Source organism: Staurois parvus, unplaced genomic scaffold (genome assembly GCF_062004578.1).
Source record: "Staurois parvus isolate SC_StPar_1 unplaced genomic scaffold, SC_StPar_1.0 ptg003690l, whole genome shotgun sequence".
NCBI lineage: Eukaryota > Metazoa > Chordata > Amphibia > Anura > Ranidae > Staurois > Staurois parvus.
The window spans coordinates 10,029-71,761 of NW_028321486.1; the positions used below are offsets into that span (position 1 = coordinate 10,029).

The 61,733-nt window shown below is 46.9% G+C and overlaps 1 pseudogene across 1 annotated transcript; it reads left to right on the plus strand.

The window, feature by feature from the left end:
- The first annotated feature begins 19,707 nt into the window (after window positions 1-19,707).
- Window positions 19,708-60,544, plus strand: LOC149427518 (AN1-type zinc finger protein 6-like; annotated as a pseudogene). Its single transcript, XR_016311262.1, has 6 exons — window positions 19,708-19,983; window positions 41,651-41,827; window positions 47,489-47,591; window positions 50,738-50,820; window positions 58,779-58,891; window positions 60,414-60,544. The product of XR_016311262.1 is annotated as an AN1-type zinc finger protein 6-like (transcript).
- Window positions 60,545-61,733: the final 1,189 nt, after the last annotated feature.

Sequence of the window (61,733 nt, forward strand, 5' to 3'; positions counted from 1 at the left end):
GATGATGTCATCACCTAAATATCAGCTGAAAGTAAACAAAGATGTGGATGCCAGTTAATGTCCCTACCTAAATATGGGAATGGTCCCTGGTATCCTAGCAACTGATGACTCATCCCTGGCCCCATGCAGCTGCCAGCCAGGAGATTCCCCCGGAGTCTGTTGAAATTAAACAAAGATGTTGGATGCTTGATGATGTCATCACTTAAATATGGCAATGGCTGTCTGCATCATAGCAACCAATGACTTGTCCTCAGCACCATGCAGGCCAGGGGTTTCTCTGGGTATTGGCTGAAAGTAAACAAAGGGGGATGCTAGTTAACCGCTTCCTGACTGCCCTATAGCAGAAATACTGCTACAGAGTGGCACGGGTGCACAAAATCACGAATAAATACGCGGACGGTAATTACTCGCCGGCGCCCGGTGATTTCCAATGATCTCCGACGGGGAGGAGGACTGTTTTTTTTTACTAACAGTCCTCCTCCCTGTCAGCTCGGGCACACTACACAGCACAGCCATCCTGATCAGTGTGCTTACAGTGAATCACACAGACCCCGCCCCCTAGTATAACACTCCCAGCACACAGTTAACCCTTTGATCGCCCCAGATGTTAACCCCTTCCTGCCCAGTGCCATTAGTACAGTATCTGTGACTTTTATCAGCAATGATCTGTGTATTGGTGTCATTGGGAATGTCAGTGACACCAAGTCAGCTCCCCCCCCCCCCCCCCAGTGTCAGAATGCCCACCGCAGTCCCACTATAAGTCGCTGATCGCCGCCATTACTAGTAAAAATAAAAAAAAAATTCCAGTATCTATCCCGCCATTTGTAGACGCTATAACTTTCACGTAAACCAATTAATTTACACGTATTGGGATTTTTTTTAGCGAAGACACGGAGCAGAATATATTTTGGCAAAAATTTATGACGAAATTTGATTTTTTAATGTTTTTACTGGACATGTTTAATAGCAGAAAGTCCAAAATATTGCGTTTTTTCTAAAAATTGTTTTTTTTTTATGGCACAAAAAAATAAAAACCGCACAGGCAATCAAAGACCACCGAAAGAAAATTCCATTCGTGGGGAAAGAAAAGGGGACGTAAATTTCATTTTGGGTGCAGCGTTGCATGACCGCGCAATTGTCAAAGTAACGCAGCGCCGTAAAGCAAAAAATGGCCTGGTCAGGAAGGGGGGGGGGGTCCTCTGGAGGGCAGGGGGGGGGGGAATAATCTGGAGGGTGAGGGGGGGGGGAATCCACTGGAGGGCGAAAGGGGAATCCTCTGGAGGGTGAGGGGAGAGGGGGGATCCTCTGGAGGGCAAGGGGGGGGGGAATCCTCTGGAGGGCGAGGAGGGGAATACTCTGGAGGGTGGGGGGGAATCCCTTGGAGGGTGAGGGGGAATCCTCTGGAGGGCGAGGGGCTTCTCTGGAGGGTGAGGGGGGAATCCTCTGGAGGGCGAGGGGGGGGAATCCTCTGGAGGGCAGGGGGGGGGGAATCCTCTGGAGGGCAGGGGGGGGGAATCCTCTGGAGGGCGAGAAATCCTCTGGAGGGCGAGGGGGGGAATCCTCTGGAGGGCGAGGGGGGGAATCCTCTGGAGGGCGAGGGGGGGGAATCCTCTGGAGGGCGAGGGGGGGGAATCCTCTGGAGGGCTGGGGGGGGGTAGAAATCCTCTGGAGGGTGAGAGGGGGAATCCTCTGGAGGGCGAGGGGGGGAATCCTCTGGAGGGCGAGGGGGGGAATCCTCTGGAGGGGGGGGGGCCTCTGGAGGGCGAGGGGTTAATGCCCCTACATAAATATGGGAATGGCCCCTGGTATCCTAGCAACTGCTGACTCCTCCCTGGCCTTCATGCAGCTGCCAGCCAGGAGATCTCATGACAGCTAAAAGTAAACACCTCGGTACTGGCGCAAAACTTTGCACCATCTGCATTAAAGGGGCCATACCACCGGAAAAGTAACATTGTCGCTTACGTTTTCACGCGTGCTTTGTGTTGCCTCATGGTTGTGTTGTAATAATGGCAAATTTATGAAAGTAATCTGTTGTGGGGCCCTCTGGACATATTGGGGGCCACACCTGAACCCTCCATGTGTGAGGGCAGCTACAATAATTCACACCAAAGCTCTTCAAAAGTTAACCCCGCCCCTGCAATTGGTCTGAAGTTCCTCTCCCCCCACATAGTGATACTCTGTAACCTGAAGACTTCGGGGGGAAAAAACCCATTTGCCCATACTTAATATGGACGCTCGGTGATCTCTCCGCTTACTGCGCACGCGTACTGTAACAGCGCTCTTAACCAGAGGCAATACCGAGAGGCACGCACCTTCCGGGTCACGGACTGCGATTGGCGAAGCTTTTCTGGGTCGCTCAGGGCTGAAATCCTTTGCTTCAGCTGAGCCCTCAGCGCCCGCTTTGCAGCGTGAACCGACGCCATCTCTGCCACAGCTCCGCCCACACCCACGGACGTCATTTAAAGGCCATGTGACGTAAAGATAGGGCGGAGCTGTAAGTGGGGAGTCCGCTGGGATCACGTGACGAGTGCACTCCTGTGGAGGAGGAGGAGTCAACACAGGAGTGAAGGATGATTGGACAATATTTTAACCACTTGTTTACCAGGAAAATTTTTTAGGTTTTGTTTTTTTTTTGCAAATCAGCAATTTTTTTTGCTAAAAAGTTACTTTCACTGTTTGCTTTCTGGGGCATTTTTTTTTTTAAAATTCACATATGTTAAAATTAGCAAAAAATTAGGTAGAACCCCCCCAAACGGCCCGTATTTTCTGGGAGCGGAGACCCCCGGAGAATGACACGGTGGTAGTAGCAACTTTTTATTTTGCACTATATTTTCACGGTTAGCATATTATTTTCGAGGAGAAAAAATACAACAAAATTATTTTTCGTGCAAAACACGTGATTGTGCCCAATTATTTTTGGTATATAAAGAAAAAAGGATGAGATGGCATCAAGTTAAGAGACACCAAACGTGTCAAGTCTTAAAATGACGCATGACCGTGTAATTTCGTAAAAACGGTGCTATGCTAAATTTTTCATAGGTGACACTTTAAAAGCCTTTACAGGTTATCAGCTTAGAGGTAACTATGAATGGCAGCCCCACAATTATCGTTTCCAAAGATGCCTCACGTGTGTTGCACAATTAAAAAAAAATATATATATATACAGGGGCGTATTTGCCACAAGACAAACAAGGCATATGCCTAGGGCGGCACTTTTCAGGGGGGCACTATTCCTTCCACTGACACCCATGATGGGACACTATTCCTCCCACTGACACCAATGATGGGGCACTATTCCTTCCACTGACACCAATGATGGGGCACTATTCCTTCCACTGACACCAATGATGGGGCACTATTCCTTCCACTGACACCAATGATGGGGCACTATTCCTCCCACTGACACCAATGATGGGACACTATTCCTCCCACTGACACCAATGATGGGTCACTATTTCTTCCACTGATACCAATGATGGGGCACTATTCCTACCACTGACACCAATGATGGGACACTATTCATCCCACTGACACCAATGATGGGGCACTATTCCTCCCACTGACACCAATGATGGGGCACTATTCCTCCCACTGACACCAATGATGGGGCACTATTCCTCCCACTGACACCAATGATGGGACACTATTCCTCTCACTGACACCAATGATGGGGCGCTATTCCTCCCACTGACACCAATGATGGGACGCTATTCCTTCCACTTACACCAATGATGGGGCGCTATTCCTCCCACTGACACCAATGATGGGGCGCTATTCCTCCCACTGACACCAATGATGGGACGCTATTCCTCCCACTGACACCAATGATGGGACGCTATTCCTCCCACTGACACCAATGATGGGACGCTATTCCTCCCACTGACACCAATGATGGGGCGCTATTCCTCCCACTGACACCAATGATGGGACACTATTCCTTCCACTGACACCAATGATGAGGCACTATTCCTCCCACTGACACCAATGATGGGGCACTATTCCTCTCACTGACACCAATGATGAGGCACTATTCCTCCCACTGACACCAATGATGGGACACTATTCCTCTCACTGACACCAATGATGGGGCACTATTCCTCCCACTGACACCAATGATGGGGCACTATTCCTCCCACTGACACCAATGATGGGACACTATTCCTCTCACTGACACCAATGATGGGGCACTATTCCTCTCACTGACACCAATGATGGGGCACTATTCCTCCCACTGACACCAATGATGGGGCACTATTCCTCCCACTGACACCAATGATGGGACACTATTCCTCCCACTGACACCAATGATGGGGCACTATTCCTCCCACTGACACCAATGATGGGGCACTATTCCTTCCACTGACACCAATGATGGGGCACTAGTCCTCCCACTGACACCAGGACATTTTCTACTGCCACTGGCCTCAGTCCCCTCCCCCCCAAAGTTTGAAGGACAGTATACTGGCCCTTTGTTTAGAAAGTTTGGAGACCCCTGTCCTAGAGGAATGGGAGAGTGTGGGAACCACGAGAGCCACCCACCAATTGCTACGTGTTGGGGAAACTTTGCCATGGACATGAAGCAGGCAGGTGTCAATAATGCAGGCCAACCGCGCATTTCTGTCCCCCACCAGCTGCAAGTCTAAATGAAGTCTTATGCAGGCCATACATGGTTCGAATTCCGAACGATCGGACCCAAGAATAATCGGCCGATTTTCGTGGTTTCTCCCCATTTCGTTTATCGTGCATGCTGGAAAATTTGTGAAATACGACCGATTTTCGAAATCATTGGTGGTGCCATCAGATTACAGAACAAACGACGTTTCGATTTTCGGATGAAAAATCATTTGGAATTTGAACCGTGTATGGCCGGCATAAGGGGTGCAGTTCTGCTTGCACTGGGAACATTGGGCTTCGAACGATCGCTCTCACTCCGGTGTGCGCACAGGCGGGTAGCGCAATTGGCGTGTTTGTGCATAGGCACCATGACGCATACGTTTATGTTCCTGTGTGTATGTGGGGTGGGGGGCTCAAAATATTTTTTTTTTTGGGGGGGGGGGCGGGGGGTTAGAGCAGATCTTCCCTCTCTCAATAACGTGAACTATTTTTAATCCTCATCCTGCTGGCATTAGTACATAGATAGGAAGGGAGGTGTTAGACTTACTGGTTGTATACGTGTTTCTACATCTCTCCTGTCACTTCCTGGTTTCTGGTCTAGGCAGATGACATCATATCTCAGGAGTCGTCAGCAGGGGAGGAGGGGCTTTCTCAGCTAATCACACCCTCTTGTCTACATGCCTGAGCTAAGGGCAGATGGATTCCAGATTACAGGAAGGAAATTCATCTACCTGTGGCCGCAACCAGAAATGCTAGAGGGGTATTTTTCAAAGTTATTTCTCAGCAAAATAATGGATGGAGACATGGATGGATGGATGGAGACATGGATGGATGGATGGAGACATGGATGGATGGATGGAGACATGGATGGAGACATGAATGGATGGATGGAGACATGGATGGATGGATGGATGGATGGAGACATGGATGGATGGAGACATGGATGGATGGATGGAGACATGGATGGATGGATGGAGACATGGATGGAGACATGAATGGATGGATGGAGACATGGATGGATGGATGGAGACATGGATGGATGGAGACATGGATGGATGGATGGAGTCATGGATGGATGGATGGAGACATGGATGGAGACATGAATGGATGGATGGAGACATGGATGGATGGATGGAGACATGGATGGATGGAGACATGAATGGATGGATGGAGACATGGATGGATGGATGGAGACATGGATGGATGGATGAAGACATGGATAGATGGATGGAGACATGGATGGATGGAGACATGGATGGATGGATGGATGGAGACATGGATGGGTGGATGGAGACATGGATGGATGGATGAAGACATGGATGGATGGATGGGGACATGGATGGATGGATAGATGGAGACATGGATGGGTGGATGGAGACATGGATGGATGGATGAAGACATGGATGGATGGATGAAGACATGGATAGATGGATGGAGACATGGATGGATGGATGGATGGAGACATGAATGGATGGATGGAGACATGGATGGATGGATGGAGACATGAATGGATGGATGGAGACATGGATGGATGGATGGGGACATGGATGGATGGAGACATAGATGGATGGATAGAGACATGGATGGAGACATGGATGGATGGAGACATAGATGGATGGATAGATGGGGACATGGATGGATGGAGACATGGATGGATGGATGGAGACATGGATGGATAGAGACATGGATGGAGACATGGATGGATGGCGACATGGATGGATGGATGGAGACATGGATGGAGACATGGATGGATGGAGACATGGATGGAGACATGGATGGATGGATGGACGGGGGAGTTTGCTTTATTAACTATAAATGAAGTATCGTTGTTGGTCTGTGTTGCTCAGACGCCGTGTAGTTCCATCTGATGACACGGAACACGAAGCCTCCCCTGCGATGAGAATGTTGGTGACGGGTTCTCTTTGGGGTGTACAAGCCTCCGCCGTCCCCGCACAGCTTACACTCTACTAGCTTCCTTGGGGGCCGTGCTGCTTGGGGGAGGGACTTCAGGACGCGGGAGGGACGCTCCACACTCTGGGCCATCCTCAGGAAGGGGAGATGATGAAACAAACGCTCATCGATCTCCCTCCCCTCCATACTGGTTCCAGGTCGGCGGATGGTTGGGCCCAGGACACATGGTGGGGGTACACGTGGGGGAGGGGCGGGATGTAACATTTGTGGCACATTTGTCATTTTTGTGTGTAGACCCCCCCCCCCTCCAGGAGTGTGATTACATTCACATTGGGGGAGGGGCTTACCCCACAACTTTGGGGGCGGGGTTTAAGTGGATGATTTTTGTTTTTACTAAACTTTATTTATCTGCTTGCCAACCGGCCACCTACCTGATCCATCACCTACCTGACCCGTCACCAGACCCAGTATTTGGCTTTCTTGTCACAGCGATCGGTGAGGCTAACTAGCCGCTTGATCGCTATTACAAGCAGCGGGAGGCGGTATTTCCCCCCCTCCCCCTTCCAACGCTTCAACAGGATCTGCCCAACCAGCCGGCGGATCACAGAGCCCAACCAGCACCGGATCGGCTTCCTTCGGCTCCATTAAATAGTACACTGACGGCCAGACATCACTTCCAAGTCACTCGGAAAAAACACGGCGCCATTTTTAAAAAGCGTTCGATCTTCATGGGATTAACCTTTTTTCTGCCAGAGACGTTTTTTTCCATTTTTTTCACCTAAAATCATTTTAGTCCTGAAGATGACACCAAATCCTCAACCTCTTCTCACCGCCGTTTAGTAAAAATCCTGCTACAGGGCGGCACGGGGGTGCAAAATCAGCTATATGTACGTGATATTCGCATTTCCGGGTAGAGGATGCGTTCAAGCCCCACCCACGCCGCCATTCGCGGCCGCGGTTGTCAATCACCGGGTCCCAGCCGGTAATTACTCGCCGGGATTTCTGACAATCACCAACGGGAAGGAGAACTGTTTTGTTTACTAACAGTCCTCCTCCCTGTCAGCTCGGGTACACTGCACAGCACAGCCATCCAGAGCAGTGTGATTACAGTGAAGCACACAGACCCCGCCCCCTAGTAAAACACTCCCAGCACACAGTTAACCCGTTGATTGCCCCTCACATTAACCCCTTCCTGCCCAGTGTTATTAGTACAGTGTCAGGGCTTTTTTTTTAGCACTCATCACTGTGTTGGTGTCACTGGGGATGTCAGTGACACCAAGTCAGTCCCCCCCCCCCCCCAGTGTCAGAATGCCCGCTGCAGTCCCACTATAAATCGCTGATCGCCGCCATTACTAGTAGAAAAAAAAGAAATGTAAAAAAATCCCAGTATCTATGCCGCCATTTGTAAACGCTATAACTTTCACGTAAACCAATTAATTTCCACGTATTGGGGTTTTTTTAGCGAAGACACGGAGCAGAATACATTTTGGCCAAAATTTATGACGAAATTCGATTTTTAAATTTTTTTACTGGACGTGTTTTATAGCAAAAAGTCCAAAATATATTTTTTTTCTCAAATACATCGGTATTACCAATCACAATGTGTAAAAAAAAGAAAAAAAAAAAAACTAAATCGCGATCACTTGCCCAGAGTAGATCAATGGTAACATTGTATTGCTTTGGTCACGGTGTGTTGAAAAAAAACAATAGGAAAGAAAGTAAAAATAATGTAATAAAAAATAAAAAAAATAGAAAAATCTGGAAAAAAAATAAAAATTTAATTATTATTATTATTTTTATTTTTTTTTACATACTGTCACATAGTCACATAGTTAGTCTGGCTGAAAAAAGACAAAAGTCCATCCAGTTCATTAAAAACCATTAAAAAAAATGTCAATGTCTCTGATCACCGCCACACCAGTGATATACAGTTGCAAGAAAAAGTATGTGAACCCCTTGGGATTACGTGGAGTTTTGCATGAATTGGGCATAAAATGTGCTCTGAACGTCATCTAAGTCACAACAATAGAAGAACACAGTCTGCTGAACATAATACTACACAAACATTAGATGTTGCCATGGTTTAATTGCACATAACATGTAAACATTCACTGTGCAGGGAGGAAAAAGTATGTGAACCTTTGGACTTAATAACTGGTTGACCCTCCTGTGGCAGCAATAACCTCAACCAAACGTTTCCTGTAGTTGCAGATCAGACCTGCACAACGATCTGGAGTCATTTTGGACCACTCCTCTTCACAAAACTGTTTCAGTGTAGCAATATTCTTGGGATGTCTGGTGTGAATCGCTCTCTTAAGGTCATGCCACAGCATTTCAATCGGGTTGAGGTCAGGACTCTGACTGGGCCACTCCAGAAGGCGTATTCTGTGCTGTTGCAGCCATTGTTTTGTTGAATTACTTGTATGCTTTGGGTCATTGTCCTGTTGCATCACCCATCCTCTGCGGAGCTTCAGTTGGCGGACAGACGGTCGTACGTTTTCCTGCAAAATGTCTTGATAAACTCTGGAATTCATTTTCCCATCAATGACAACAATCCGTCCAGGCCCTGAGGCAGCAAAGCAGCCCCAAACCATGATGCTCCCTCCGCCATGTTTCACAGTGGGGATGAGGTTTTGATGTCGGTGTGCTGTGCCTTTTTTTCTCCACACACACAGTGTTGTGTGTTCTTCCCAAACAACTCAATCTTGGTTTCATCTGTCCACAGTATATTCTGCCAGTAGTGCTGTGGAACATCCAGGTGCTCTTTTGCAAACTTCAAATGTGCTGCAATATTCTTTTTGGACAGCAATGGCTTCCTCCGTGGTGTCCTCCCATGTACTCCATTCTTGTTTAATGTTTTCCTTATTGTAGATGTGTCAACAAAAATGTTAGCATGTGCCGGAGATTTCTGTAGGTCTTTAGCTGACACTCTGGGATTCTTCTTAACCTCATGAAGCATTCTGCGCTGTGCTCTTGCAGTCATTTTTACAGGAGGACCACGCCTAGGGAGAGTAGCAACAGTGCTAAACTTTCTCCATTTGTAGACAGTCTGTCTTACCGTGGACACATGAACATCAAGGCTTTTGGAGATACTTTTGTAACCCTTTCCAGCTTCATGCAAGTCAACAATTCTTGATCGTAGGTCTTCTAAGAGCTCTTTTCTGCGAGGCATAGTTCACATCAGACAGTGCTTCTTGAAACCAGTAAACCCAAAACAGGTGTGTGTTTTGTAAGGGCAGGACAGCTGTCAGCAACACATCCAATATCATCACACTGATTGGAGTCAAGGTTGGCTCCCTCCTGGCTCCAATTAGCTCTGGGAGAAGTCATTAAGCTAGGGCCTCACATACTTTTTCCTCCCTGCACTGTGAATGTTTACATGTTATGTGCAATTAAACCATGGCAACATCTAATGTTTGTGTAGTATTATGTTCAGCAGACTGTGTTCTTCTATTGTTGTGACTTAGATGACGTTCAGAGCATATTTTATGCCCAATTCATGCAAAACTCCACGTAATCCCAAGGGGTTCACATACTTTTTCTTGCAACTGTAATAACACTGGACTGGACTGGTGACAATAGGTAAAAAAAAAAAAAATCCTGATCACTTACCCAGAGTAGTTCATTGGTAACATTGTATTGCTTTGGTCACAGTGTGTTAAAAAAAAAAACGGAAAAAATAATGTAATAAAAAATAAATAATATAAAAATCTGAAGAAAAAAAATAAAAATGTAATTATTATTATTTTTTCACATACTGTCACCAGTCAGTGCCTCTGATCACCTCCACACCAGTTATATAATAACACCGGACTGGACTGGTGACAATCTGTAAAAACAAAAAAAATCCCGATCACTTGCCCAGAGTAGTTCAATGGTAACATTATATTGCTTTGGTCAGTGTGTTGAAAAAAAAAAATAGGAAAAAAAGGAAACATAATGTAATAAAAAATAAAAAAAAAGATAAAAATTGGGAAAACAAAATGTAATTATTATTACTATTATTATTATTTTTCACATACTGTCACCAGTCAGTGTCTCTGATCACCTCCACACCAGTTATATAATAAAAAGGAAACATAATGTAATAAATTATAAAAAAAAATAGAAAAATCTGAAAAAAAATAAAAATTAAATTATTTTTATTTTTACATATTGTCACCAGTCAGTGTCTCTGATCACCTCCACACCAGTTATATAATAACGCTGTACTGGACTGGTGACAATCTGTAAAAACAAAAAACAAAAAAAATCCTGATCACTTGCCCAGAGTAGTTCAATGGTAACATTATATTGCTTTGGTCAGTGTGTTGAGAAAAAAATAGGAAAAAAAGGAAACATAATGTAATAAAAAATAAAAAAATAATATAAAAATCTGAAAAAAATATTTAATTATTATTACTATTATTATTATTATTTTTTTTACATATTGTCACCAGTCAGTGTCTCTGATCACCACCACACCAGTTATATAATAACACTGGACTGGACTGGTGACAGTATATAAAAAAAAAAAATCCTGATCACTTACCCAGAGTAGTTCATTGGTAACATTGTATTGTTTTGGTCACAGTGTGTTGAAAAAAAACTGGAAAAAAAAGGAAAAAATAATGTAATAAAAAATAAAAAAATAATATAAAATTCTGAAAAAAAAAAAAATTATTATTATTATTATTTTTAATTTTTTTTACATACTGTCACATAGTCACATAGTTAGTCTGGCTGAAAAAAGACAAAAGTCCATCCAGTTCATTAAAAACCATTAAAAAAAATGTCAGTGTCTCTGATCACCGCCACACCAGTGATATAATAACGCTGGACTGGACTGGTGACAATAGGTAAAAAAAAAAAATAAAATCCTGATCACTTACCCAGAGTAGTTCAATGGTAACATTGTATTGCTTTGGTCACAGTGTGTTGAAAAGAAAATAGGAAAAAAAGGAAACATAATGTAATAAAAAATTAAAAAATATATAAAAATCTGTAAAAAATAAAAACAATTAATATTACTATTATAATTTTTTTTTACATACTGTCACCAGTCAGTGTCTCTGATCACCTCCACAACACTTACATAATAAAAAGGAAAAATAATGTCATAAATTATAAAAAAAAATTGAAAAATCTGGAAAAAATAAAAATGTAATTATTATTTTTACATATTGTCACCAGTCAGTGTCTCTGATCACCTCCACACCAGTTATATAATAACACTGTACTGGACTGGTGACAATCTGTAAAAACAAAAAAAATCCCGATCACTTACCCAGAGTAGTTCAATGGTAACATTGTATTGCTTTGGTCACAGTGTGTTGAAAAAAAAAATAGGAAAAAAAGGAAACATAATGTAATAAAAATAAAAAAATAATATAAAAATCTGAAAAAAAAAATTGAATTATTATTACTATTATTATTATTTTTTTTACATATTGTCACCAGTCAGTGTCTCTGATCACCACCACACCAGTTATATAATAACACTGTACTAGACTAGTGACAATATGTAAAAAAAAAAAAAAAAATCCTGATAAAAAAAATAATGTAATAAAAAATAAATAATATAGAAATCTGAAGAAAAAAAATAAAAATGTAATTATTATTATTTTTTCACATACTGTCACCAGTCAGTGCCTCTGATCACCTCCACACCAGTTATATAATAAAAAGGAAAAATAATGTCATAAATAATAAAAAAAAATAGAAAAATCTGGAAAAAAAAATAAAAATGTAATCATTGTTATTTTTACATATTGTCACCAGTCAGTGCCTCTGATCACCTCCACACCAGTTATATAATAACACTGGACTGGACTGGTGACAATCTGTAAAAACAAAAAACAAAAAAAATAATATAAAAATCTGAAAAAAATATTTAATTATTATTACTATTATTATTATTTTTTTTACATACTGTCACCAGTCAGTGTCTCTGATCACCTCCACACCAGTTATATAATAACACTGTACTAGACTAGTGACAGTATGTAAGAAAAAAAAAAAATCCTGATCAAAAAAATAATGTAATAAAAAATAAATAATATAAAAATCTGAAGAAAAAAATAAAAATGTAATTATTTTTTCACATACTGTCACCAGTCAGTGCCTCTGATCACCTCCACACCAGTTATATAATAACGCTGGACTGGACTGGTGACAATCTGTAAAAACAAAAAAAATCCCGATCACTTGCCCAGAGTAGTTCAATGGTAACATTGTATTGCTTTGGCAGTGTGTTGAAAAGAAAATAGGAAAAAAAGGAAACATAATGTAATAAAAAATTAAAAAATATATAAAAATCTGTAAAAAATAAAAACAATTAATATTACTATTATAATTTTTTTTTACATACTGTCACCAGTCAGTGTCTCTGATCACCTCCACACCACTTACATAATAAAAAGGAAAAATAATGTCATAAATTATAAAAAAAAATAGAAAAATCTGGAAAAAATAAAAATTGAATTATTATTTTTACATATTGTCACCAGTCAGTGCCTCTGATCACCTCCACACCAGTTATATAATAACACTGGACTGGACTGGTGACAATCTGTAAAAACAAAAAACAAAAAAAATCCCGATCACTTACCCAGAGTAGTTCAATGGTAACATTATATTGCTTTGGTCACAGTGTGTTGAAAAAAAAAATAGGAAAAAAAGGAAACATAATGTAATAAAAAATAAAAAAATAATATAAAAATCTGAAAAAAAAAATTGAATTATTATTACTATTATTATTATTTTTTTTACATATTGTCACCAGTCAGTGTCTCTGATCACCACCACACCAGTTATATAATAACACTGTACTAGACTAGTGACAGTATGTAAAAAAAAAAAAAAAATCCTGATCAAAAAAATAATGTAATAAAAAATAAATAATATAGAAATCTGAAGAAAAAAAATAAAAATGTAATTATTATTATTTTTTCACATACTGTCACCAGTCAGTGCCTCTGATCACCTCCACACCAGTTATATAATAAAAAGGAAAAATAATGTCATAAATAATAAAAAAAAATAGAAAAATCTGGAAAAAAAATAAAAATGTAATCATTGTTATTTTTACATATTGTCACCAGTCAGTGCCTCTGATCACCTCCACACCAGTTATATAATAAAAAGGAAACATAATGTAATAAATTATAAAAAAAAATAGAAAAATCTGAAAAAAAATAAAAATTAAATTATTTTTATTTTTACATATTGTCACCAGTCAGTGTCTCTGATCACCTCCACACCAGTTATATAATAACACCGGACTGGACTGGTGACAATCTGTAAAAACAAAAAAAATCCCGATCACTTGCCCAGAGTAGTTCAATGGTAACATTGTATTGCTTTGGTCAGTGTGTTGAAAAAAAAAATAGGAAAAAAAGGAAACATAATATAATAAAAAATAAAAAAATAATATAAAAATCTGAAAAAAAAAATAGGAAAAAAAGGAAACATAATGTAATAAAAAATAAAAAAATAATATAAAAATCTGAAAAAAAAAATTGAATTATTATTACTATTATTATTATTTTTTTTACATACTGTCACCAGTCAGTGCCTCTGATCACCTCCACACCAGTTATATAATAAAAAGGAAACATAATGTAATAAATTATAAAAAAAAATAGAAAAATCTGAAAAAAAATAAAAATTTAATTATTTTTATTTTTACATATTGTCACCAGTCAGTGTCTCTGATCACCTCCACACCAGTTATATAATAACGCTGGACTGGACTGGTGACAGTATATAAAAAAAAGAAAAAAAAATCCTGATCACTTACCCAGAGTGACATTGTATTGCTTTGGTCACAGTGTGTTGAAAAAAAAAACTGGAAAAAAAGGAAAAAATAATGTAATAAAAAATAAATAATATAAAAATCTGAAGAAAAAAATAAAAATGTAATTATTTTTTCACATACTGTCACCAGTCAGTGCCTCTGATCACCTCCACACCAGTTATATAATAAAAAGGAAAAATAATGTCATAAATAATAAAAACAATAGAAAAATCTTGAAAAAAATAAAAATTAAATTATTATTATTTTTATATACTGTCACCAGTCAGTGCCTCTGATCACCTCCACACCAGTTATATAATAAAAAGGAAAAATAATGTCATAAATAATAAAAAAAAATAGAAAAATCTGGAAAAAAAATAAAAATGTAATCATTGTTATTTTTACATATTGTCACCAGTCAGTGCCTCTGATCACCTCCACACCAGTTATATAATAACACTGGACTGGACTGGTGACAATCTGTAAAAACAAAAAACAAAAAAAATCCTGATCACTTACCCAGAGTAATTCAATGGTAACATTATATTGCTTTGGTCACAGTGTGTTGAGAAAAAAATAGGAAAAAAAGGAAACATAATGTAATAAAAAATAAAAAAAATAATATAAAAATCTGAAAAAAATATTTAATTATTATTACTATTATTATTATTTTTTTTACATACTGTCACCAGTCAGTGTCTCTGATCACCTCCACACCAGTTATATAATAACGCTGGACTGGACTGGTGACAATCTGTAAAAACAAAAAAAATCCCGATCACTTGCCCAGAGTAGTTCAATGGTAACATTGTATTGCTTTGGAGAGTGTGTCGAAAAAAAAATAGGAAAAAAAGGAAACATAATGTAATAAAAAATTAAAAAATATATAAAAATCTGTAAAAAATAAAAACAATTAATATTACTATTATAATTTTTTTTTTACATACTGTCACCAGTCAGTGTCTCTGATCACCTCCACACCAGTTACATAATAAAAAGGAAAAATAATGTCATAAATAATAAAAATAATAGAAAAATCTGGAAAAAATAAAAATTTAATTATTATTTTTACATATTGTCACCAGTAAGTGTCTCTGATCACCACCACACCAGTTATATAATAACACTGGACTGGACTGGTGACAATCTGTAAAAACAAAAAAAATCCCGATCACTTGCCCAGAGTAGTTCAATGTATTGCTTTGGTCAGTGTGTTGAAAAAAAAAATAGGAAAAAAAGGAAACATAATGTAATAAAAAATAAAAAAATAATATAAAAATCTGAAAAAAAAATAGGAAAAAAAGGAAACATAATGTAATAAAAAATAAAAAAATAATATAAAAATCTGAAAAAAAAAATTGAATTATTATTACTATTATTATTATTTTTTTTACATACTGTCACCAGTCAGTGCCTCTGATCACCTCCACACCAGTTATATAATAAAAAGGAAACATAATGTAATAAATTATAAAAAAAAATAGAAAAATCTGAAAAAAAATAAAAATTTAATTATTTTTATTTTTACATACTGTCACCAGTCAGTGTCTCTGATCACCTCCACACCAGTTATATAATAACGCCGGACTGGACTGGTGACAGTATATAAAAAAAAGAAAAAAAAATCCTGATCACTTACCCAGAGTGACATTGTATTGCTTTGGTCACAGTGTGTTGAAAAAAAAAACTGGAAAAAAAGGAAAAAATAATGTAATAAAAAATAAATAATATAAAAATCTGAAGAAAAAAATAAAAATGTAATTATTTTTTCACATACTGTCACCAGTCAGTGCCTCTGATCACCTCCACACCAGTTATATAACGCTGGACAGGACTGGTGACAATATGTAAAAAAAAAATATTAAAAAAGGAAAAATAATGTAATAAAAAATAAAAAAAAATAGAAAAATCTGAAAAAAAAAATTTAATTATTATTATTTTTTTTTTCGTACTGTCACCAGTCAGTGTCTCTGATCACCTCCACACCAGTGATATGATGACGCAGTGCTTCCAAAAAACGCAGCGGCACAAAAAAGGCAAGATGTGAACGAGTTCCATAGGAAACCATGTTACATGGACTGCAGTGCGTTTCTGCAAAAAGCGCTAAAAAAACGCATGGGTGTGAATGCAGCCTAAGGCCCGGTCCACACCTATGCAGCTTGCGTTTGATCCGTTTCCACAGTGCGTTTTGCATTTTTAGTGCGTTTTTTTCTCAACTAGTCACTGGGCAGATTAAAACACAAAACGCGTAAAAAATGCATACAAAACCGCATTCCATGCTTCTTTGCAGCGCCTCCATTACAGTCACATCACTGCAGTTTGCGTTTTTCGTTACCTTTTTTGAATCTTATTTTTTGGCCAGCTTGTTGCTGGGCAGATTAAAAACACAAATGGCATCAAAAACGCAGCACGTGTGCGTTTTTGATGCGCCTTTGCAGCGTTTTCAATGCATTTCAGGCCCGGTTCACACCGACACAGTTTGCGCTTTGTCTGTTTTGCCGTGCGTTTTTGCATGCGTGCTTTTGATGCGTTTATTTTTTTTTGCCAACATGTTGCTGGGCAGATTAAAAACACAAAATGCATCAAAAATGCAGCATGTGTGCGTTTTTAATGTGTTTTGCTGTGTTCTGCGTTTCAGGCCGGGTTCACTCCAATGCAGTTTGCGTTTTGTCCATTTTGCAGTGCGTTTTTGATTTTTGCGCGCATATTTTTTCATTTTTTTTTTCTTTGGCCAGCTTGTTGCTGGGCAGATTAAAAACACAAAACGCATCAAAAATGCAACACATGTGCGTTTTGTGCTGCATTTTTGATGCATTTCAGGCCTTGTTTACAACAATGCAGTTTTCCTTTTTCAGATTTGCAGTGCGTTTTGCGCACGTGCTTTTGATGTGTTTTTTTTTTTTTATTTAACCAACATGTCGCTGGGCAGAATAAAAACACAAAATGCCTAAAAAAGGCAGCATGTGTGCGTTTTTAATGTGTTTTGCTGTGTTCTGCGTTTCAGGCCGGGTTCACTCCAATGCAGTTTGTCTGTTGTCCATTTTGAAGTGCGTTTTCTATTTTTGCGCGCATATTTTTGATGCATTTGATTTTTTTTTCTTGGCCAGCTTGTTGCTGGGCAGATTAAAAACATAAAAGGCATGGAAAACGCAACATGTGCGTTTTTACTGCTTTTTCAATGCATTTTCAGACCTTGTTCATGCCAGTGCAGTTTACTTTTTTTCACTTTTGCGGTGCGTTTTGCGTTGTTGCACACGTGCTTTTGATGCACTTTTCAAACTTTTTTTGGCCAATTTGTTGCTGGGCAGATTTAAAACACAAAAGGCATCAAAAACGCAACACGTGTGCATTTTTGATGCGCTCTATATTTCACGTGCGTTTTTATGTGCCACGAGCATTCTTGACTTTTTTTTGTTTTGCGTTTTTTTAAATTTATTTTTTGGCCAACTTGTTGCCGGGCAGATGAAAAACGCAAAATGCATCAAACACGTGAAAAACATTGTCTTAGATTTTACCCAAAAAATCGGGTCATGCGTTGCGTTTTTAAAAATTCAAAATTGTTTCCCCCCCCAAAAAAATAGGTATGAAAAAGCCGCTGCGCCAATACTGTGCGCCGTAAAAAATTCAGGCCGGGTTCACTCCAATGCCGTTTGTGTTTTGTCCATTTTGCAGTGCGTTTTTCATTTTTGCGCGCATATTTTTGATGCATTTTTGGATTTTTTTTTCTTGGCCAGATTGTTGCTAGGCAGATTAAAAACACAAAAAGGCATCAAAAACGCAATACGTGTGCGTTTTTGCTGCGTTTTCAATGCATTTCAGGCCTTGTTCACACCATTGCAGTTTGCTTTTTTCCATTTGCAGTGCGTTTTTCATTGTTGCGCATGTGCTTTTGATGGTTTTTGAATTTTTTTTGGACAACTTGTTGCTGGGCAGATTAAAAACACAAAAGGCATCAAAAACGCAACACGTGTGCCTTTTTGCTGCGTTTTCGATGCATTTCAGGCCTGGTTCACACCAATGCAGTTTTCTTTTTTCCGTTTGCCGTGCGTTTTGTGCGCATGCTTTTTATACTTTTTTTAAATTTTTTTTTTTTGGCCAACTTGTTGCTGGGCAGATTAAAAACACAAAACGCATCAAAAAACGCCACACGTGTGTGTTTCATGCTGCGTTTTCAATGCATTTCAGACCTTGTACACACCAATGCAGTTTGCGTTTTTCCTTGCATTTTTGATATTTTTTAAATTTTTTCACATTTCACTTGTTCACACCGATGCAGTTTGCTTTTTTTTCCCGTTTTGCGTTTTTGTGTGCGTGCTTTTAATGCATTTTTCAAAAAAAAATTTTTTTTGGCCAACTTGTTGCTGGGCAGATTAAAAACACAAAAAGCATAAAAAACGCAACACGTGTGCGTTTTTGCTGCGTTTTCAATGCATTTCAGACCTTGTACACACCAATGCAAATTTGCATTTTTGATATTTTTTTTGGCCAGCTTGTTGCTGGGCAGATTAAAAGCACAAAAGGCATAAAAAACGCAACATGTGTGCATTTTTGATGCGTTTTTGCTGTGTTTTATTTTTCATGTGCGTTTTGTGCACACGCATTCCTGACTTTTTTTATGTTTTGCTTTTTTTTAATTTATTTTTTTGGCCAGCTCGTTGTCAGGCAGATGAAAACTGCGAAACGCATTAAACACGTGAAAAATGTGCCATGCATGTAAATAGCGATCGTCCCACATGTGAGGTATCGCCGCGATCGTCCAATCACAGGCAGTCATTCCAGCACCAGATCTCCTCTGTCAGTCTATAGCGGCGGCCTGTAAAGGCTTTTAAATCGACTATGAAAAGTAAAATTGACGCGGTTTGTCGCCGTTGCGTGAACAATTTTAAAACCTGACGTGTTTGGTATCAATTTACTCGGAGTAAAGTCGTCTTTTTAGATTTTACCAAAAAAAATTGGTTTTTAAAACTTCAAACTTGTTTTCCCCCCAAAAAATGGGTTTTGAAAAGCCGCTGCGCCGATAATGCGCACCGTAAAGAATTGCGACACCCGCCATTTTATTCTGAGGGCCTCGGTTTGTCTATATATATATAATGTTTGGTAATTTTGTAGCAAAAAATCCTGATTGTTACATGGAAACAAGGGGCGGGGCCCTGAGGTGGTTACGTCACAAGCAGCCAAGGGAGGAGTGTTTTCAGGTCACCAATGACCTCCCTCCATGCTCACTGACAACATTCGGTGTCATCACTGTTCCAGGTGTCAGGCATCTCTCATCGATGATTCACCCCCCTCCCCTCCCCACTGGTGGAACTGGCCGGGAGCCATGACTAAGCCTGGCGGTGACGTCACGCCTGACGTTTTAGTTACGTCACACCAGAGCTCTCCCGCTCAGCCAATGAGGAGGGAGCTCCGGCGGGGAGGAGCCGGAAGTGGTCCGGGGGAAAAAGCGGCTCTCGTCGGAAGTGGGAGACTGGAAAAAAAAAAAAAAAAAAACCGGAAGCGTGAAAGGAGGAAGTGTCTGAGACCGGCTGTGTCCTGAGCGGTACCGGGAGAGTCCCACGTCACCGGGAGAGAGGGCGAGAGGCGGGGAGAGGAGACACCGAGGCCGAGTCCCTGCCTGACAGGCCCCGAGTCCGGACACAGCCGTAGACGTCACCGGATAGCCGTCCCCGCCGGTGTGTGAGGTGAGTGTTTGACCGGAGAGGACGGTATACCCCCCTCCCCCATCCCAGAGTATATACAGCTGTATACCGCCGGGGGCAACTCTGTGTATCCAGAAGAAACGAAGTGTAATCCCAGAATATTGTGTATCCAGAATGTGACCCCCCCCCCCCCGGGTCTGTGTGTATCCAGAATGTGACCCCCCCCCGGGTCTGTGTGTATCCAGAATGTGACCCCCCCCCGGGTCTGTGTGTATCCAGAATGTGACCCCCCCCCCCGGGTCTGTGTGTATCCAGAATGTGACCCCCCCCCCCCGGGTCTGTGTGTATCCAGAATGTGACCCCCCGGGTCTGTGTGTATCCAGAATGTGACCCCCCCCCCCGGTCTGTGTGTATCCAGAATGTGACCCCCCCCCCCGGGTCTGTGTGTATCCAGAATGTGACCCCCCCCCCCGGGTCTGTGTGTATCCAGAATGTGACCCCCCCCCCGGGTCTGTGTGTATCCAGAATGTGACCCCCCCCCCGGGTCTGTGTGTATCCAGAATGTGACCCCCCCCCCCCGGGTCTGTGTGTATCCAGAATGTGACCCCCCCCCCGGGTCTGTGTGTATCCAGAATGTGACCCCCCCCCCCCCGGGTCTGTGTGTATCCAGAATGTGACCCCCCCCCCCCCGGGTCTGTGTGTATCCAGAATGTGACCCCCCCCCCCCGGGTCTGTGTGTATCCAGAATGTGACCCCCCCCCCCCCCCGGGTCTGTGTGTATCCAGAATGTGACCCCCCCCCGGGTCTGTGTGTATCCAGAATGTGACCCCCCCCGGGTCTGTGTGTATCCAGAATGTGACCCCCCCCCGGGTCTGTGTGTATCCAGAATGTGACCCCCCCCCCCCGGGTCTGTGTGTATCCAGAATGTGACCCCCCCCCCCCCCCGGGTCTGTGTGTATCCAGAATGTGACCCCCCCCCCCCCCCGGGTCTGTGTGTATCCAGAATGTGACCCCCCCCCCCCCGGGTCTGTGTGTATCCAGAATGTGACCCCCCCCCCCCGGGTCTGTGTGTATCCAGAATGTGACCCCCCCCCCCCGGGTCTGTGTGTATCCAGAATGTGACCCCCCCCCCCGGGTCTGTGTGTATCCAGAATGTGACACCCCCCCCGGGTCTGTGTGTATCCAGAATGTGACCCCCCCCCCCGGGTCTGTGTGTATCCAGAATGTGACCCCCCCCCCCGGGGTCTGTGTGTATCCAGAATGTGACCCCCCCCCCCCGGGTCTGTGTGTATCCAGAATGTGACCCCCCCCCGGGTCTGTGTATCCAGAATGTGACCCCCCCCCCGGGGTCTGTGTGTATCCAGAATGTGACCCCCCCCCCCCGGGTCTGTGTGTATCCAGAATGTGACCCCCCCCCCGGGTCTGTGTGTATCCAGAATGTGACCCCCCCCCCCCCCCGGGTCTGTGTGTATCCAGAATGTGACCCCCCCCCCCGGGTCTGTGTGTATCCAGAATGTGACCCCCCCCCCCGGGTCTGTGTGTATCCAGAATGCCAGAATGTGCCCCCCCCGGGTCTGTGTGTATCCAGAATGTGACCCCCCCCCCGGGTCTGTGTGTATCCAGAATGCCAGAATGTGCCCCCCCCGGGTCTGTGTGTATCCAGAATGTGACCCCCCCCCCGGGTCTGTGTGTATCCAGAATGTGACCCCCCCCCGGGTCTGTGTGTATCCAGAATGTGACCCCCCCCCCGGGTCTGTGTGTATCCAGAATGTGACCCCCCCCCCCCGGGTCTGTGTGTATCCAGAATGTGACCCCCCCCCCCGGGTCTGTGTGTATCCAGAATGTGACCCCCCCCCCCGGGTCTGTGTGTATCCAGAATGTGACCCCCCCCCCCGGGTCTGTGTGTATCCAGAATGTGACCCCCCCCCCCCCGGGTCTGTGTGTATCCAGAATGTGACCCCCCCCGGGTCTGTGTGTATCCAGAATGTGACCCCCCCCCGGGTCTGTGTGTATCCAGAATGTGACCCCCCCCCCGGGTCTGTGTGTATCCAGAATGTGACCCCCCCCCCGGGTCTGTGTGTATCCAGAATGTGACCCCCCCCCCGGGTCTGTGTGTATCCAGAATGTGACCCCCCCCCCCCCCGGTCTGTGTGTATCCAGAATGTGACCCCCCCCCCCCGGGTCTGTGTGTATCCAGAATGTGACCCCCCCGGGTCTGTGTGTATCTAGAATGTGACCCCCCCCCCCGGGTCTGTGTGTATCCAGAATGTGACCCCCCCCCCCCCCCGGGTCTGTGTGTATCCAGAATGTGACCCCCCCCCCCCGGGTCTGTGTGTATCCAGAATGTGACCCCCCCCCCCGGGTCTGTGTGTATCCAGAATGTGACCCCCCCCCCCCGGGTCTGTGTGTATCCAGAATGTGACCCCCCCCCCCCGGGTCTGTGTGTATCCAGAATGTGACCCCCCCCCCCGGGTCTGTGTGTATCCAGAATGTGACCCCCCCCCCCGGGTCTGTGTGTATCCAGAATGTGACCCCCCCCCCCGGGTCTGTGTGTATCCAGAATGCCAGAATGTGCCCCCCCCGGGTCTGTGTGTATCCAGAATGTGACCCCCCCCCGGGTCTGTGTGTATCCAGAATGTGACCCCCCCCCCCGGGTCTGTGTGTATCCAGAATGTGACCCCCCCCCCCCCGGGTCTGTGTGTATCCAGAATGTGACCCCCCCCCCCCGGGTCTGTGTGTATCCAGAATGTGACCCCCCCCCCCGGGTCTGTGTGTATCCAGAATGTGACCCCCCCCCGGGTCTGTGTGTATCCAGAATGTGATCCCCCCCCCCGGGTCTGTGTGTATCCAGAATGTGATCCCCCCCCCCGGGTCTGTGTGTATCCAGAATGTGACCCCCCCCCCGGGTCTGTGTGTATCCAGAATGTGACCCCCCCCCCGGGTCTGTGTGTATCCAGAATGTGACCCCCCCCCGGGTCTGTGTGTATCCAGAATGTGACCCCCCCCCCCGGGTCTGTGTGTATCCAGAATGTGACCCCCCCCCCCCCGGGTCTGTGTGTATCCAGAATGTGACCCCCCCCCCCGGGTCTGTGTGTATCCAGAATGTGACCCCCCCCCCCGGGTCTGTGTGTATCCAGAATGTGACCCCCCCCCCGGGTCTGTGTGTATCCAGAATGTGACCCCCCCCCCCGGGGGTCTGTGTGTATCCAGAACCAGCTCAGTGTAAACACAGGATCTCTCTAATATATATCCAGAAATATAATAATCAAAAGTGCTGTAAAGGACAAAGGTGTTTTTTGTTGTTTTTGTCCCTTTTAATGCCATCACAAGGAATGCAGACATCCCGTATAACCTCCGTAGACGTTGTCATAGATTCTTTTTTTGATACCTCTGGGGTCTATCAGACTCTGGATCTCTCCTCTGTCCTTCCATCGTCTCCTTTCACCAAGACCGCTGTGATCGGACACTTTCCCAACTTACAAATGGCGCTGTTTATATCCTGCGAACCCGAAGTGATGAAATACTCGCAGCTTCTGATTTCTTGGACCATAGAGATGATTGGAGCCATTCTGGTCTCTGATCAGCTCTATGGTAAGTCAGCGGAACTGCCGGCTGCATTCTCTGTATCCCCTGAGGGATGGCTGAGCCCGGCTGGGGGGGGGCGCTTGGCTTACCCTGCTGTTATCTGATGTCACTAGTGGCAGGAAATCCAGCGATCAGTGAAGACTTCCATATACTGACACTACTAATGGCACTGGCTGGGTGACGGGGCGATCGAAGGGTTAAATGTGCTCATCGAACGTGTGTGTAATGTACCCCAAAATAGGAAATGACGCAAGATTGTCGCTTTGCTAAGAGGGAGGGGTTTGGGAAGTTTAAAAATAAAAAAATAACCATATTGAGTTTTTTTATTTTGTTTTTAATTTTTTTAATTTAAGGGTTTTTTTTTACTTTTTTTTAATACTTTTATCAGAATAGTACAATGTTACCATAATAACATTGTACTACTGTGGGGGGGGGGGGGGGGGGGTTCAGGGAATTTTATTTTTTTTTTCTTTCTTTTAATCATTTCTCCTGCAATGCAAAGCTTCCTATTGTGAATCTAATTCCTTCATGAACTGTCATCAGTGAGTTGTGTTTTGACAGCTCAAGATGGTGATCTGCGATTGGCTGGAGCTGGTCACATGGTACAGGGTGCTGTGATTGGCCCCATGTATCATGTGATAGCTGTGGACCAATCGCAGCTCTCTAGGAAGAGAAGCAGAGCTGTTATGAAAGAGATTGATTCAGAACAGCTTTGCTTATGTCGTGGTCATGTGATTGCATAGCGATCACATGATCACCGGGATCTTCATTCCGATACAGCAGTCAGGGAGCCCCCTTGTGTTGGTACAGCCAGAGCGACGTGCGGGTCACATGATACATTAAATATTTACGAAAATGTGAGGGGTGCTCTAGTTCTATGATGGATCTGGGCGGACGGTGCGCACTCTCAGGTGTATGAGGGTCTGTACATCCACATTGGGGAGGGGTTTAGGAATTACAGCTCTTAAGAGTAGCTTCTTCCCCCCCCTCCCCTTCTCCCCCCCCCCCCGTCCCTCTCTTCGTCTCCCCCCCCCGTCCCTCTCTTCGTCTCCCCCCCCCGTCCCTCTCTTCGTCTCCCCCCCCCCGTCCCTCTCTTCGTCTCCCCCCCCCCGTCCCTCTCTTCGTCTCCCCCCCCCCCGTCCCTCTCTTCGTCTCCCCCCCCCCCGTCCCTCTCTTCGTCTCCCCCCCCCCCGTCCCTCTCTTCGTCTCCCCCCCCCCGTCCCTCTCTTCGTCTCCCCCCCCCGTCCCTCTCTTCGTCTCCCCCCCCCCCGTCCCTCTCTTCGTCTCCCCCCCCCGTCCCTCTCTTCGTCTCCCCCCCCGTCCCTCTCTTCGTCTCCCCCCCCCCCGTCCCTCTCTTCGTCTCCCCCCCCCCCCCCGTCCCTCTCTTCATCTCCCCCCCCCCCGTCCCTCTCTTCGTCTCCCCCCCCCCCGTCCCTCTCTTCGTCTCCCCCCCCCCGTCCCTCTCTTCGTCTCCCCCCCCCCGTCCCTCTCTTCGTCTCCCCCCCCCCCGTCCCTCTCTTCGTCTCCCCCCCCCCGTCCCTCTCTTCGTCTCCCCCCCCCCGTCCCTCTCTTCGTCTCCCCCCCCCCCGTCCCTCTCTTCGTCTCCCCCCCCCCCGTCCCTCTCTTCGTCTCCCCCCCCCCGTCCCTCTCTTCGTCTCCCCCCCCCGTCCCTCTCTTCGTCTCCCCCCCCCCCGTCCCTCTCTTCGTCTCCCCCCCCCGTCCCTCTCTTCGTCTCCCCCCCCCGTCCCTCTCTTCGTCTCCCCCCCCCGTCCCTCTCTTCGTCTCCCCCCCCCGTCCCTCTCTTCGTCTCCCCCCCCCGTCCCTCTCTTCGTCTCCCCCCCCCCCGTCCCTCTCTTCGTCTCCCCCCCCCCCGTCCCTCTCTTCGTCTCCCCCCCCCCGTCCCTCTCTTCGTCTCCCCCCCCCGTCCCTCTCTTCGTCTCCCCCCCCCCGTCCCTCTCTTCGTCTCCCCCCCCCGTCCCTCTCTTCGTCTCCCCCCCCGTCCCTCTCTTTCGTCTCCCCCCCCCGTCCCTCTCTTCGTGTCTCCCCCCCCCCCCCCGTCCCTCTCTTCGTGTCTCCCCCCCCCCCCCCGTCCCTCTCTTCGTGTCTCCCCCCCCCCCCCCGTCCCTCTCTTCGTGTCTCCCCCCCCCCCCGTCCCTCCCTTCGTGTCTCCCCCCCCCCCCCCGTCCCTCCCTTCGTGTCTCCCCCCCCCCCCGTCCCTCTCTTCGTGTCTCCCCCCCCCCCCCCCCGTCCCTCTCTTCGTGTCTCCCCCCCCCCCCCCCCCGTCCCTCTCTTCGTGTCTCCCCCCCCCCCCCCCCCGTCCCTCTCTTCGTGTCTCCCCCCCCCCCCCCCCGTCCCTCTCTTCGTGTCTCCCCCCCCCCCCCCCCCCGTCCCTCTCTTCGTGTCTCCCCCCCCCCCCCCCCGTCCCTCTCTTCGTGTCTCCCCCCCCCCCCCCCCGTCCCTCTCTTCGTGTCTCCCCCCCCCCCCCCCGTCCCTCTCTTCGTGTCTCCCCCCCCCCCCCCCGTCCCTCTCTTCGTGTCTCCCCCCCCCCCCCCGTCCCTCTCTTCGTGTCTCCCCCCCCCCCCCGTCCCTCTCTTCGTTTTGGCTCTACACCACAATGGATTTGAAATAAAACAAACAAGATGTGATTTAACTGCAGACTGTCAGCTTTCATTTGAGGGTATTTACATCCAAATCAGGTGAACGGTGTAGGAATTACAACAGTTTGCATATGTGCCTCCCACTTGTTAAGGGACCATTGGCTTCTCAGCTGTTCCATGGCCAGGTGTGTGTTATTCCCTCATTATCCCAATTACAATGAGCAGATAAAAGGTCCAGAGTTCATTTCAAGTGTGCGATTTGCATTTGGAATCTGTTGCTGTCAACTCTCAAGATGAGATCCAAAGAGCTGTCACTCTCAGTGAAGCCATCATTAGGCTGAAAAAACAAAACAAACCCATCAGAGAGATAGCAAAAACATTAGGCGTGGCCAAACAACTGTTTGGAACATTCTTAAAAAGAAGGAACGCACCGGTGAGCTCAGCAACACCAAAAGACCCGGAAGACCACGGAAAACAACTGTGGTGGATGACTGAAGAATTCTTTCCCTGGTGAAGAAAACGCCCTTCACAACAGTTGGCCAGATCAAGAACACTCTCCAGGAGGTAGGTGTATGTGTGTCAAAGTCACCAATCAAGAGAAGACTTCACCAGAGTGAATACAGAGGGTTCACCACAAGATGGAAACCATTGGTGAGCCTCAAAAACAGGAAGGCCAGATTAGAGTTTGCCAAACGACATGTAAAAAAGCCTTCACAGTTCTGGAACAACATCCTATGGACAGATGAGACCGACATCAACTTGTACCAGAGTGATGGGAAGAGAAGAGGATGGAGAAGGAACTGCTCATGGTCCTCAGCATACCACCTCATCAGTGATCATGGTGGTGGTAGTGTCATGGCGTGGGCATGTATGGCTGCCAATGGAACTGCTTCTCTTGTATTTATTGATGATGTGACGGCTGACAGAAGCAGCCGGATGAATTGTGAAGTGTTTCGGGAATATTATCGGCTCATATTCAGCCAAATGCTTCACAACTCATTGGACGCTTCACAGTGCAGATGGACAATGACCCAAAGCAGACTGCAAAAGACACCAAAGAAGTGGAATGTTCTGCAATGGCCAAGTCCATCACCTGACCTGAATCCGATTGAGCATTTCACTTGCTGAAGACAAAACTGAAGGAAAATGCCCCAAGAACAAGCAGGAACTGAAGACAGTTGCAGTAGAGGCCTGGCAGAGCATCACCAGGGATGACACCCAGCGTCTGGTGATGTCTATGCGTTCCACACTTCAGGCTGTCATTGACTGCAAAGGATTTGCAACCAAGTATTAAAAAGTGAAAGTTTGATTTTGATTATTATTCTGTCCCATTACTTTTGGTCCCTTAACAAGTGGGAGGCACATATGCAAACTCTTGTAATTCCTACACCGTTCACCTGATTTGGATGTAAATACCCTCAAATTAAAGCTGACAGTCTGCAGTTAAAGCACATCTTGTTCGTTTCATTTCAAATCCATTGTGGTGGTGTATAGAGCCAAAAATGATAGAATTGTGTCCATGTCCCAATATTTATGGACCTGACTGTATCTATATATATATATATATATATTTAATTTTAACTGATTTATTTTAATAAAATGCTTTTGGAGTTAATCTATCTAAATCTAGTTTCCTATTTAAAATACACTAATAATTTCATGTATTCAGCATGAATTGATCTTTGTTATGTAGCAGGTGGCGGTATATTCTGCAATATTGACATTTTTGGTAAACTCGTTCGATGAATCCGAGCTCCGCCAGCCGAGATCACACGCAGCGCATGGACGCATTCACACGATTTTGCAGCAACCACGAGGAAAGACATGAGATAAAAGAATGTGAGTCGTTCTCCAGCTACGTGCGATTAACCGGAAATCTGTTCGGAGATCGATTGTTTTACTAAGCTGACAGCTTATTATTCTAAAAAGGAAATCTTCATTTGGTTTGCAAATTTTAACCGCCTCCCACCTGCCATATAGTCCAATGACGGGCACAAGGCGGTTCTCTCGTTCTGGGAGGATGTCCTATGACGTCCTCCCATTCTCACCACGCATGCACGGCGATGGGCGGTGCGCTGTGTCCCTTGGATCACCGATACACGGAAAGAGCCGAAAATATCGGCTCGGTCATGTGATCAGCTGTGTCTGATCACATGTAAACACGGAAATGCCAGTTATCTGCATTTCTCTCCCCATGAGCCGTCACGCTGACAGAGGAGAGGAGAGCCGGTAATCGTCATTCATCGGAGGGAACATGTACACTGATGATCAGTGTAGCCCCAGCAGTGCCACCTGTCAGTGTCCATCTGAGCCACCTATCAGTGTCACCATCAATGCCATCAGTGCGGCCCATCAGTGCAGGAGAATAATCACTTTTTACAAAATTTTAAAACAAAAACTAAAACATTTTTTTTCTTCAAAATTTTCAGTGGTTTTTGGTTTAAGAACCGGAGGACACAGCGGGCACCGGATCGCGGTGCTGCGCGCTCCCAGGGAACGTGCACAAGCTGGGGGTGGGGAGGCCGTTCATAAACGTCCACCCGCCCCTGCACTGCCACCTTCCGGCCGTTTATATACAATGGACGGATGGGAAGTGGTTAAAGGCCACGCTTTGCCGTGATTGCTGCACAGTCCTGTTACATGACAATCGTGGCGGAATCTCATTGCATGTTGGGTGCCAGTAAAGGGTAACGGTACCCGAAGGCATGTTGCGTGTTGTGCAGAGTGTTTGGTGATGGTGGACTTTCTTCTGTCTTCCCCTTGCTGCTGTTTTGGGACCCCTATAGCAGTACTGAGGTTCCAGAGAAGAGGGGCTTGTTCTATATATTCTTATTTTTGTGGATTGGACTCCTAAGTTCAATTATTTTTGAAGCTCCGCACTTCTGTATATTTTATGTGTATTGTTACCTGCAGTGTTGTGGTGGCTGCTCATGTGGATGGAATTATTTATCTTTTCATCTTGATATATTATTATTATACAGGATTTATATTATTATTATTATACAGGATTTATATTATTATTATACAGGATTTATATTATTATTATTATTATTATTATTATTATACAGGATTTATGGCGCCAACAGTTTGCTCAGCGCTTTACAATATAACGGGAGACAATACAGATCAATACAAGAGGGATAGGAGGGCCCTGATCCTGGGAGCTTACATTCTAGGAGGGAGGGGCTGATCCTGGGAGCTTACAATCTAAGAGGGAGGGGCTACTGCTACAAAAGGTAGTAACTGTGGACTGGTGGGAGGAATAGAAGATTCCATTATTAGCTGAGGGCAGGATAGGCTTCCCTGAAGAGATCGGTTTTCAGAGATCGCCTAAAAGTAAGCGGAGTAGGCGATAGTCTGATAGATTGGGGTAGAGAGTTCCAGAGGATGGGGGAGGCTCTGGAGAAGTCCTGGAGATGAGCATGGGAGGAGGAGATAAGGGAGCTAGAGAGTAGGGGGTCTTGCGAGGAGCGGAGAGGACGGTTTGGGTGATATTTAGAGATAAGATCGGATATGTAAATTGGGGCAGTGTTGTGGATGGCTTTATATGTTTTGAACTTTATCCGTTGGGCAACTGGGAGCCAATGGAGGGATTGGCAGAGGAGTGGAGGATACTGAGTGGAGGGATTGGCAGAGAGGAGTGGAGGACACTGACTGGAGGTCAGTGGACGGATTGGCAGAGAGGGTGGCAGACACTGAGTGGAGGGATTGGCAGAGAGGGGTGGAGGACACTGAGTGGAGGTCAGTGGAGGGATTGGCAGAGAGGGGTGGAGGCCAGTGGAGGGATTGGTAGAGAGGGGTGGAGGACACTGAATGGAGGCCAGTGGAGGGATTGGCAGAGAGGGGTGGAGGCCAGTGGAGGGATTGGCAGAGAGGGGTGGAGGACAGTGTAGGGATTGGCATTTTGTGATTGTGATTCGCAGAGAAGTGCTGTTCTGTCCTGTGATATACCGCTCCACATTAATGTGAATTCGGGCTTAAAGCCTGGCTAGTAGCTCAGGACTTTAAATTTTGATCCCTGATTTAAAGTGTTTTTTTTTTTTTTTCCAAAACATTTGCTTTTTGTACAAATTCCACGTGACGTAAAAAAAATTGCAGCACCCACTTTTTTTTTCTTTAGAGCCTCTGCTTGACAAAACATCATGTTTGGGGGTTCCAAGTAATTTCTAGCAAACAATTTCTGCTTTTTAAATGTAGGAGAGGAATCGGCCCGGCAGTCAAGTGGTTAATGTAGCGCAGGACCTTTGTTTATGGTCCCTTGAAAAAAAAAGTCCGAGTAAACAGAGCGGAGCTCCTTCCTGATGTTGTGGGAGCGCCCCGATCACACCTTCTATGTTCCAGCACAGACATCGGAATGCAGAACAACATGTGTCAGAGGAACACGTTACCCAAGGAGCCTTTTTGTGTGCTGTGAGGCCAATAGCAGTCTATGGGAACGCAGGAAGAAGCGTGTACGGTGTGTTATGTATGTTCAAATGCGTTTCTATTACAAAATATTAAATATTTTTAAAAATAGTTCAAATATGCTGTGTCTTAAATACATTTAATCTACATTTTTGGAATCCATTTTCAAATATATGTTAAAATTACTTTTTTTATGTTAAAAACCTGAAAAAAAAATCTTGAAAAATATATATATTTTTTTAAATATATACTTCATATATTTTGTAATCTATAAAAACACATTTCAAGTGTGTGTTAGATCTACCGTATTTGCCGGCGTATAAGACGACCCCCCCTACTTTTCCTGCTAAAATTTAGTGTTTGAGCTATACTCGCCGTATAAGACTACCCCTCTTACAATGCACACCAGTGGCAGGAATAGTGCCCCATCATTGGTACCAGTGGCAGGAATAGTGTCCCATCATTGGTACCAGTGGCAGGAATAGTGTCCCATCATTGGTACCAGTGGCAGGAATAGTGTCCCATCATTGGTACCAGTGGCAGGAATAGTGTCCCATCATTGGTACCAGTGGCAGGAATAGTGTCCCATCATTGGTACCAGTGGCAGGAATAGTGTCCCATCATTGGTACCAGTGGCAGGAATAGTGTCCCATCATTGGTACCAGTGGCAGGAATAGTGTCCCATCATTGGTACCAGTGGCAGGAATAGTGTCCCATCATTGGTACCAGTGGCAGGAATAGTGCCCCATCATTGGTGTCAGTGGGAGGAATAGTGCCCCATCATTGGTGTCAGTGGGAGGAATAGTGCCCCATCATTGGTGTCAGTGGGAGGAATAGTGCCCCATCATTGGTGTCAGTGGGAGGAATAGTGCCCCATCATTGGTGTCAGTGGGAGGAATAGTGCCCCATCATTGGGGTCAGTGGGAGGAATGGTGCCCCATCATTGGTGTCAGTGGGAGGAATGGTGCCCCATCATTGGTGTCAGTGGGGGGGAATGGTGCCCCATCATTGGTGTCAGTGGGGGGGAATGGTGCCCCATCATTGGTGTCAGTGGGGGGGAATGGTGCCCCATCATTGGTGTCAGTGGGGGGGAATGGTGCCCCATCATTGGTGTCAGTGGGGGGGAATGGTGCCCCATCATTGGTGTCAGTGGGGGGGAATGGTGCCCCATCATTGGTGTCAGTGGGGGGAATGGTGCCCCATCATTGGTGTCAGTGGGGGGGAATGGTGCCCCATCATGGTGTCAGTGGGGGGGAATGGTGCCCCATCATTGGTGTCAGTGGGGGGTGGAATGGTGCCCCATCGTTGGTGTCAGTGGGGGGTGGAATGGTGCCCCATCGTTGGTGTCAGTGGGGGGTGGAATGGTGCCCCATCGTTGGTGTCAGTGGGGGGTGGAATAGTGCCCCATCGTTGGTGTCAGTGGGGGGGGGGGGGGGGGGGGAATAGTGCCCCATCGTTGGTGTCAGTGGGGGGGAGGAATAGTGCCCCATCGTTGGTATCAGTGACACCAATGATGGGGCACTATTCCTCCCACTGACACTTGCTGACCCTGTTCTCGTATGGTGCTGCTGCAGCCAGCATATGTGGTTGCAGCAGCACCTCTACACTGACCACTTACCTGCTGGTCCTGCACTCGATTTTCGCGGAGCCGCTCGGCTCCACCCCCTCACCGGTGATTGGCCGCCTGTGTGCCTTTCCTGAGCTACAGTTCTGGCGGCCAATCACTGGTGAGGAGGCGGAGCCGAGCAGCCCGCACGAACATCCAGTGACTGAACTGAAGGCGCAGCCGCGCTTCCTGGACCGGATCGTCGTGGGACCGGAACCAGGTAAGAAACAGCCGCTGCCCACCCCTGTACTTAGTGTCCCTTCCATTGGGGGAAGGGGGGGGCGGCGGCGGCAACGCGCCGCCCCCCTAAAAAGTGTCAGTATGCCGTATACCGGCGTATAAGACGACCCCCGACTTTTGAGAAGATTTTTAAGGGGTAAAAAGTCGTCTTATACGCCGGCAAATACGGTAGCTATAATTATGGTCGGCAAGCGGTTATAACTTAACCCCTCGCCTACCGCGCACTGTCACCTCCTTCCTGCCCAGTTTTTAGTTTTCAGTGTTGTCGCACTTTGACAATTGCACGGTCATGCAACACTGTACTCGTGATATTTTTATTTTTTTGAGACAAATAGAGCTTTCTTTTGGTGGTATTTAACCTCCTTAGCGGTTTTCCCGAGTGTAGCTCGGGGTAGAATTTCTATACCAAGAACGGTAACCCCGAGCTACACTCGGGCTTACCATGCAGCGTTCTCTGGGGGTCCCTGCAGCACTTACCTTGTCCTTCGCTCCCACGATGTGTCCCCTGCAGCGTCCCCGTCCATCTCCTCCGGCGGATGCCGGCATCTGACTTCCGTGTTCCGGTCCCCGTGACGTCGGAACGTTCAGGCGGCGGAACCGGCGGGAAATTTGAAATTTTTAAAAAATGACATTTTTGCTGTCATTGCTTTTTCACTGCATTTCACATACATTTTGTCCCCACTGCTTTGTCCGGCGCCCTGCCTGCAATTTTACTGTTCTTTCTGCCTGGAAACTTAGAAAAGTCCATGGCGGCCAAAAAGCGTCCCTTTACATCAAAAGCGGTTTTAGAACAGCGATAGTAAATCAGAACCACTTGCAGAATTGAGTGATAATGATTGGTGGGGGAAATTCCTCATCAGACACTGAAAACGATTTTGCGACTTTGCTCAGCGATGTGCGAATTTGCCTCTGTATTTCAAATTTCAGTGTTTTTGGTTTGATTATATTATTGAATTAAATTGATTATTATTATATTATTATTTTTTATGATTATTAATTAAATTATAATTTATGATTTTGTGTTTCAAGTTTTATCATATCCGGAATGTTTAATAGACTCTTGTCCGGACAGATTTCAGTGAGTTATTCCTAAAAATTACAGCCTACAATTAAAAACGACATATTTCCATGCAAAAAAATGGTACCGCTTTCAGCACAAAATTCCTGACATGATCATACCGCCAGGGAGGTTAATCCCCTCTGGGGTTTTTTATTTTTTGATAAACCAAAAACTGAAAAACGTGAACTTTTTTTCTTATGTACAATTTTATAACCGAAACGGAGTTTTTTTTTTTCTCCGTGTGTGTGTATATGTATATATAATAAAAATTTTGAAATGTGGTTTTTATATATTACAAAATATATGAAGTATATATTTTTCAAATTTTTTTTAACATATACATAAGTAATTTTTACATATATTTTGAAAATGCATTCCAAAAATGTAGATTAAATGTTGTGTTTTTTTTTTTTTTAAGACATGCAGCATATTTGTTTATTTTTTTTCTTTTTAAAACTTTCATATTTTGTAATAGAAGCTCATTTCAACATACTGTATATATGTATGTATATGTATATATGTATATATGTGTGTGTGTATATATATATATATATATATATATATTAGAATATGGCCAAAATTGTAGTATTTCAAGTATGTCAATACATGAATCGTAGCTGATTGAGCCTCTCAGGATTTGTGATCAGCAGGTATCGGAGTTGTCTCTTCTGAAAGTTGATTAGGAAATGACATTAAAGTGATATTCAAGACAATTTGACCCTGTGAAAAATTTACCCCGTCATGACCAGGCCATTTTTTAATTTATTTTTAATTTTTTTTGCTGTATGGCCCTGTGCTGCTTTAACTGTCAACTATATGGTCATGCAACACTGTTCCCAAATGAAGAATTTTTTTTGTTGCTTTTTTTTTTTTTTTTCTCTCTACGAGTGAAAAAACCAGACTGGAAATTTTGGAAAACAAAATTTTTACTTTCCGCTATAAAAATATCCCATAAAATTCCAGTTTGCCTTTATTTATGGCCGTGTTTTTCATGTTGTTGGTCTGCAATCTCCTCTATAAATCTAAATTGGAAACCTGTAAAGGCCTTTCAAAGTGTCGCCTATGAATAGTAAAATTACACCGTTTGTTGCTGTTGCACAGCGTGCGCAATTTTAAAGTGTACCCAAATGAAATTTCTATTTTTGTTTTTTTGTTTTTTTCACAGAGCTTTTTTTTATGCTGGTATTGAATAGTCACCGGGGTTTTTATTTTTTCACTACGAATGAAAAAAGACAGAAGCCCCCCCCCCCCCACCCAGTCTTTCCTCATTGGCTCACTGGCTGTTATTGACAGCAACAGTAGCCATTGCTGTCTCAGCCAATGAGGAGGTAGAGCCGCTGCTCTCTTGCACATAGCTGGATCACGACAGGGCTCAGGTGTTTGTGTGTTTTTTTTTTTTTTTTTTTTCGGTGGGGAAGTTGCACACAGAAGGTATTTTACCCTCCAGCCCGGGTTCACATATATGCGGTGCGGTATATCACATGTGATTTGTGTGCAGTTCGATCAGTCGTACGTTCTGTATGGTTCTATTCGCACCACACCAAAGATGCGCAGGACCCTTTTTTTTTTTTTTTTTTCTTTTTTTTTTGGTCCACACTGGTAGTCACACTTATGCAATCTGATTCTGCACATCGCACCGTGTTTTGTGGCCTGCTTTTGGAGTGTAACATACACACCCGCCGCGGTCCGAATGAACGGGGCGTGATTCTGATGCGGTGCGGTATTCACACAGGAAACGCTGACAATTCCTCACCGCGTCGGTGTGAAACCGGGCTCGTGTATAGAATGCGCCTTAACCACTTCCACACGAATGATGTACCTGCAGGAGTGATGCTCTTTGTACAAGCAGAGGGGGGAGACCTTCCTGTAGCCCCCCTCCTGGAATCGGCTTTAATCAATCTCCTTTTCTAGCAAAATTACAGATTTTTTTAAAAAATGTAAACAAAGTGGCAGAAATGGCCGGAGCTGACGTGATGAAGACGCACTTTGAATGTGCGCAGTATAGCGCTGTGATATCAGTTCTGGTCCTGTACAATACAGAGTTTTCCCCGAATGCCTGTATTTTCCCCCCAACCCGTGCGCCCCCCCCCCCCCCCACTCTCTCCATCACGTCCAACAACGCCACCATCAATCCCACCCTACAAGCCAAAGTCCTAGGTGTCACTCTAGACTCAAACCTCTCCTTCCAACCTCATGTCCAATCGTTGGCAAACTCATGCCGGCTCCGCCTCCCCAACATCTCCAAAACACGTTCCTTCCTAACCGCAGACACTACTAAACTACTCGTTCACTCCCTTATCTCACTCCTGGACTACTGCAACTCCCTCCTCCCCAGCCGACCTCATCGCAGACTATCCCCGCTTCAGTCTATCCTGAACTCAGCGGCCAGACTCATCCACCTCACCAACCGCTCCGCATCTGCCACCCCCCTGTCATTCCCTCCACTGGCTCCATCCCCCTCTGTCATTCCCTCCACTGGCCTCCACTCAGCGTCCTCCACCCCTCTGCCAATCCCTCCACTGACCTCCACTCAGTGTCCTCCACCCCCCTCTGCCAATCCCTCCACTGTGTCCTCCACCCCCCTCTGCCAATCCCTCCACTGGCTCCCGATTGCCCAACTCATTAAATTCAAACTACTAACACAAGCCATTCATAACGCTGCCCCAAACTACCTCACCGACCTGATACCCAAATACCACCCAACCCGTACTCTTCTCTGCTCACAAGACCACCTACTCTCTAGTTCCCTGGTCTCCTCCTCCCACGCCCGACTGCAGGACTTCTCCAGGACTTCCCCCATCCTCTGGAACTTCCTACCCCAATACATCAGACTGTCACCTTCCCTCCTCGCCTTCAGGCGCACCCTGAATACCCATCTCTTCAGGGAAGCCTACCCCGCCCTCACCTAACAGCTGATCTCCTCCTCTCCTCCCACCACTCCATCCCCCACAGCCATCTCCTCCTGTACCACTATCCCCTCCCTCCTAGATTGTAAGCTCCAAGGATCAGGGCCCTCGAACCCTCGTGTATTGTATTGTTGCTGTATTGTTCTGTCCCCACTATAATGTACAGCGCTGAGCAAACCTTCTGCCGCCATATAAATCCTGTATAATAATAATTTTATGTCCCGGTTTTGCATGTTGTTGGTCTGACATTCGTAGTCCTTCCTGTGGGATGGAGGGCCGGGGATTTCCATGTACACGGTGACATCAGTCTTTGTTTATGTATGGACTGACATGTTCCCAGAATACACATTACAAATGCAGCCGGGCTGCAGTGTTGTTGTGAGATCTTTTGACCTTTTTCTAGTTTCTGACCCTCGTCTGTCCTTTGATGGCTGGTCATGTGATGTCTGGCGGTGCGAAGCTTTATTTAGGTCCCAGCTACGTGCAGACACTGTATGGGAGGTGCTTGCTGAGCAATGTCTGCGCAGAGGGCGATGACGGTTAACCGCTTGGTAACCGCGCTATAGGCGAGTGACGGCGACGTGGTGACCCAGTTCTGGGAGGGCGTCGTATGACATCCTCCCAGAACACGCTGTCCCGCTCGCACCTGGCGATCTCCATGCTGATCACGTGATGAGGTAAAAGGCCATTCACAACAGCCTTTTACCATGCGATCAGCCGTGTCCAATGACACAGGTATACATTTACTTGGCATAAAATTATCCTGACACGTCGAGCTTTAAAATTGCGCACACACGTGGAATGGCAACAGGATACCTGCTATCATTTGTGTCGCTGTCCCGCTCGCACCTGGCGATCTCCATGCTGATCACGTGATGAGGTAAAAGGCCAATCACAGCGGCCTTTTACCATGTGATCAGCCGTGTCCAATGACACAGGTTAATTTTACGCTGAGTAATTGGATACCTGACACGTCACGCTTTAAAATTGCGCACACGCGTGGAACGGCAACAGGATGCCTGCTAACATTTGCGTCAATACCTCACATGTGCGGTGCGAACACCATTCACCTATGCATGCCCCACCTTGCGTATGCAACCACTGAGGGATATTTTTTACACTGTCTCCATTTTTATTTATTTTTAAAATCGTTTTTATCCCGATTACAAGGAACGAAAACATCGCTTGTAATAGAAGTAAGGGCTGACAGGTCCTCTTTATGGAGAGAGCTCAGGTCTATAAGATCCCAAATCTCTCCGACTTTTAAAAGCAAAAGATCTTTTTGCTTTTTAACCCCCCTGGCGGTATTCCCGAGTGTAGCTCGGAGTAAAGTTTCAGCACCACAAGCGGTGACCCCCCCCCCCCCCCCCTGAGCTACACTCGGGAATACTCTGTAGCGTTGCTCCAGGATCCCTTCTGCACTTACCTTGTCCTGCGCTCCCGCGATGTCCCTCCTGCAGTGTCCCCGGCAATGTCCTCCGGCATCTGTCTTCCAGGTTCCGTTCCCTGCGACGTCGGGACGTACGGGGGATGGAACTGGCGGGAAATTAAATAAGTGACATTCACTAAATCCACTAAAATCACATCGTATAACATTCCTGTATCAAACCATTTCACATACATTTTGTCCCGAGTGCTTTGTCCGGCGCCCTGCCTGCATCGTTACTGTTCTTTCTGCCTGGAAACTGAGAAACGTCCATGGCGTCCAAAAAGCGTCCCTTTAGGTCAGACGCGGTTTTAGACCGGCTAGAGAACAGCGATAGTAAATCAGAACCACTTGCAGAATTGAGTGATAATGATTGGTGGGGGAAATTCCTCATCAGACACTGAAAACGATTCTGCGACTGAGCTCAGCGATGTGCCAACTTGGCGCTCTATTTCACATTTCAGTGTTTTTGGTTTGATTATATTATTGAATTACATTTATTATAATATTTTTTGATTATTTATTAAATTATAACTTATGATTTCGTGTTTCAAACTTTATCATCCCCGGGATGTTTACTAGACTCTTGTTAGGACAGATTTCATTGTTACTCCTAAAAATTACAGCCTACAATAAAAAAAATACATCTTTCCATGCAAAAAAATGTACCGCTTTGAGTACAGAAATATGGACATAATCAGACCGCTGGGGAGGCTACCAAAAAAAAAAACCTTAATTTACTCCTGCCCTACACAGGAAGTGAGGTCATGACGTCGCTCCGGTCTTCCCAAGATCATAGAGGTGATCAGAGACTTTCTGGTCTCTGTTCACCTCTATGGCCAACCACGTGACTCGTCAGATCGTCTCACAGGCTCGCCGGTAAAAGCGATAAGCCCAAGAAATGCCGGCGAGCGGCAGGAGGGAGGCCACCCCCTCCTCAGATGAAGTTTAGATTTACTTTAATACATTTTGCCTTTTTGATGACCCTGCCTCTTGCCCTTTTGGACATCTCTTTATAGTATGTGAAGCTGTGTAGGTCACAGGAGATGATTGTGAAGGTAAGGGTTAAAAATGTAGAGAGCTTTAACACCTTCCTGCCCGGCCTATAGCTGATTGATGGCCGGGCGCGACACTCGCCGTTGTGGCTGGGAGTCATATGACGTCCTGTCAAAAGGAGCCGTGCAGCGAGTGTGATCTGTCCACGGGATGCAGCCAATGACATATCACTACACTGGCCCGTTGCCAGTGTCATGTGACCGCTGTGACCAATCACAGCAGATCACATGTCGATTGTATCCAATGGATGGCTTCCTGTCGTGCCATCCATTCTATACAATTATGTTAGCTGTGACTGGTCAAGGCAGTGACATGATAGACAGGGCCAATCACAGCCCATCTGTATCATGTGATCAGCTTTGCCCAATCACAACAAGAGTAAATGAATCCGTTTCAGTAACAACGATTGCAAATATCAATTAAATACATCGGTATTACCAATCAAAATGGATTTTAAAAAAATCCTGATCACTTGCCCAGAGTAGTTCAATGTTACTATGGTAACGTTGTATTGCTTTGGTCACCATGTGCTGAAAAAAAAGGTTAAAAATTTAATAAAAAAATACAATCTTTCTTCCCCATCTCCTTTCTTTCCCTCCCTCCCCCCCTTTCTTTCCCTCCCTCCCCCCCTTTCTTTCCCTCACCCCCCCCTTTCTTTCCCTCACCCCCCCTTTCTTTCCCTCACCCCCCCTTTCTTTCCCTCACCCCCTCCCCCCTTTCTTTCCCTCACCCCCTCCCCCCTTTCTTTCCCTCACCCCCTCCCCCCCCTTGAGAAATGGTAAAATTGCGCACTTACCAGGTGCGCATAGGATACGTCACTCAAAGTGCGACAGCGCTGAAAGCTGCAAATTGGCCTGGGCGGGGAGGGGGTAGAAGTGCCCGGTGGGCGGGGAGGGGGTAGAAGTGCCCGGTATTTAAGGGGTTAAGGGCCCATTCACACCTACGCATGCGCGGTAATACTTACTGTACTTGGTGTAAATGGACCTTTTATGGTCTTCCACCAAAAAACGCACAAAACTGGTGTTGCATGTAAAGTGAACCAGCCACATAGGAAAGAATTGGGTTTCTATTTGAAATGTATTTGCATGCAGTAAAATGTGTTACAGAAGAAAATAAAGTCCCTTTTTTGTGTTGTGTGGTATGTTTATTTTTTTTTGTTAATCTTGTCAATAGATGTCGTCAGCTTTGGTGGAAGAACTACCTGTTCCTGTAGTGTTTGCAGGTGTTTTTTTTTTTTTTTTTTTTCTCCTACGTGGACAACGGTGTTAATTTTGTCATCTAAAATTTTCGTTGACTAATTTTAAAACTATTTTTAGTTGACTAAAATGCCATTTTAGTAATATTTTAGTCGTCTGAATTGTTTTAGTTGTATTTTAGTCAAGAGTGACTAGAACTAAATCAAAATTTGACATGAAATTTTGTGCTGGTGGACATATGAGGTCATACAGGGGTGTGGAACTCCATTTCATAATTCATCAGTATTACGGTTGTCCTCAAAGGGCTGGTCTGTATTTGTAAGACTAGATGTCCAGAGCCCCCCCACCCCTTACATCAGATGTCCAGAGCCCCCCCACCCCTTACATCAGATGTCCAGAGCCCCCCCACCCCTTACATCAGATGTCCAGAGCCCCCCCACCCCTTACATCAGATGTCCAGAGCCCCCCCACCCCTTACATCAGATGTCCAGAGCCCCCCCACCCCTTACATCAGATGTCCAGAGCCCCCCACCGTCCCTTACCTTGTGCTGCTGCAGGAAGAAGCTTGGGACGGAGCTGGAAAGCAGAACCTGCGGGATCTGGAGGAGGGCTGGAGTCTGCTGAATGCTAAGACTAGGGGAGGCTGAGATGAGGGGGTGCTGCGGCTGCACAGAGGTGCAGGATTTGCAGGAGTCCTGTCATCTGAGACAGCGGGGGGCAGAGATGACCCTTTCCGTGGCTGCATGGAGAAGTACAGGATCTGGAGAAGGAGTTCTGTTGTCCTTTCTGCTGCTGACTGCTAAGACAAGGTGGGGGTGGTGCTGCGGCTGCACAGGATCTGTGGGGATGGTGCTGCACAGGGAGGCACAGGATCTGTGGGAGGAGTCCTGTCCTTTCTGCTGCTGACTGCTAAGACAAGGTGGGGGTGGTGCTGCGGCTGCACAGGATCTGTGGGAGGAGTCCTGTCCTTTCTGCTGCTGACTGCTAAGACAAGGTGGGGGTGGTGCTGCGGCTGCACAGAGGGCACAGGATCTGTGGGAGGACTTCTGCCGTCCTCTCTGCTGCTGACTGCTAAGACAAGGTGGGGGTGGTGCTGCGGCTGCACAGAGGGGCACAGGATCTGTGGGAGGAGTTCTGCCGTCCTCTCTGCTGCTGACTGCTAAGACAAGGTGGGGGTGGTGCTGCAGCTGCACAGGGAAGCACAGGATCTGTGGGAGGTGTTCTGTCCATCCTCTGTTGCCGACTAAGACAAGGTGGGTGGTGCTGCATAGAGGCACAGGATCTGTGGGGATGGTGCTGCGGCTGCACACAGGGCCACAGGATCTGTGGGAGGAGTTCTGTTCTCTCTGCTGCCGACTGCTAAGACAAGGTGGAGGGTGGTGCTGCGGCTGCACAGAGGGGCAGAGGATCTGTGGGAGGAGTTCTGTCATCCTCTCTGCTGCTAGCAGGGTGGGGGCCGAGATGAGGGGGGATGCTGCAGAAGAGGTGCGAGGGCCACATGAAATGGCCTGCGGGCCCTGCATTTGACACGTGTAATAAAATGATGAAATATACGGCGTGATCTCCGCAGCTGATGCGGTCTGATTGTGTATGTGACTCACAGAAGCTTTTTTTATCACTTTTTATATTTTAGTTGCATGGTGGATGAAAATGGCGCAGGAAACGAACCACAACCAGGCACCGCTACTTTGTTCCAACGGCTGCGGATTTTATGGTAACCCTCGCACCAATGGACTCTGTTCTGTGTGCTACAAAGAACACCTACAGAGGCAGAACAGCAGCAGCGGCGGCGGCAGGAGCAGTCCACCAGGTAGATCCACGTTCTTTTCACATCCATAAACCCGAGCAACTGGCTACCTGCCTTAGAGCCCCAGTGATGCACCTTTCAGATACATGTGTATGGCATGGTTTGCCGCATTTGCTTTTTTATTTTTTGCATTACCTTATTAAACCGGGTGTTTTTTAAAAAAAAAAACAAAACTAAAAATCGGTCGTTTGATCGCCCGACGTTACCACCAATGGTAAAAAGATCGGACAATTTTTGTCCCGTCTACAGCCGGCATTTAACCCCATAATCACTTCTGTCCCTAAGAATTCCAGTCCACTATTATATTTTATATGAAAAGTCTTGCGGTTGCAACAATGTATCCGTTTGTATCCATTTCGGATACAGATGGTTTTATTCGGATACAAATGGATACATTGTTGCAACCGCAAGACTTTCATGTAAAATATAATAGTGGACTGGAATTCTTATTCTTCTGCTTTTTCTTTTTCTTCTTGCAGGTCACGGCTGATGCGCATTTTTTTTTGGTAAAACAATCGGCTGATTTGCCCATCATTGCCGGGAAGTCAGCCGATCGTCAAAATCGGTTGCGAATTTTCCAACATGCCTGATTTAAAAAAACAAAAAACAAAAAAGAAAATGTGCAAAAACCCTGAAAAACGGCCAACCAATTAACCCACTAACGGTGCGAAAATCTGACTTTTTTTTTTTTTTTTTTCGGCTGAAAAATCAGTCGATTTTCATCCCGTCTGTGGCCGGCATTAGAGCCCATTCACACATTGGGGTCCAGAGTCGCATGAAAGTTGCACCCCATGTTTCCCATGAGTAACTTTTCACGTCTGTGCGACTTTAGTGCAGGAACTTTCAAGTTGCTGTGACCTGCTTTTGGTCCGAATTGAGGGCCATAGACTTCAATGTAAACCCTCCAGAGCCGCATGAAAGTCGCACCCCATGTTTCCCATGAGTACAACTCGCGTCTGTGCGACTTCAGGTCACAGCATCTTGAAAGTAGTTCCTGCACTACTTTTTGGTCCGACTTTCATTTTACTTCAATGTAAACCCTCCAGAGTCGCGACTTTGTAGAGCACAAACCAGGGGTGGACTGACAACTCATGGGGCCCCCGGGCAATAGGGGATCATGGGGCCCCCGGGCAATAGGGGATCATGGGGCCCCCGGGCAATAGGGGATCATGGGGCCCCTGTGTCCTTGCCCAAACTCAAAGCACACCCAAAGAAAACCTATAAAAGGGCACCAGGGGTATTTCATGGTGCCCCCTACTGACCCTGGGCCCTCGGGCATTGCCTGAGTGCTCAAATGGTCAGTTTGCCCCAGGCACAGACCATTCTCATTGGTCGCAGAGGTGTGAATGGAGCCTTACAGTCACCTGTCACGTCCTAAAATGAACTATTACAGCTTCAATAGGGGAAGGTTACATGTGAACGTTAGATACACCATTCATCACCCATGTATCTGACGGATCCCTCCGACATGATGGGGCTTAGCTCGGGCTCCGGCTCGGGCATAGGTCAAGGTCCTTTGTATGCTGAGAATCTGGGATTTCCATCGAGGACACTTTGCCCCCCTTACAGAAACCATAAAAAAAAAACTTGTAAAAACTGCTACTTATCCTTTACTAATGCGAAGTGTTTCACGATGGATTATAGGGACTGTATTACCCTCGATTCACGTCTGTGCAGGGGGTGCCGCTGCGGACCCGCGGGCGGGCACCATTGGTTCTAACGCCACGCCGCCCGCACTGGGAAACGCAACCGTACTGAGAACCTCGGCTGCGTCTTCCAAAGAAGTGCCGGGACTCTCGTGCCCGCGCAAAACGTGGCCTGCGTGGCCGCATATATGTGAACCGGGGGGGTTACGGCTGCAAGTAATTGTTTTTATAATCGATTAGTTGGCCGACTATTGTTTCGATTAACCAGTTCCCCTCCATGAGTATTCTCCCCACCCCTCTTCCCCCCCCCCCCCCCCTTCCTGACCAGGCCATTTTTTTTTTTTTTTTTTTTTTGCAATAATGCACTGCATTACTTTAACTGACAGTTGCGCGGTCATGCAACGCTGCACTCAAATGAAATTTACGTCCTTTTTACCCACAAATGGAGCTTTTTTTTTTCCGGTGGTATTTGATCGCGGTGACACTATACTGCTAGGGTGACAGTATGTAAAAAATAAAAATGTAAAAAAAAGTTTAAAAATTAGAATTTTTGGTTATAAACTCATTTGGGTTGTCTTGTTTTTTTTTGTTTTTTTTTGTTTTTTTTACTACAAAGATAACAGAATAAATTTTGGTCAAGATTTATGATGAAATATTATATTTGCAAAATTTTATAAATCGCTTTTTTTCAAAATTTTTGGATTTTTTCATTTACAATTTAAAAATTCCCAGTGGTGAATAAATACCACCAAAATAACGCTTTGTCTCAAAAAAAGCTAAATTCATGTGTTGCATGACCGCGCAATTGTCATTCAGAGTGATAGCGCTGAAAGCTGAAATTTGGCCTGGACAGAAAGGGGGGGAAAGTGTCCGGACTGGAAGGGGGGGGGGGGGAAAGTGTCCGGACTGGAAGGGGGGGGGGGGGGGGGGGGAAAGTGTCCGGACTGGAGGGGAGGGGGGGGGGGGGGGAAGGGAAGCGTCCGGACCGGAAGGGGTGGGGGGGGGGGGGGAGGGAAGGGAAGCGTCCGGACCGGAAGGGGTGGGGGGAGGGGGGGGAGGGAAGGGAAGCGTCCGGACCGGAAGGGGAGGGGGGGGAGGGAAGGGAAGCGTCCGGACCGGAAGGGGTGGGGGGAGGGGGGGGGAGGGAAGGAAAGCGCCTGGACCGGAAGGGGGGGGGGGGAGGGGGGGGGAGGGAAGGAAAGCGTCCGGACCGGAAGGGGTGGGGGGAGGGGGGGGGAGGGAAGGAAAGCGCCTGGACCGGAAGGGGTGGGGGGGAGGGGGGGGGAGGGAAGGAAAGCGTCCGGACCGGAAGGGGTGGGGGGAGGGGGGGGGAGGGAAGGAAAGCGCCCGGACTGGAAGGGGGGGGGAAGCGTCCGGACTGGAAGTGGAAGTGCCCTTTATAAAACGTGTTTTTTACTTTTGTCTGGCCTCCGGAACAGATTAATTGGTTTTCAATGCCATTTATGAATTCTTTTTAGCAATACGGAGTAGGTTCCCCAGGATGTGCCGTGGCCCGGAACTCCCACGCGGTGACAACGCGTCGCTGGAGGGCTTCGTTGTAGGTGAAGTCCTACGTGATCTGCTAGTATGTGACGTGTCCAGCACATTGTGGCATTACTTTGCACGACTTTTTTTGTATTTTTTTTTCTCCCTGCGGTTTACGATCGCTTTAGGACCGTTCGATTTTCTAATCCATTAGTGGCATCAAATTGACATTAATTTTCAACCACAACCAGCAACTAAATGATTCTGAAAATGGTTAACAATTGTTTCCATAATCGACTCTGGATTCGTTGTTTCTAGACTGTACAGCCGGTTATTTATCCTGTGAAAGAAAAGACGCCTGTACTTGCCTATTCTGAAGCTGCTCCTGTCACATGATCTCTCCAGTGGTGGCTTCAGTGAAGAGGAGAGATCACTGACAACAGCTGCAGAGCCTGCGAGATGACGTCGCTCATAGGCTTACTATAGGGCATCCATTGTCGGCTGTCCCTCTACACTGAAGCTGGGACCTGATCATGTGACCCGACCGGAGCGGCTTCACTGAAGAGGAGAGATCACTGACAACAGCTGCAGAGCCTGCGAGATGACGTCGCTCATAGGCTTACTATGGGGCATCCATTGTCGGCTGTCCCTCTACACTGAAGCTGGGACCTGATCATGTGACCCGACCGGAGCGGCTTCACTGAAGAGGAGAGATCACTGACAACAGCTGCAGAGCCTGCGAGATGACGTCATTCATAGGCTTACTATGGGGCATCCATTGTCGGCTGTCCCTCCTCTGCACTGAAGCTGGGACCTGATCATGTGACTGGCATAGCTTCAGAATAGGTCAGTATAGACAACTTTCCTTTTCTTGGGGTAGATAGGATAGACTTTTAGAATGGAGGCTTAGCCTTTAGATTTTGACTTGAGCTTCTACTTTAGGGCTAGGAGGTTGCAGAAGGGGCTGTGCTACTTATCTGAATGTGTCTGGAATTGCGCTTTAACAGTGAAACCAAAGAATGAACTTGTGTGCACTTGTCTTAATCCAGAGCACTGTCTATTCTGTCTCCTTCCCCTATCAGTATGAGTCGCTTCTGGCAAGTTTTCCTGAAACCTAGAGATAAAAAGGTGATAGAAGGGAGCTCCAGCACACAGCCTGTGATTGACAGCCTCAGTTTTGTTTCTGTGAGCTGTGTGAAGGGGGAGGGGGTCTCTTCCCTCCAATCAGATCTCCGACCTCTCCTCATGGAGTTCTGCAGTATGTAATTTCCACTCTCTGCCCCTGTATAAATTCAGCACTTTAAACGGCTGTAGAGAAAAGAATACCCGCAGATAAACAGTTACAACTCGTATAGAAGGATTTTTCATCCATTCACTTCACTGGGTATATGGAAGGGTGTACAACCACTTTAACCACTTGCCCTCTGGAAGATTTTACCCCCTTCATGATCAGTCCATTTTTTTTTTTTTGCTATTCAGCACTGTGCTACTTTAACTGGGAATTGTGCAGTCATATAACACTGTACCACTTGCCCTCTGGAAGATTTTAACTCCTTAATGATCAGTCTGTTTTTTTTATGCTATTCAGCCCTGCGCTGCTTTAACTGGGAAGTGCACGGTCATGCAACACTGTACCCAAATTACATTTTTATAGAATTTTTTTTTTTTTCTTCACACCAATGGAGCTTTCTTTTGGTGGTATTTGATCACCACGGGGTTTTGAAACTTTCTTGTTTTTTGCGATAAATGAAAAAAAGACCGACCAATTTTGAAGAAAAAAAAAAAAAGTACTTTCTGCTATGAAACTTATCAAATAAAAAAAAAAAAAAAAAAATAGAATAAAATTTTCTTTATAAATTGAGGCTTAAATGTATTCTACATATTTTTGGTTAAAAATCTCAATAAGGCTCCATGTACACTGCGGCTGATAAACTCACGTTTAGGCGCTTTTCTGCGTTGGGTGTTTTTTTTTTTATTTTTTATTTTTTATTTTTTTTTTTTTATCCCCTGTATTTCAGGGAAACCAAAACCAGCACCTCTCTGCTGACAGCGCAGGCCTCTGTATTGTTTACATACACAGAGCTCGGTCCTGCCAGCCTCTTCGCAGATCACCAGGTCCTGGCCGTCAGTCATTGGCTGGGACCCGCTGATTGACTTGTGCAATGTCTAATCACCTAATTACAGCACAGCCGGGGCGGTGGACGCGTGCGCCCCCCCCCCCCCCGCTTCCCAGAGGTGCAAAGGAAAGCCACCTTGCTGCCGCACATCTATGTGATGCATTTACTGATAGGAATGTTTCAGGCTGGAATGTGTAAACTTTACCACTACAAAGTAGTAACACAGGTCAAGGGAAGGACTACTTTTTTTTTTTTTTTTTTTTTAAGTAGGTTGGGGATTGTAAAGTATTTATGATCTCCTGGGAATCCAGAGTTCAGAGGTAAGCTGCCAACGTTACTTGGATAAGATTGTATCTGCATTGATTACCAGATTTTATGATATTGCTCTTCTTTGTTTTCTTTTTTTTGCTTTTTAGTGGTGTCAATGGGGAGTGGGGTGGAGGTTCCCTCATCGCAGCAGGCTGTCACACCTCAGGTATCTGAACCAGAAGAGTCCGTGTTGCCACAAGCACAAGCAAGGTAAGTGTCCTTCCTCCCATAGTAGATAACGGGCATTCTGCTGAATCAAAAGTCCTGTCTACATCTTGCTGGTCATAAGCAGCCCCATAATACACTATATTGCCAAAAGTATTGTCCCCGCCCACCAAATCATGTGATTCAGGTGCTCCAATCCCCTCCCAATCATGTGATTCAGGTGCTCCAATCCCCTCCCAATCATGTGATTCAGGTGCTCCAATCCCCTCCCAATCATGTGATTAAGGTGCTCCAATCCCCTCCCAATCATGTGATTAAGGTGCTCCAATCCCCTCCCAATCATGTGATTCAGGTGCTCCAATCCCCTCCCAATCATGTGATTCAGGTGCTCCAATCCCCTCCCAATCATGTGATTCAGGTGCTCCAATCCCCTCCCAATCATGTGATTCAGGTGCTCCAATCCCCTCCCAATCATGTGATTCAGGTGCTCCAATCCCCTCCCAATCATGTGATTCAGGTGCTCCAATCCCCTCCCAATCATGTGATTCAGGTGCTCCAATCCCCTCCCAATCATGTGATTCAGGTGCTCCAATCCCCTCCCAATCATGTGATTCAGGTGCTCCAATCCCCTCCATGGACACAGGTGTATACAATCAAGCCCCTAGGCATGCAGACGGCTTCTATTGGTGAAAGAATGGGTCGCTCTCAGGAGCTCAGTGACTCCAAGCGTGGTCCCGTGATAGGTGGCCACCTGGGCAATAAGTCCATCCGTGACATTTCCTGGCTACTAAATATTCCACGCTCAACTGTTAGTGGGATTATAACAAAGTGGAAGCCACTGGGAACAGCCACTCAGCTACCAAGTGGTAGGCCACGTCACATGACAGGGCGGGGTCAGCGCATGCTGAAGCGCACAGTGCGCAGAAGTCACCAACTGTCTGCAGAGTCAATAGCTAAAGACCTCCAAACTTGGTGTGGCCTTCAGATGAGCCCAACAACAGTGCGTAGAGAGCTTCATGGAATGGGTTTCCATGGCCGAGCAGCTGCATCCAAGCCTTCCATCACCAAAGTGCAATGCAAAGTGTCGGATGCCGTGGTGTAAAGCACGCCGCCACTGGACTCTAGAGCAGTGGAGACGTGTTCTCTGGAGTGACCAATCACACTTCTCTGTCTGGCAATCCGATGGACATGTCTGGGTTTGGCGGTGGCCAGGAGAACGGTACTTGCCTGACTGCATTGTGCCAAGTGTAAAGTTTGGTGGAGGGGGGATTATGGTGTGGGGTTGTTTTTCAGGGGCTGGGCTTGGCCCCCTAGTTCCAGTGAAGGGAACTCTTAAGGCGACATTTTGGACAATTTCATGCTCCCAACTTTGTGGGAGGAGTTTGGGGATGGCCCCTTCCTGCTCCAACATGACTGCACACCAGTGCACAAAGCAAGGTCCATAAAGACATGGAGGAGCCAGTTTGGGGTGGAGGAACTTGACTGTCCTGCACAGAGTCCTGACCTCAACCCCATAGAACACCTTTGGGATGAATTAGAGCGGAGACTGCGAGCCAGGCCTCCTCCCCCGACATCAGTGCCTGACCTGACAAATGTGCTTCTGGAAGAATGGTCCAACCTTCCCATAGACACCCTCCTAAACCTTGTGGACGGCCTTCCCAGAAGAGTTGAAGCTGTTATAGCTGCAAAGGGCGGGGCCAACTCAATATTGAACCCTACGGACTAAGACTGGGAGGGGCCATTAAAGGTCATGTGTGTGGGAAGGCAGGTGGCCCAATACTTGGGGAACATAGTGTGTATATAAGGGGGGCGGGGACAATACTTGGGGCAATATAGTGTATATATGGGGGGGGCGGGGACAATACTTGGGGCAATATAGGTGGGCGGGGACAATACTTTAAGCAATATAGTGTATATAAGGGGGCGAGGACAATACTTGGGGTAATGTATATACGGGGGGGGGGGGACAATACTTGGGGCAATATAGTGTATACAAGGGGGCGGGGAAATACTTGGGGTAATATAGTGTATATAAGGGGGGGCGGGGAAATACTTGGGGTAATATAGTGTATATAAGGGGGGGCGGGGAAATACTTGGGGTAATATAGTGTATATACGGGGGGGGGGACAATACTTGGGGCAATATAGTGTGTATATACGGGGGGGGGGGGGACAATACTTGGGGCCATATAGTGTATATATGGGGGGGCGGGGACAATACTTGGGGCAATATAGTGTGTATATACGGGGGGGCGGGGACAATACTTGGGGCCATATAGTGTGTATATACGGGGGGGCGGGGACAATACTTGGGGCCATATAGTGTGTATATACGGGGGGGCGGGGACAATACTTGGGGCCATATAGTGTATATATGGGGGGGCGGGGACAATACTTGGGGCCATATAGTGTATATATGGGGGGGCGGAGACAATACTTGGGGCCATATAGTGTATATATGGGGGGGCGGGGACAATACTTGGGGCCATATAGTGTATATAGGGGGGGGCGGGGACAATACTTGGGGCCATATAGTGTATATAGGGGGGGGCGGGGACAATACTTGGGGCCATATAGTGTATATAGGGGGGGCGGGGACAATACTTGGGGCCATATAGTGTATATAGGGGGGGGCGGGGACAATACTTGGGGCCATATAGTGTATATAGGGGGGGGGCGGGGACAATACTTGGGGCCATATAGTGTATATATGGGGGGCGGGGACAATACTTGGGGCCATATAGTGTATATATGGGGGGCGGGGACAATACTTGGGGCCATATAGTGTATATAGGGGGGGGCGGGGACAATACTTGGGGCCATATAGTGTATATATGGGGGGGCGGGGACAATACTTGGGGCCATATAGTGTATATATGGGGGGCGGGGACAATACTTGGGGCAATATAGTGTATATATGGGGGGGCGGGGACAATACTTGGGGCCATATAGTGTATATATGAGGGGGCGGGGACAATACTTGGGGCCATATAGTGTATATATGGGGGGCGGGGACAATACTTGGGGCCATATAGTGTATATATGGGGGGCGGGGACAATACTTGGGGCCATATAGTGTATATATGGGGGGCGGGGACCATACTTGGGGCCATATAGTGTGTATATCATATTGCGTATCTGTTTTTAATGGTTGCAGTTTTGTGATTGTTTTTGTTTTTTTGTTTTGTTAGTTCCTTGCCACTTCCAGAATCTGTGTCCCCTTCACCGGCTGAAACCACAGAGAACAGAACTTCTGAAACAAACGAGCCCCCAGGTGAGATCTGACACTTTGAAGCGTGTCTAATGTTGTCTATTGTGGCTGCATGTATGACGGGAGATGCGTGTCCTTGCATTGTGATTCGTATACATCCGGATATTTCAGCTTGGTCCTAGATGATCCCTTGTGTGCGTAGAGCTTCCCCGAGGAATAGGACGCTGTTAGACCTCGTTCACATGGACATACCACATCATACACCCGTGTGAGGGCCGTGTTCACCCACACAGGGGGTGTTCTGTACATCCTGGTGCAGGCTGTCCCATTAATGTCAGTTGGGATGCAGAGACTCTGGGTGCAGGCCACTTGCACACATGTCACATTGGGAGTAGCCGCTGTTTCCCTGCAGCCGCTGGGTCTCAATGGAGATGAATGGATGAGTGGAGATGCACGGATTACCTGAGCATTTCTGTGTGGGCAAACACGGCCCTCCAATGGGCTTACACTGCACTAAGCCACTTGCCTCATTTTTTGTGAACTTCACATTTGACGGTGAAGGGCGGCTATATAAAACAAATTGGCTTCCTTACGTTGGGCTGTCCACATTTCCCTTTGGGCACCTTGTGCTGTCCTTTTACTTCTCGATGTGGCAATGACAGATGACAGGGTTTAACCGCTTGCTGACCACCTATAGAGGTTTTACTGCTACAGGTCTGCTGATCTGTGCAGAATTACTTGTGTATACATACATCTGCATTTCCGAGTAGGGAGCGTGCACGCGCAGCCACCTACCCGGACTGTCATTGGCTCCTGTACATATCAATCATCGTGTCCCGGCAGGGATTCATGGCCGGTACCTGGCAATCAGTGGAGCAACTGACAGAGATCTGTGAATATAAACCACACAGATCTCTGTCAATGGAAATGTGTCGGTTAATATCTCCCCGCAAAGCAGGGAGATAAAAACCAGCACATCGCTTAGCAAAACTGTATACGCTCCCCACATGAGGTCGGGCATTGTCTGCACCAGGAGGAACCCAGGACCCACTGCACCAGGAGGAACCCAGGACCCACTGCACCAGGAGGAACCCAGGACCCACTGCACCAGGAGGAACCCAGGACCCACTGCACCAGCGTAGGGTCTGACAATGGGTCCAAGGATTTCATCCCAATACTTAATGGCAGTCAGGGGCCATTGTCTAGCCTGTAGAGGTCTGTGTGTCCCTCCATGGATATGCCTCCCCAGACCATCACTGACCCACCACCATAACGGTCATGCTGAACCATGTTACAGGCAGCAGAACGTTCTCCACGGCTTCTCCAGACCCTTTCACATCTGTCACATGTGCTCAGGGGGAACCTGCCCTCATCTGTGAAAAGCCCAGGATGCCAGTGGTGGACCTGACAATTCTGGTGTTCAATGACCAATGCCAATCCAGCTCTATGGTGCCGGGCAGTGAGCACAGGGCCCAATAAAGGATGTTGGGCCCTCAGGCCACCCTCATGAAGTCTGTTTCTGATTGTTTGGTCAGAGACATTCACACCAGTGGCCTGCTGGAGGTCATTTTGTAGGGCTCTGGCAGGGCTCATCCTGTTCCTCCTTGCACAAAGGAGCAGATACCGGTCCTGCTGATGGGTTAAGGACCTTCTACGGCCCTGTCCAGCTCTCCTAGAGGAACTGCCTGTCTCCTGGAATCTCCTCCATGCTCTTGAGACTGTGCTGGGAGACACAGCAAACCTTCTGGCAATGGTACATATTGATGGGCCATCCTGGAGGAGTTGGACTGACTGTGCAACCTCTGTAGGGTCCAGGTATGGCCTCATGCTACCAGTAGTGACACTGACCCGAGCCAAATGCAAAACTAGTGAAAGACAGTCAGAAAAGATGAGTAGGGAAAAAAATGTCAGTGACTTCTACCTGTAAAACCATTCCTGTTTTGGGGGTCGTCTCATTGTTCCCCATCTAGTGCACCTTTTGTTAATTTCATTAACTCCAAAGCAGCTGAAACTGATGAACAACCCTCTCTGCTACTTGCTTACACTTTTTTTTTTTTTTTAATTTTGTGTGTGTGTATACACACACAAAAAGAATTAAAGGAAGACTTTAATACGAGTCTAGCATCAGCTCGATGAAACTCCTGAGATTGATCTGGTCAGGTATACAGGTGAAACTCAAAAAATGAGAATATGGTGCATTCATTCATTCATTCATTTATTTCAGTGCAGCAACTTAAAAGGTGAAACTAATATATGAGATTCATTCCATGCAAAGCAAGATAGTTCCAGCCGTGATTTGTCATCATTGTGATGATTATGGCTTACAGCTCATGAAAACCCCAAATCCACAATCTCAGAAAATGAGAATATTGTGAAAAGGTGGAATAATCTCGGCTCAAAGTGTCCCACTCTAATCAGCTCATTCAGCCATAACACCCGCAAAGGGTTCCTGAGCCTTTAAATGGTCTCTCAGTCTGGTTCAGTAGGAATCACAATCATGGGAAAGACTGCTGACCTGACACCATCACTGACACCCTCCATAAGGAGGGAAAGCCTCAAAAGGGAATTGCAGAAGAAGTTGGATGTTCCCAAAGTGCCGTATCAAAGCACATTAATAGAAAGTTATGTGGAAGGGAAAAGTGTGGAAGAAAAAGGTGCACAAGCAGCAGGGATGACCGCAGCCTGGAGAGGATTGTCAGGAAAAGGCCATTCAAAAGTGTTGGGGACTTTCACAAGGAGTGGACTGAGGCTGGAGTCAGTGCATCAAGAGCCACCACACACAGACAGATCCTGGACATGGGCTTCAAATGTCGTATTCCTCTTGTCAAGCCGCTCCTGAACAACAAACAACGTCAGAAGCGTCTTACCTGGGCTAAAGAAAAACAGACCTGGTCTGCTTGGTGGTCCAAAGTCCTCTTTTCTGATGAGGGCAACTTTTGCATCTCATCTCAGAGCTGAAGGCCGCTATTGAAGCATCCTGGTCTTCCATAACACCTCAGCAGTGCCACAGGCTGATAGCTTCCATGCCACGCCGCATTGAGGCAGTAATTTCTGCAAAAGGGGCCCCAACCAAGTACTGGGTACATATGCAGCTTCTACTTTTCAGAGGTCTGATATTGTTCTATGTACAATCCGTGTTTTATTGATTGCATGGAATATTCTCATTTTCTGAGATTGTGGATTTGGGGTTTTCATGAGCTGTAAGCCATAATCATCACAATGATGACAAATCACGGCTGGAACTATCTTGCTTTGCATGTAATGAGTCTCATATATTAGTTTCACCTTTTAAGTTGCTGCACTGAAATAAATGAATAAATGATATTCCAATTTTTTGAGTTTCACCTGTAAATCTCTCCACGTACCTCCGGGTTACGAATTTTTTTTTTTTTTACAATACAAAGTGTATGTTGGTACACTTTTTTTTTTTTTTTCTTTCCTTCACTATAGCTCACAGAATTAGCTGTCACTTTCCATGGAGCTAAATGATACTTTTTTTTTTTTTTTATTCCTGACCTGTGGAATGGATTATTTATTTATTATTTCAGGTACTTATATAGCGCTGTCAATTTTACGCAGCGCTTTACATCTATATTGTACATTCACATCACTCCCCACCCCCGAGGAGCGTACAATCTAAGGTCCCTAACTCACATTCATACATACACATACTAGGGGCAATTTTAGGCAGGATCCAATGAACCTCCCAGCATGTCTTTTGGAGTGTGAGAGGAAACGGGTGTACCTGGAGGAAACCCACGCAGACACAGGGAGAACATGCAAACTCCAGGCAGGTGGAGCCGTGGTTGGGATTTGAATCAGTGACCCGAGTACTGCCAGGCGAAAGTGCTAACCATTTAGCCACTGTGCCGCCCAATTTGGATTATTGATTTTCAGTGCATTCTTATGGGAAACCGCATTTTAGCTTATGAATTTTTCGCTTTACGAAACGTCTCAGAGAACGGATTAAATTCATAAATCGAGGTGTGTGTGTGTGTGTGTGTGTGTGTGTGTGTGTGTGTTTTACACAGGAGCCTGCAGAGTGTGCCACTTGCGGTCAGTGGATGGCGGGTGCAATGTCAGGCTCCTGCAGACACTTCTCTAACAATACCTCTGTTCTGGCTTTCAGTTGCTGAACAGCAGGAAGTGTCCATGCAGAGAACTGGGCCCTTCTAATTCCGGGGTCAAACGAATTCCACGTGGACTTAAGATTTATTAAAATGTAACCATGTACTGCACCCATATAATGTTCCATCGTGTCATCGAATCCTCCATTGTTCTCAGCTGATGGGTATTACATGAGTGCATAGACCAGGTATGCTGAGGATGGCCCCAGGTAAATGATTGGGTTTGCTCTGCGAGTTCCTCATCTGTAGAATAAGAAGAATGCGATGTAATTACAGATTATTCAGAATGAGTCGCCGTGAGATCATCCATTGAAGGTATTTAAATCCTGACTCCAGACAAAACCTGTTGTTTTGCCTGTGTGTTTGATAGAGTAGTAGGAGGTTCTGTATTTCCATTGTTAGAAATTGGGGAAAAAAAGAAAAACAAAAAAACCAGTGCTGCGCATAAATTCCGGACCATGAAGGCCTCCTTCACACGGGTGTTCCGTATTATCACCGGCTTACATCAGTTAATGTCTGTATCTGTTAACATCCATTCTTTTGAAAGGAAGAAAACTCATTTTTAAAAAAAGCGTGTATCCATTAACATCCTTGTGGGGTTTTTTTGGTTGTTTTTGGTGGGTGGTGGTGGTTGTTTTTGTTTCTTTGTTTGTAAGGGAAGAAAACATTATTATTATTATTATTATTATTATTATTATTATACAGTATTTATAAAGCGCCGATAGTTCACTCAGCGCTGTACATTACAAAGGGGGACAGAACATGTGACAGAACAATACCAATACAATGCAAAACATGAGGGGATCGAGGGCCCTGCTCTTTGGAGCTTACAATCTAGGAGGGAGGGGATGGTGGCACAGGAGGAGATAGCTGTGGGGGATGGAGTGGTAGGAAGAGTGGAGGAGGTCAGCAAGTTAGCAGGGGGTGGGGTAGGCTTCCCTGAAGAGGTGGGTTTTCAGGGTGCGCCTAAAGGAGAGGAGAGTAGGTGATAATCTGATGGGTTGGGGCAGGGAGTTCCAGAGGATGGGTGACACCCTGGAGAAGTCCTGGAGGCGGGCATGGGAGGAGGAGACCAGGGAGCTAGAGAGGAGGTCTTGTGAGGAGCGGAGCGTGCGTGTTGGGTGGTACTTGGATATTAGGTCAGTGATGTAGTTCGGGGCAGTATGGTGGACGGCTTTGTACGTCAGTGTTAGGATTTTGAATTTGATCCGTTGCGCAATCGGAAGCCAGTGGAGGGATTGGCAGAGGGGGGTGGCGGAAACGGAGCGTTTGGAAAGGTGAATGAGTCTGGCAGCCGTATTCAGGATGGACTGAAGCGGGGATAGCCAGCGGCGAGGCAGGCCAGTGAGGAGGGAGTTGCAGTAGTCCAGTCGTGATATGATGAGGGAGTGGATGAGCTGTTTAGTGGTTTCTGGGGTTAGGAACGTGCGGATTTTGGCGATGTTGCGGGGGTGGAGTCTGCATGTTGCGGGGGTGGAGTCTGCATGTTGCGGGGGTGGAGTCTGCATGTTGCGGGGGTGGAGTCTGCATGAGTTTGTTAAAGATTGGACTTGGGGCTGGAAGGATAGGTTGGAGTCCAGAATGACACCAAGTACTCTGGCCTGCGGAGCGGGTTTGATATTGGCGTTGTTGGATGTGATGTAGAAGTCAATGGGGGGTGGGGTTCGGGCTGGGGGGAAGACAAGGAGCTCGGTTTTGGAGAGATTCAGTTTAAGGAAGTGGAGCGACATCCATTCTGATATGTCGCTCAGTAGGTTTGTGATTCGGGCTGAGACCAAGGGGGTGAGGTGGGGGGCGGAGACCGAGGGGGTGAGGTGGGGGGTTGAGAGATAGATTTGTGTGTCGTCGGCATAGAGGTGGTAGTTGAAGCCGTGAGAGTGTATGAGTTGGCCAAGGGAGGAGGTGTAGATGGAGAAGAGAAGGGGCTCGAGGACAGAGCCTTGAGGGACCCCAACAGAGAGGGGGAGTGAGGGGGAGGTGGTAGCATTATAGGTAACGCTGAAAGAGCGTTGTGACAGGTAGGATGAGAGCCAGGAGAGAGCAGAATCTCTGAGGCCGAGGGAGTGTAGTAATTATTATTATTCTTATTCTTATTTTATATATATTTTTCTTGCATTTCCATGTTCTGTGTACTGTGGGAGACCAGATACGGTGAATGCGGGGTCCGGGGAGAGCGGATACGGTGAATGCGGGGTCCGGGGAGAGCGGATATAGTGAATGCGGGGTCCGGGGAGAGCGGATGTAGTGAATGCGGGGTCCGGGGAGAGCGGATGTAGTGAATGCGGGGTCCGGGGAGAGCGGATGTAGTGAATGCGGGGTCCGGGGAGAGGGGATGTAGTGAATGCGGGGTCCGGGGAGAGGGGATGTAGTGAATGCGGGGTCCGGGGAGAGGGGATGTAGTGAATGCGGGGTCCGGGGAGAGCGGATGTAGTGAATGCGGGGTCCGGGGAGAGGGGATGTAGTGAATGCGGGGTCCGGGGAGAGGGGATGTAGTGAATGCGGGGTCCGGGGAGAGGGGATGTAGTGAATGCGGGGTCCGGGGAGAGCGGATGTAGTGAATGCTGGTTAAAGCAGAACTTCCCCTTTTGGGTGGAGCTCCACTTTAATGACTGGTCCCCGCTCCCCATTAAGGATTGGCACCTGTGGGGGGGGAACAGGTACCTGAATTTGATAGTTACTCGCTCCCACTTACGCTGCGATCGCCAAGGCGATCAGAAGCAGAAGTTGTCCTCCCCCCTTTAGTAACCTCTGCTCTTTAGAGCAGCATGTCTTTAGAGTGTGGGAGGAAACCTGCACAGGGAGAATATGCAAACTCCAGGCAGGTGGTGCTGTAATGGAGGTTCAAATCGATGACCCTAGTGCTGCTAGGTAGAAGTGCTAACCACTTGGCAACTGTGCTTTTGAGTGAAGTTCCCCTTTAACAGCCCTATTTCCCTCACTTTGGGAGATTTCCTCCAACTTCCTGTTGTGTTTGGGACGAGAAGTAATGGTAAACAGACATCCAAAAAGCCTGAAAGGTTTAACCATTCCTTGTTCTATCCAAAACTCAAACCATTCGGGATATAGCTACACCTTATTAAACCAAAGGGCGCAAATAAGAGACGTTCATGGTTTGCATTGACGGAAGCCCAGTAATGGTCCTCCAGGACACAAGTTGAGGAACCCCATGGAGCACATTGGGGGAGATTTACTAAAACTGGAGCACGGCGGCCAATCAGCTTCTAACGTCAGTTTGTTCAATTAAACTTTGGGAATAAAACCTGGAAGCTGATTGGTTACTATGCAGAGTTGCCCCAGTTTTTGCACTCTCCAAGTGTAGTAAATAACCCCATTCAGTCATGTTTGCATGTGAAATCTTTGGTAACGATTTGATAAGCCAGTTCCGGGATTGGGGTGTTCATCGGGTTTGTAATTGGGGTGCAGTGACTGCTGGCAAATGGGGCTTTACTCTGAATAGCCATGGAAGGTGTTGATGTTGGATGGTCCAGGTTGCTCTGACCGGCTCTCAGGCAGGGGCGGACTGACAACTCATGGGGCCCCCCGGCAATAGGGGATCATGGGGCCCCTGTGTCCTTGCCCAAACTCAAAAAAGCCTGTGAAAAAGGTACCAGGGGCATCTCATGGGGCCCCCTACTGACCCCGGGCCCTCGGGCAGTGCCCGAGTTTCCAAATGGTCAGTCCGCCCCTGCTCTCAGGTTTCAGTATTTCAAGCGTAGAAAAGGGGGGGGGGAAGTCAGCGCAGTGTTGTAAGAAGGGGCAATAGAAAGCAGAATGGGAGAGCGCGGATGATAGACGGTGCTGACGGTAAGTGACTGTTGGGGGTTCAATCCCAGCATAGGGAAGGCGTAGCATGGAGGCCGCCATTTTACATCATGTCCATTCATTTTCTTGTAGCTTCTCCATCAGACAGCGCACAAAACTCTTCTGAAGAGCAAGCGAGCTCTCCTGCCAAGGCCAAGCTAAAAAGAACCGCTGCAACTTGTGCCGCAAGAAGGTCGGACTTACAGGTACGTCGCTTGCGCTCAGCTTTGTTTTCGCTGCCAGAGTTGCTTTCTTTGCGTGTTTTTGTTTTTTTTGTTTTAAATATGTTTGAAAATAATTTTTAAGCCTGAAGATTGCTTTCAGATATGTAATGTTTAGGGGGTTTATGCAGACATCTTATAGCAGGCATCACTAAATGGTGGAGCGCGACCTGGACCGAGCCACAGTCCCATCCGGACCCGGGGTCTCGGCGATTAGGAGCCGATTTTATTCCCTATCCTCTGTGTTCTCTGCATGTTGGGAGACAGGATGGTAATGAGCAGAGTGCGGGAGGCACAGCGATGCATTGATGGGGGGGGAGGGGGTAATGAGCAGAGTGCGGGAGGCACAGCGATGCATTGATGGGGGGGGGAGGGGGTAATGAGCAGAGTGCGGGAGGCACAGCGATGCATTGATGGGGGGGGGGGGGGTAATAAGCCATGTGAGGGAAGCACAGCGATGCATTGATGGGGGGGAGGGGGTAATGAGCAGAGTGCGGGAGGCACAGCGATGCATTGATGGGGGGGAGGGGGTAATGAGCAGAGTGCGGGAGGCACAGCGATGCATTGATGGGGGGGGGGAGGGGGTAATGAGCAGAGTGCGGGAGGCACAGCGATGCATTGATGGGGGGGAGGGGGTAATGAGCAGAGTGCGGGAGGCACAGCGATGCATTGATGGGGGGGGGGGGGGGGTAATAAGCCATGTGAGGGAAGCACAGCGATGCATTGATGGGGGGGAGGGGGTAATGAGCAGAGTGCGGGAGGCACAGCGATGCATTGATGGGGGGGAGGGGGTAATGAGCAGAGTGCGGGAGGCACAGCGATGCATTGATGGGGGGGGGGAGGGGGTAATGAACAGAGTGCGGGAGGCACAGCGATGCATTGATGGGGGGGAGGGGGTAATGAGCAGAGTGCGGGAGGCACAGCGATGCATTGATGGGGGGGGGGGTAATGAACAGAGTGCGGGAGGCACAGCGATGCATTGATGGGGGGGAGGGGGTAATGAGCAGAGTGCGGGAGGTTCAGCTGTGCTTTGGGGGGGTGGTAATAGGCCGAGTGCAGGAGGCTCAGCTCTGCTTTGGGGTGGGGGGTTAATAAGCCGAGTGCTGGAGGTTCAGCTGTGCTTTGGGGGGGTGGTAAGAAGCCGAGTGCGGGAGGCACAGCTCTGCATTGCAGGGGGCGGGAGCTGTTTCATATTAACCAGTAAATGATTGGTGGGTAGGACCGCCCTGCATCTGGAAAGTTAACTCTTGCAGCTCCCGCCCTACATCCAGTGCAGAGCTGTGCCTCCTGCGCTCAGCTTAGTGCCCCCCCCCCCCAAATGCAGAGCTGTGGGGGCCTGATATTAAGAGGTAGGGGTGTGTGTCCGTGTCTGTGTGTCCCCTAACGATTTACTGCTGCTCAGGGGCTCTGGCCTCCGGCAAATTGGTAGCATAATCATTATGGTGGAATTCCTCGTTAAAGAACATTATTTTTATCCAGTTATTATGGGTAACGTTCTGCTTTAAAGCGACCTTCTGCTCCAGTTTCCCAACGTTAAACATGGATATTGATGAGGTTGTGGTCTGTCCCTTTAAACAAGCTGTTGGGGGCTTCTCATGCTTCGTGTTCCAGGCAGTGCTGGCGCTTATAGAAAGCCTGGTAACTGATCTATATTCAGATGAACAAGTTAAAAAAGAAAAAAAACCCCAAAATGTCCAGACTCTATGGCCCTCTAGGTCTGCGGTCACTTTTTTTTCTATGTTTTTATGTTCACTGCTGGTTTAAAGAGCCGGCATTCCCATTAAGGTTCATGTTTAACGTCCTCAAACTGGGACTCGGGGTTTTTCTAACGCGGTTCTAAAGGCAGAGGGTTTTTTACCTGAACGCATTCTCTGCATTACCCCGGGTTCACATCTGTGCGGGCTGCGTTTTGCGCGGGCATAAGAGCACATTCATTCGAATGGACTCCCGTGACACGCAGAGAAGTCCCCGCACTTCTGAAAACGCAGTCTTGGTTCCCAGTACAGTTGCATTTTCCAGTGCAGGCGGCGTGCCATTAGAATTAATGGCACCTGTCCGCGGGTCCGCATTTCTCTGCGCGGGTGGTGCGGCTACACGGATTTTTGTGCGGATCCACAGCGGCACCACCCGCACAGATGTGAACCGAGCCTTAAGGTAGTAACCCTTCTGCATGCATCCCCCCTCCCAGAGCAAAATTTGTTCTTACCTGAGCCCGATCTCGATCCAGCAATGTACAAGAAACCAGAGTCTCACTAAGGGCCCCCCCCCCACCGACCCATTGCCAGGCTGTCCCATCAGATTGTGGCAGCGACGGCTGCGCTACACATAGAGAAACTGACGACGTTCCTCTTCTTTGACCCCAAAACTGGAAGCAATGATGATTTTGTCACTTTCGGTTTCCGTTTGTTTACATGGCCATTAGCGGCCAGAAAAACAGCCAATCAGACCAGTCCTTGTCTGATCAGCTGCAATGGAGGCCGGAAGAGAGATTTGGGGTATGATAGACTACAGATCTCTCCATAAAGAGGTCCTGACACGGCCAATGCTTCCACAAAGGATGTCGTTCATCCCTTGTTCTAGCAATAAAGTTAATAAAAAAAAAAAGGGCACCCCCTCTCCTCGTGTTTACTCGCAAGTGGCGCACGCATATTTAAACGATTATCGCCGCGAACGTCGGAGCGAGCGCAATGTTTCTGTGTAACCTGTAAAGGCTTTTAATGCATCACCTATGGAGATTTTTAGGTACCGTAGTTTGGCACTATTCCACAGGCGCACCCAGTTTTAAAGCGCGACACGTTTGGTATCCATCTACTCGGCGTAGCGTCAT